The 64,200-nt window shown below is 42.5% G+C and overlaps 1 protein-coding gene and 2 pseudogenes across 2 annotated transcripts; 1 reads left to right on the top strand and 2 right to left on the bottom strand.

The window, feature by feature from the left end:
• Positions 1-13,433: 13,433 nt before the first annotated feature.
• Positions 13,434-13,986, bottom strand: LOC143398274 (tetraspanin-31 pseudogene; annotated as a pseudogene).
• Positions 13,987-21,612: 7,626 nt separating this feature from the next.
• On the top strand, positions 21,613-57,848 carry LOC143396610 (sodium- and chloride-dependent GABA transporter 2). Of its 2 annotated transcripts, XM_076852537.1 has the most exons (14): positions 21,613-21,814; positions 36,546-36,680; positions 39,425-39,565; positions 43,757-43,841; positions 45,127-45,259; positions 46,091-46,225; positions 51,864-51,967; positions 53,351-53,475; positions 54,455-54,567; positions 54,879-55,016; positions 55,698-55,800; positions 56,207-56,307; positions 57,219-57,389; positions 57,642-57,848. In XM_076852537.1, the coding sequence occupies exons 1-14, from the start codon at positions 21,613-21,615 to the stop codon at positions 57,768-57,770; spliced, it is 1,815 nt and encodes a 604-aa protein (XP_076708652.1). In that variant the 3' UTR covers positions 57,771-57,848. The 2 variants fall into 2 exon arrangements, with proteins under 2 accessions (XP_076708652.1, XP_076708653.1); XM_076852538.1 differs by lacking the exons at positions 36,546-36,680; positions 39,425-39,565.
• LOC143397312 (growth arrest-specific protein 7 pseudogene) lies at positions 33,058-34,029 on the bottom strand (annotated as a pseudogene).
• Positions 57,849-64,200: the final 6,352 nt, after the last annotated feature.

The following is a 64,200-nucleotide window of genomic DNA, read 5'->3' as shown; positions in this document are numbered from 1 at the left end:
TAGTAGACATTTAATAAATAAATACTGAATGAACGTTGGTTTGTGCTTGTTCCTCCCTAAATATCATTATCCCTTTCTAATTTTTTTGTTTGTTTTTCATTTGGTATTAGGAATTGAACACTTTACCACTGGGCTACTCAAGTCCTTTCTACTTATTTATTTCTATTTTGATACAAGGTCTCCCTAAGTTGCTGAGGGTCTCACTAAATTGCCAAGCTGGCCCCGAACTTGTGATCCTCCTGCCCCAGCCTCCTGAATGGCTTGGATTACAGACATGTGCCATCTTACCTGGTCCTTTCTGCAAACTGCTACACCCTCAACTACTACCTCCTCATTTTTCAAAATTCAGCTTATACACAAACTCAAGTTTTCTAGGTTACTCTTTTCTTATTCTGATTTAAATGTCTTTTCCTGGCGCTCTGATACCATTTAGAATATATAATGGTTATCAAAGTGTGGTTTCTGAATCAGCAGCACCAGCACAACAGGGTAGTTTGTTAGAAAATCACATTATTGGACCTGACCCAAGACATCATAACTCAAAAACTGGGAGTGGTGCCAACAAACTGCATTTTAACAAGCCCTCCAGGTGATTGTGATACCTGCCGGTAAAGTTTGAGAACCACAAGAGTATAGTAACCTTATGTCTCCAGGACAATACCTAGAACAAGATTATTACAAAGACCTGAAATCCATTGTCTTGAAGCCTCATCCATCCAAGTTCTTGTGAGGATGTGAACAACTAATTCAAGTTCCTGACAGCCTTTTCACATTTGAGGATATCTTTATCCTCAAGTTATCCATTTTGAATATTCCATTATCTCTGCCCCACCCCAGCCCTCATTAATTATAATCATTATTCTTTCTCATGTGCTATGATTGAATCCCTTCACTTTACTCATTGAGCAGATTACAACTTTATATCCATCTTAAATATATATTCAGGGCATCATCTTGGCTTTCAAACTACAATTCTGAATAGAAGTACTATCTGTCAGCATAATCACCCCCAACAAGACAGAATTCACAAAAGAACATGGTTAGCATTCCATTTGTATAGTTGGAGGTATACAGTGGAAACCAAAGATAAGCCATAGCTCTGTATTTCTCTGTTTCATTGCTACCTGATTAACTTCTGTGTCAAATAATAGATTTGCTTCATAGATATGCTAATGTTTTCAAAACTTTAAAAATATATTTCTTTGTTTTATGCATGCATATTTGTTTTAAAAAAACCTAAAATAATGGAAAAATCATCTTTCACCCAAAAATGACCACTGTTAAGATTTAACTGAATTTATTTTGAGGCAACTTTCTGTGCATACTTATGCATATATGAAAATTTGTAAACCTTTACCTAAGTGAGATCATACTCTGTGAACTGCTTTGTAACTTCCTTTTCTTTGTTAATATTGAAAACATTTGTATATGACCATAAACACCCATTTGTATCATTTTTTTGTCCATTAGAATTATTTTTATTCCTATTTTACAAGGGAAGAAATTGACACATAGAGAAATAAAATAATTTGTCCAGTGATGAAGAGGGGATTCTCCTACTCCAACTTTTCACAATATCATAATATGCTTGCATCATTTTTTTAAAGAATTTTTTTCACAATACCTTTATTCTATTTATTTTTATGTGGTGCTAAAGATCCAACCCAGGGCCTCACATGTGCTAGGCAAGTGCTCTACCACTGAGCTACAGCCTCAACCCAACTTGTATCATTTTAATGGCTATGAAGGTTTGCATTATATGGAATCTTAATGATTTTTAAGAGCTACATATATTGAGGACATTATTTCCTTGTGTTGTGTTGCAAATTTTGATCATCTTATTTTGCGTCTTTCAATGTTATTTATAATTGGTTTCTTTATAGAAATTATTAAGTTTTAGGATATAAATTTCTTTAGTTTTCCAATTCCAATTTTTTAGTTTTATTATTTTTTTTTAAATACACGACAGCAGAATGCATTACAATACACATATAGAGTGCAATTTTTCATATCTTTGTATATAGAGTATGTTCACACCAATTCATGCCTTTATACGTGTACTTTTTTGTTTTGTTTTGCATTACAATTCTTATTACACATATATACCACAATTTTTCATATCTCTGTTTATATATAAAGTATGTTGACACCCAATTTGAGTCTTCATATATGTATTTTGGATAATGATGTCTATCACATCCCACCATCCTTGCTAATCCCCTGCCCCCTCCCTTTCTCTTCCCTATCTAGAATTCATCTAATCCTCCCATGCTCCCCCTCCCTACCCCACTATGAGTCATCCTCCTTATAGCAGAGAAAACATTCAGCATTTGGTTTTTTTTGGATTGGCTAACTTCACTTAGCATTATCTTCTCCAACGCCATCCATTTACCTGATTTTGCCATGATTTTATTCTCTTTTAATGCTGAGTAAAATTCCATTGTAATTCCTGGTTTTCCTGACATGCTTAGAAATGTCCTGCCCATTACAAGATAATAAAAGTACCTACATGGTAGTGCTTAATATTTTTACAGTTTTATTCTTTACATTAAATTTTTGTTCTATCTTGAATTAAGGTGAGAAGAATGCCAAATTTCTTTAGACTGTTTCTCTTCTTGCTACACTTCTTACATTTCTTACAGCATACTTATTTACCCTTTACAGTATTTGGCATATGCTTTGCATTTATTTATTTGTTTGTTTGTTTATTTAGTGGTGCTAGGGATTGAACCCAGGACCTTGTGAATGCTAGGCAAGCACTCTACTAACTGAGCTATATCCCCAGTCCCATGCTTTGCATTTCTATGCATGTGTACATAAAGTCATCCCAAAACCTGTAAAGCAAACACTTAACACATGTATAGACATTCAGTATATATCCAACTGTGTTAGTTAATACTAGGAGGAGTTCACAGAAGGTGGTAAATACCAGGAGGCAGAGGTCATGGGAGGCCAACTTAAACTTTTTCTGCCACATTCATAGTATGAGAAATACACCATATCACATTAAAACAAGTGCCTGAAAAAAAGAAATTAACTTCCTTAGACTTAAAACGCTCTCTATTCATACTTTCCTATTGAAGTTGGATTGAAAAGGAAAAGTGTAATGCATTTTTTATTGGGGTTTGAACCCAGGGGTGTTTTACTACTGAGCTACACTTTTGGGACAGAGTCTCCTCCTTAAGTTGCTGAGGTTGACCTCAAACTTCTGATCCTCCTCCTAAGTTCAGTCTCCCAAGTTGCTGGAATTATATGCATGAGCCACCATGCCCGGTATGTCTTTCTTTTTCTAATGTTTGTAAGAAGAAAAGCAGCAGCTTTTTCAAGGTGCTAAAATTGTATAATACTATTATAATTTGGGCCATTTATAACTGCCCTTTCAGTACCTGCACTCAGTAGAAAAGTCTGATTTTTAAAAGTCTACTTAAAAAAAAAAAAAAAAGAAGTCTCCAAATCTCAAGTCTATTTCTACATGTTCTGAGTTCCTTAATTTCACTGGTTGTTCTCTTCTGAACACCAGATTATTCATATCCTTTTTTTTTTAAAGAAAGAGTGAGAGAGAGGAGAGAGAGGGAGAGAGAATTTTTAATATTTAATTTTTTTTTAATATTTGGCGGACACAACATCTTTGTCTGTATGTGGTGCTAAGGATCAAACCCGGGCCGCACGCATGCCAGGCGAGCACGCTACCGCTTGAGCCACATCCCCAGCCCATATCCTTTTTTAATATCAAATCAAAGTATTATTTTAGTTTTCAAACTACAACTGTGGATGAAGGAATCTTGCCTCCTTGGCTTTAAAAATTTATAACATTCACAGTATGCATGGTGGTAAGTATTTGCAAGTTTGTTTCTTCTCCATACAGGGTTCCCCTCACCCCACTTCTGCAGCCTAGAGTTTTGGGATCTGTCAGCAAAAATCGTTCTATTTTCCATTCACAAATACAGAAATGTGAGGATTCTCTCAGAGTTGATATTAATCTCTTCTTATCTTTCCTGTGCATCTGTTTTGTTCCTAAGGGACGAGTCAATTGAAGCTTTAGAAAATTGATTTCTTGATGAATAGGATATTTGGTATAGGAGGCAGGAGAAACCGAGAGCAAATTTCAGAGTTTTAAAGTGTCTCATCCCAAGTTTGTATGTTAATAATTAATACCTTTCCAAGATAAAATTGCCAGTTCTGCTAGTGATAGGTAATTCCTGTGTGTATCCATTTGCCAACAGACTCATTTATACCTCAGCAAAGGCATGGGTTTGTATGTTTGGCTTTGTATGTTTGCTCTGCAGTTCTTTTTTTTGGGGGGGGGGCAAATACTGGGGATCGAACTCAGGGCACACAACCACTGAGCCACATCCCTAGCCCTATTTTATATTTTATTAGAGATAGGGTCTCACTGAGTTGCTTGGCACTTTGCTAATTTGCTGAGGCTGGCTTTGAACTCGTGATCCTCTTGCCTCTGCTTCCCCAGCCTCTGGAATTACAGGAGTGTGCCACTACACCTGGCCCTACAGTTCTTTTCTGGGACATATTTAATATTCTAACTGATCTAGGTTCATGGCATTTTAATGTATGAACTTTCCTATGCTTCTGCTATGTCTAGGATCTAAACTATCCACATTTAAGAATGTAATTAAACCATTCCTAAAAGATGCCTAATATCTGCATGGAAACAGTGTGTCTGGGAAATATTATGAATAACAGCTAGTTCCAACTCCATTTTTTCTAATATTATTAATTAATCTACAATTGCACGATAAAATATTTGTTTACTGAGCAAAGATTTTTCTCATTTGTGAGATGGTTGCTGCTATGTGGGTGGTATTGAGACTGGGAGATGGCTAATGGACAGACTAGAGGGAGAAGAAAATGATGTGCTAAGTTCACTGAAATTCCCAACTTCCCAGGTATTTATTTCTTTGCTGTGTTTTTCTAAAGTTGTACCTGCATCCTCTCTAGTTTGTAGAGGAGGGGAAAAAAAAGATACTTTATATATATAAAATCTAAAGATGTGAGATGATAGATATGTTAATCTGCTTCACTATATAAGCCATTTTATTTTCTCTCCATATCTCATAACATTTTGTTTAACACACACACACTCACACACACTATGATTTATTTAAAACAAAACTAAAGAATAGGGATCCAGTAACTAAGGTGAAGATGAAGGGAAGAAATAGTAGGTAAAAAATGGTGTTAGAATATTTTGATGGATGGAAATGAAGAGTTATAGGAAGAAGCTGGAATGAAATGTGAATTCTGGTATTAGGGCCTATCTAACAGATAAAAGACTCCCTCTGGCTGGGGTTGTGGCTCAGTGGTAGAGTGCTCACCTAGCATGCACGAGGCACTGATTTCGCTCCTCAACACCACATAAATGTTAAATAAAGATATTGTGTCCACCTAAAACTTAGGAATAAATATGTTTTAAAAAAGACTCCCTCTTTCACCCCCTCTTTTCAGGTCATTTCTTTCCAAGTGAACAACAGCACTGCTTTGTTGGCTGCAAAAGGCAGCTGGGGCCTGTACCAGAGCAGCTTCAGGCTCTGGTCCAAAGAGCAGACTGTGAAAGAGGCAGCAGGAGGGATAGAACAGAGCCATCACTACACATTCGTGCAAATGAGGTGATCTGAGAACCAGAATGGAAACACAAGGTATAGAATGAAGCTAGATCAGCAAGGCCTGTCATGAGGGAGGGGACACTCCATGGTCTGACTTGGGAGAAGAGTACAAAGTAAGTGGGGAAGGAATGGATAATAAGTGACCCATGTTCACATGGCTCAAGGCAAAACCATACTCTGCTATTTCTTTAAAGTACTGGCATCGTTTCCCAGAGCAGAAAGCTAGAGGATTCTTCTTAACTTCATGTTGGAAATAGATCTTCAGACTGAAATTACTAAACAAGATAGTAGTGTTTATGTTAACCTGGGAAGCTGAGTTCAGGAGTGGATCTAGGCTTCATAGGCCTTGAAGTTTAGACAATTGTGGGGGCTCTCTATGAAAAATAGCACAAACTGAAGAATTTGAAACTAGGAACAGTAGACTAGAAGGCACACATGTGAGTAAGGGGCCTTGGAGCTTATGCTTTATTAACTTCAAGGTAAATGGGACCTCTGTTGGGTGAAGTAGAAGGATCTGCTAAATACTATGTTTCTTTCTTTTCTTTTCTTTTTAAAGAGAGAGTGTTTTTAATATTTATTGTTTAGTTTTTGGCGGACACAACATCTTTGTTTGTATGTGGTGCTGAGGATCGAACCCGGGCCGCACGCATGCCAGGCAAGTGCGCTACTGCTTGAGCCACATCCCCAGCCCCCTGTGTTTCTTAATAGCTTTGAAATCTTGGGCAATTTATTTTTCCTATCTGAAGCTCAAGTTCTTACCTATGAAGTAGGGATGGATAATGCCAATATTTCTGGGTTGTCAATGAAGACTAAAAGTGAGAGAATGTATGTGAAGTTGCCTTGCACAGTGTCATACTGTTAGTATTGAAACTATGTGGTGCTGACTTTTGGTAAGTATGGATGTTGATGAGAGGTAAATATTGATCATCTTGGTCATTATTGTTTACAGCTTCTAATTTAGGAGGTTGTTGGGGGCAGGCCCCAAATGGCTATAGCTAGGTTCCCTTATTAAGACTTCTATGTTATGTTTTCAGTGTGTAGCCAGGGCTGATAACTAACTATGTTACAGTTAGTCGAGGCCAGAAACACTGTGACTCAGCATATAGACTCAAGGTCATAAACATTAACTAGTGAGCATGTGCCTCTCCCCTTATGTAACCTGTTGGCAGTATGCCTTTTTTGTTTGAGCTGTATATAAAAAGGGCCTATGAAAATGACTTAAGGGGTTGGCTAATGGCTATGGCTGCCTATGAATAAAGCATGACCAATATTCTCACTGTGCCTTTGGTCTTCTTGCACCTGCTGAACCCTGAATCTCTTTCCTGTGTCAGGAGGGCCCCTGCATGACAGAGGTCAAGGGAAAAACACTTTTTAAAAAATTTTTTGTTGTTGTTGTTGATAGACCTTTACTTTATTTATTTATATGTGTTACTTAGAATTGAACCCAGTGCCTCACACATGCTAGGCAAGCGCTCTGCCACTCAGCTACAACCCCAGCCCAGGGGAAATAAAACTTTAACTTGATTAAATCTTTCAACTATCTTCTGAGTGCTCCTCAATTTATCTATATTCACAAGATAACATTATACTGTCTTCAAGAAGCTTATAATATTGTGGTGGTGGATCTGAGCTGTAACTATTGATTATGGGAATTGGGAAAATAAGAACTCTTGGAATGACTGGTGTTGCTTGGAGAAAGAATTGTGGGTAGAGGAAGTAGAAAGGAGAAAGATTAGATCAGCTGTCTCTCTTCTCTCTCAGAGCCTGAGATCAGCTATGGAAGACCCAGAATTGAAGGGAAATTTGGAATTGCTTCCCAATTATCCTTTATTTTTCACACTGAAATTTACTTTGATATTATTCTCCATGCCCTTTTCTTTTACTCCCCACCCTGCTTTGGCCACCTTGCAAAACTCTATGGAAGACCACCCTATTCTAATAGTCAGCTATTAGACCTTCTTTAGGTTTCTCTTAGCATCCTCGTGTGTAGGTAGAGTTCTCTCAGTTGCTGAACTTCTTGACTAGTGGAAACTAAGAATTAAGTTGGCAATGCAGGACATTGTTAAAGCCAAGACCCCATTAGCCAGTCAACAGGAAAGCAGCATGAGAGAAGCATGGGGAAGTTTTGGATGCTGCAGCTGGACAGAGATGTTAAGAACCTGGAGAGCATCCAGAGAAGAGCAATGAAAACAGTGGGTGGGGTGAGAAATAAAAACTCTTAGGAAAGATGAAAGGATTTGGGAGTATTTATTTTGGAGAAGAGATGGCTGAGGTGGCTTTGAGAAAGAAACCAGCTGTAGGACATCTTCCTGAGGCTACAGTGAAAATTTAGCTAACAGCAGCAAGAAACTTTAGGGTACAGAGGTTTTCAAACTTAGCCACCCGTTAGAGCTATCCAGGGAGCTTTATAAAAACGTCTCAGTGTCCAAGCTGCAACTCAGGATAACTACATCAGAATCTTTCAGAGTGGGAGCCAAACAAAAGTCATTTAATGTTTCCCAGGTGGTTTTGAAGAGTAGCCAAGACTGAGAACCCTTGAACCAAAGGTGAAGATAAAAGCTCTTTAATTGGTGAGGTTTATGTGATTTGGGAAAGAGTCACTGTGTTGGTCAGTTTTCCATTAACAAAATATCTAAGATAATCAAAAAAAGGAAAGTTTTATTTTTACTCAGAGGTTTTCAGTCCATGATCAGTTGGCCTTGTTGGCTTTGCTCTGGTGGTGAGGCAGCACATGGCAGCATCTGCCACATCATGGTGACCTGGAAACAGAAAATGAGGAGGGGCAGAGATTCCAATAACATCTCAAATACACGCCCCCCCCCCCCACTTGCTTTACTCCCTTTCGTCAGGCCCCACTTCCTACAGGCTCTACCACCTCCCAAGATTGCCATTGAGATGCAGGTTCCAAGGTTCCGTTGAGATGTGGGTTCTCTCTTGTGGTAGCTCACTTTCTTTCTGTTTCAAAAATAAATTCTATTACTTTTTGCTGTCACCGTCCATTGTCCATGGGTCTCATTCTTCCCATCTGCAAGCTAGAGAACCCACACTGTGCAGGGAGTTTCTACATCCCATCAGAATGAGATATTTGGTGATCAAGTGTTCCCGGTCTAATCAGGATGTTGATCAAGTGCCTGATCATGTGCTCTCTGGCTCATCAGATACTTTGTACTTGACATTGGGCATGCCAGGATAAGAAATATGGAATTATTGCAATGGAGGTCTCTGCTCTGTCTAGCGTATATTTCTGGCTCCTGCTCTCACTATGGGCTGGGCACCAAGCCTTCAACACATGGGCATTTGGGAAACGTACAGGAGCCAAGCTACAGCAGTCACTGAGTGGGATGTATGATCTTCCTACTTGGAAATGGTTGAAGTACATCCTCAACTCTTAGCTTCTTGGGGGTATTTAGGATTTTCTTTAGAGGCAGATTTTCATATGGTAGCCTTCTTTAGGTGCAATAGTTCTTAGTCCTGGTTATACATCAGAATCACCTGTGGAACTTTAAAAATATAGTTTTCTGGATCCCACCCAAAGATACAGAATCCAAATCTCTAAGGTGGAGCCAAGACCCACTTAATGTACATTTAATATACATTTTTAACAAATGTATACTTAAATTATATGTAATATGTATAACTAGATATAGTTAGATATAAATCTATCCATATCTCTTTATATATAGCTTTAGATGTGATTCTGACACACTGTTAGTGTTGAGAATCATGAGTAGGGAAAGATCATATACTGATTTCCTAGGTAAGCTGTTCCTCTCACTAATCCACTCTGAAAGGCATTGCAGATTTTTTTCTTCCTTTTTTATTTGTTCTTTTTAGAGATACATTAGAGTGTATTTTGACATATTATATGCACATGGAGTATAACTTGTTCTAATTAGGATCCCATTCTTGTGGTTGTACAAGATGTGGAGTTTCACTGGTGGTGTATTCATATATGAACATAGGAAACTTATATCCAATTCATTCTACTGTCTTTCCTATTCCCATTCCTCCCCACTCCTGCCAGCCTTGCAGATTTGACAGGGTTAACTTTGTCTTGAAAAACATTATGAGTGGAATGCTTAGGAAGAAATGTACCTTCACCTTTATTTTTCTACCTTCCTAGTAAACACACTCATGTACTAACTTGGGGCAGAAGCCTAACACCAATCAATCAGCAAACATGTATTAAGCACCTTTTTATTTGTTCAATACTATTGTATCCTTTGGAAATAAATAATACTGAGATTCCTTCCTCCTCCTCTTCCTTCTCCTCCTCCTCTTCTTAAGGAGTTCACAAACTCCTGCATTGAGACCAATTAGGGAACTACATAAGAAAGACTAAGTGTTTTTTTTGTTGTTGTTGTTGTTTTTGTACTGATTTCCACAGAAATTCCATTGAAAGGGAAGTCAGCAAGGGCTGAAATGACTCATGATGACTTCATGGAAAGTGTGGGTTTGAGCTGGGTCTTGAGGAACAGTAGGATTCAAAAAGAGAGTGAGTGAAGGAGGCCACGCCAGGTGAGACAGGAACAAATAGGATATCTTTGGGAAACCTTGAGGAAAAGAGTTTGGCTAGAGAGAAAGAGCATGTGGGAGAGTAAAAAGAAGTCAAGTCCAGCGGGGTGGAAGGGGCCAAAAGCCAGGCTATTATGCTTGGTCATTCATAATCTAAAATTCTTAACAAGACAGGCAATTCACTGGGACAGGTGAGGTAGTATAAAAGAAGGGTCAGCAACACTTCACTGAAATCTTTCATTCCCATTTGGTAAAGGCCCACTGAAACAAGCTTCCTTCAGACTTCCAGTTAATGCTTTGGGACTTCTGATTCTGAACATTAAAAAATTGAAAGAATGGGGAGGAAAATGGCCCAATGATGTCAATCTAGGCTAATATATATACTTTTTTAAAAAATTGAAGTAATAGGGGTAAAATATAAGAGTAAAGAAAGCTGGGGCTGGGCTTACTTTGAAGGATAGAAAATATAGGGAAAATGAAGTGCGCCTATGGCCAAGGCCTTGAAAATAAGTAAGCTTAAGGATCCTTCTTCTTCCTAGGGTCATTATCTTCTATTATCTCAGTTCATATTTTTCTCTCTCTATCTCTCTCTCCCCCCCCCTCTCTCACACACACACATACACACACACATACACACATTCTTGTATTGGGGATTGAACCCAGGGGCACTTAACTATTGAGCTGCATCCCTTCTTTATATTTCATTTCTCTGTGTGTGTGGCTACTATGGCTGAGAAATAGAATAGAAGTCCCTGACAGCTGAGACCTAGACACTATCAGTTAGGCCTTGGTACCGCCAACAGCTGGGCCCACACAGCTGGGTCTTGTGCTCTGTTGGACACAAACATCAGACAGGCCACTTTGTGAACAGGATAGATCAAGACACAAATAACACTACTCTGTGATCATGTCTGAACAGAGACAAAAATGAACATTGTTCAAACCACAAAAAATGACCAAACACCACCTTGTGCTAACACAGGTGACTGCTACTTTTTTTTTTTTTAACCAACTATAGCTTTTAACTTTATTTTATTTTTCTTGCTTCTGGATAAGATTCATTTAAAAACTCGCTGGGTGCGGTGGCGCATGCCTATAATCCCTTTGGCTCAAGAGGCTCCTTTGGCTCTCTGAGGCAGGAGAATTGCAAGTTCAAAGCCAGCTTCAGCAACTTAGGGAGTGAGACCCTGTCTCAAAATAAAAAATAAAAAGGGCTAGGGATGTGGCTCAGTGATTAAACACCCCTGGGTTCAATCCCTGGTACCAAAACACAACAACAAAGCAAATCATAAAACTAGCTCTGCTTCCTAAAAATATTCAATCTAGAGCAAAACCCTGCTTACTGAACCCTCCTTGGAATTGCCTAACATAAGCTCATCCTGTAATAAATCCATACCAATACCCTCTTACTGCATGGTTCCTTTCTTGTACATTCTCCCTTATGACAATGAGTGATAAACTCAACTTGATTAACTGTAGGCATGTCCTTGTGGTCTTTAGCTGGTGGACATTGGCACCATACAGTTTGAATGTGCCCTATTTTTCTCTTGTTTGGAGATGCCAGGGCAGATGAGAGCCTGTTATGGTTTGAATCGTAAATGTCCCTAAAGGCTCATGTGTTAAAGGCTTGGTCCCTAGTTGATGGCGCTATTGAGAGGTGGTGGAAACTTTACAAGATGGGGATAAGTTGGAGGAAGTAGGTCATGGGAATGGGCCCTTGAAGGGCATATTAAGATTCCAGCTCCTTCCTCTCTCTCTGCTTCCAGCTGTCATGAGGTGAGCAGTTTTGTTCTGCCATCTGCTTCCCACCATGATATTCTGCCGTGTCACAGACCCAAAGCCAAGTGGCCAAGTGACCATGGACTGAAACCTCTGAAACTGTGAGCCTTTAAAGTTGATTTTCTCTGGTATTTTGTCACAGCAACAGAAATCTGATTAACACAGAGTGAAGTATTCATGTTCCTACTTCTAGGTCTCCTCTCCCTCTGGGCTGGGAAAGACCCATGATCAGTGAGAGATGAGACTCAGGCCACACTTTGTGTTCCACATCAGTCAGCTAAGGGATCAGCACATCTATATATTTTCTTAGTCATCACAAATGAACTCCTGAGGTGATGTTCAAAAATGTTGAGGATAAAAGGCTGTCCAACGATTGAAGTTGCTCTTTTGCAATGTTGTCATCCTGCCCTAATCTTTCACCCTGGCTCAGTAGTACAGAGTGTGGGAGCTGTACTGAGATCTCCCCATTTACTCAGAGCCCCTGCTCACTATTAATCAGCCAAGAGCTTCCTGCTGAGACTAAGTACATAGATGTTGCAAATTCTGTACTTTAAGAATCAGACAAGAAATCAGGGAAACAGGGATTGGAAAAAAGTAGATACGATTGGAAAATAACTACAGTTACTTTTCTGGAGTTAGAGAAAAGGCTGATTTTCCTCCTTTACTAAAGAGGGCAGAGGTAGCAAAGGATGATAGTAGAATACATTGGGATAGGAAAGAGCCTTCTAATTCGATTTTTAAACTCTTCTTCAAGCCTGATGAAATTTTTAGTGAAAGAAACATTTTTTTTCTTGTCATTTTCTCTACTTGCCTCTTTCCCAAAGTAAACATAGCACTAGAGTTTTAGGTTTTTTTCTCGTATTTTCCTCCACTTGAGTTAAAGGTAGCATGGTATTTATAAACCATGGACTTTAGAAAATCTTACAAACTTGAATTAATTTTTTTATGTTTTTTTTAAATGTTTCTTACTCTGATTAGCTTTTCCACTAGGTGATTTGAAAAACCACTTGAAAAAAGGAACTTTCCTGCACAACCATAAATGCTCGTTCCTTAAATTACATAGGGCCTATGCTGTCTATGGAGCCCTTTGACTGGAGGTTAAGGTGGCTTGTGTTCACTAAGCTTTTCCAAACTGGGTCTTGCATATTATAAGGGTTCTTGGTTTTCTCCTTGGTTTTATCCGATTTAGTCTTGGAGCCAGGCCAAGGTGTGCTGAGGTAGTCCAGCATGTAGAAGAGTGAAAAAGGGAAACACCTGTGAGTGACTCTACCCCACATCCATGCACTCCCAGGCTCTGTCTATATCCACCTGGAGAGACAAGGAGTTTTGCTCTTCCTTACTTAATCTTGCTCCAAAGCTTGTCAGGATATAAAGCCTAGTCACTCAATTAGCTTTAGGGAATGTGGCACAGGGCCTTTCCTTTTTCTTAAACAAAAAGGTCTATAGACCCTAGGTATTCCCAAAGGGAGGAATAAAAAGCTGAGAGAGAACAGGGAAAAGTCAGAAAGATCCATAGGTTCATAGAAAGGCACTGGGGTTGGTGTGAGGATCTTTCTGATTCTGAAATCTCATCGCTATCCCAAACACCAAGTCAAACTAAGGAATAATCCAACACCCGCTAGGATTTTCAGGGCTTCATCTGAATGCTTAAGAAATTTTTCTCCACATATCTAGCATGTAGAACTCCTATTCTTATAGATTGCATTGCAGAAAGGGTCATCTTGGTACAGGGTTGTGAGGTTAAACAAGCCACAAGAGTCAAAACTTCTTTCCAGTTCATGCCTGGTTGTTGTTACTCCTGACCCACAAGAAGCACTGATGATATCTGTCATGTAGACCATGTTGAGAGTGCACAGCACATTTTTTTTTTTTTTTTAGTTGTAGGTGGACACAATACCTTTATTTTATTTTTATGTGGTGCTGAGGATCGAACCCAGTGCCTCATGCAAGCTGGGCAAGCGCCCTTCCTCTGATCCACAACCCCAGCTCCACACAGCACATTCTTGAAGCAGGCAAAGCCTCCCCCAGCTATGGGGACCCAAGTGGTCCCAAGGACTTGGGGGAAGGGCATAGGGGGGCCATCTTCAAGGACCCCAATAGCTTCTGTCTCTCAAATCCTGATTCTTGTGTGATGTTGAACATGTCATTTAAATCTCTCCAAGCCTCTGTAAGTCATCTCTATGACTAAGATGGTCAAAATAGTAAAACATAATTCAGTGAAACAATCTTAAGAACAACAACACCCTCAACCTTAAATTCTAAACTAATTTTGGACTTACAGAAAACTTGCAAAAATAATAGTTTCCACATATGCTTTATCCAGCTTTCCCTAATGTTAACATTTCATATAATCATAGTGCACTATCAGAACTAGGATATTAATATTGGTAGAGTACTGTTACAGATCTTATTCATATTTCACCAGTTTTTACATGGATGCCTTTTCTATTCCACGCTCCTGTCTACCATCTTATCTAGGATCCCTTGTTGCCTTCAGTTGTTAATTTTCCTTAGTCTCCTGAAGTCCGAACAGATCCTCAGTTTTCCATTGTCATTCATAACTTGGACAACGAGAAACAATGATTAGTTATTTGTTGAATGTCCCTCATTTTGGGTTTGTCATGTTTTCTTATGATTGAACTGCATTTTTGGCAAGGATACCACATAAATGTTGCTGTATCCTTTGCACATCATATTACATGGTTAATGATATGGATCTTGATATGTCTTATTACTGGTGTTGTCTTATTACTAGGAATGTTGATCAGGTTTCTCTATTATAAAGTTATTATCTTTCCCTTTGTAGTTATTAATATCTTGGGAGAGATGCTTTGTAACTCTTACATTCTGTTCATCCTCAAAAAATTCCCTGATTTTTAATATTCATTGGTGGATTTTATCTGCAACTATTGTTATAGCACTGTTATCTAATGGTGATTTTTTTAGTTTTATTTTTTCTTCTACATTTATTAATTGGAATTCTGTAAGGAAGAGCTATCCTTTTTTCCACCATTTATCAATTTAATTTATTATTTATGTTAGCATATATTTTATTGAGTCATAGTCCAATACTATAATTATTCATTTTGTTGCTCAAATTGTTTCAGTTCTTCCAAGTCATAATTTGTTGTTTAGTTTATTCCACTTGCTTCTTTCTTTTCTTTCAGTGTGATATTTGAAAAGGGATCTAAAAAGTCAACAGGTTCCTCACTTCTATTGTTAAAAAGAACTGTACCTCTTAATTTAAAGGTCTCTAAAGAATATAACCACCACTTCCTTTATCACCATTCCATCCTCCATTCCAGAGTTGAAATTGATGTTGCTTAGAAATGTTATTTTTGAAACAAATTGTTCTTCTTTTAAAATTTATTTGTTTCTTGTTCTATTCTTAGTGGACACAAAATATTTTTAAGAGTGTATCAGGGCATATTGGCATTTAAATATGCCCAGGATCAATTTAATACAAACCAAGATCTTCCAGGCCTGCTTTTTCCATGGCTCACTTTGTTTCAAATAGATTATAGATTGCATTGCAGAAAGGGTCATCTTGGTACAGGGTTGTGAGGTTAAACAAGCCACAGGAGCCAAAACTTCTTTCAAGTTCATGCCTGGTTGTTGTTGCTCCTGACCAACAAGAAGCACTGATGACATCTGTCAAGTAGGCCGTGTTTAGGGAAGTACAGCGTTCAGTCATCCTCAACATCAATCTCTGATGGCAGTCTCTCTCTCTCTCTCTCTCTCTCTTTCTCTCTCTCTCTTTTGGTCCCAAGGATTAAATTCAGGGGTATTTAACCACTACTACTGAGTCACATCCCAGCTCTATTTTTTATTTTGAGACAGGGTCTCACTAAATTGCTTGGAGCCTCACCTAGTTGCTGTTGCTGTTTGAACTTGGGATCCTCCTGCCTCAGTTCCTGAGCCCCTGGGAAGCAGCCTCTTGAGTAAGAACTCTTGAATACTGATTCTGGTATTACCTATTTCCATGTTTCTTGACCTTATACCCAGGAGACCAGAGGATGATAGAAAGAAACATGAGATAGATGCAAGGCTTATCCTGACTGATAAGTGCTGAACCCCAGCCAGGCAGTGGTGAGGGTCTGTCACCAACACCTATCTACCAATAGTTCTCAAACTATTTCTTCTTTATTCTTTCATTTTGGTCAACCTAAGCAGGGAAAAATATCTATCATATTCATTCCACTCCATAGAGCAAAAGAAGAAATTATGGGTAACAAAAATTTGGAAAGAAACAAAATAACAATCAAAATAGTAATAAAGCAGAAGTTACATAAACACCAAAAGATAGGACAGTAACTCAAGACCAACTCTAGAAAACTCAGATGATGACTTGATCACTGGGAGTCTTTCCTGAAAGTTCCAATCACTTGCACACTGCCAACACAGAGGGTTGAGTAACATTTCCTAAGGTTATATGGTATTCTGGCGTCTTAAAGTAGTGAATTTGAGTCCTAAGTGAACTCCAAGTTTATAATGCTGAAGAGTTCAATTAGTAGGCCATTAGTAACTACCACTCAATGATAAGTAAAAACAGAAATCAATAGCATTGTTATAAAGGTAAGCTTTTTCATCTTGAGTTTACAGCCCTTCTTGAAGAACTCTTTTGGTCTTTTGCTTTATACAATTAATCAGAGAGATAGGTGGAAAGGGAAGGGAAGAGAAAAGGGACAGCTAAAACATAAGATTATTTTAAGCTGCATTGAAGCTCCAATGAGGGAATTATCCTGGCCTGCTTCCCTGCCATCCCATACCCTATAGGTGGGTCAGAAATCAAGAACCAGCTGGGTGTGGTGGCACTCGTTTGTAATCCCAGCAGTTTGGGAGGCTGAGGCAGGAGGATTGCAAGTTCAAAGCCAGCCTCAGCAATCTAGAAAGACCCTTAGAGCCTCTGATTTTCCTTCCTTTTCATTGCTGCCCATCATGGCAGTCATATTTCTATAACCTCATGCAGTCATCCACTGCGATCCCTCATCCTAACAGTCTGACTAGATCCCAGTTTTGCTCAGAGGTCTCGCTATTCCATTGGCTTCAGGAAGCATTCCCTGCTCAATAATTCCTCAAGCATCAATAATGGCTACTGCTTAGCAACTTGCTAATACTCATTATTTCCTGAAATGTCACACAATTTTTCAATATGAGGAATATACTCCCCATTTTATAGATGAGAAAAAAGAGACAGAGAAGTTGGATACCCCATAATAAAAACAAAACAAAACAAAAAGGAAGTTGGGTACCTTGCTTAAGACCCTGACTTACGAAATGATAGAATCAGCTCTCAGGCCCTGTACTTAGCTGGTGTGGAAGCCTAAGCAGTTTCCCAACCAAGGTTCTGCCTTGATCCCTCAGCCCCATGCTTAGAGAATGATGTTTACTCTCTATGGTGGCTTCCTTGGGCCATTCCTGCCTAAAATTGAAGTTCCTGTGGTTAGCTCTGTCTACCTTATGCTTGCCACCAACTCTTTTTGGGACAGGATTTTGCTTTGGTTTTAAATCTTGGCACTTCCTTTTCTGTGTTTGTTTTTAATATTAAAAAAATTTTGTTGGTGTAGATGGACAGAATACATTTTATTTATTTATTTATTTATTTGGTGCTGCTGAGGATTGAAGCCAGTGCCTCACACATGACAGGCAAGTACTCTGCCAATGAGCCCCAGCTCCAGCCCTATTTTTCAAAAACATTTAAAAAAATTCTAGCATATAGGGGCTAGGGCTGTAGCCCAGGGGCAGAGTTCTTGCTTAGCATGAGTAAGGGTTTGATCCTTAGTACCACATAAAAAATAAACAAATAAAGACATGCTGTCCATCTACAAGTACAAAAAAAACTTAAAAAAAAAAAATTCTAGTGGGCTGGGGATATAGCTCTCAGTTGGTAGAGAGCTTGCCTTGCATGCACAAAGCCCTGGGTTTGATCCCAAGCACCACAGGAAAAAACAAACAAAAATAATTCTAGTATATATATTGCCAGGTAGGAAGCTGAGGCAGGAGGACCTGAGTTCAAAGCCAGCTTCATCGACTTAGTTGATGAAGAGACCCTGTCTTTAAGTAAAATAAAAAGGTCTGGGGATGTGGCTCAGTGGTTGAGCACCCCTGGGTTCAATTCCAAGTATCAAAAAGAAAAAAAAAAGGGGGGGGCTGGGGATGTGGCTCAAGCAGTAGCGCGCTCACCTGGCATGCGTTCGGCCCGGGTTCGATCCTCAGCACCACATACAAACAAAGATGTTGTGTCCACCAATAACTAAAAAATAAATATTAAAAAAATTCTCTCTCTCTTTCCTCTCTCTTTAAAAAAAAATTCTAGTACACTATGTAAAAATTCACACAATATACTAGCATTATTGTCATCTCTTGATCCCAATCTTACTCTGAATATAACTACTATTAACCATTGAGTGAATTTTTTTCCGACTTTTTCTATAAATATTTAAATGTGTGTGTGTGTGTGTGTGTGTGTGTGTGTGTGTGTGTGTGTTTGGGAAGTTTTTCTGACTTTTCAGAGTTCTGTAGTTGGTGTATCTTTTTTCTAAATCATTCACCATTCCAGATTGTTAGATGCAAAATGATAAGATAAATGTACTTTTAAATTAATCTGTACTGAACCTGGCCAAAAAAGCACCTATTCTTGAGTTGGGGAGGGGCGTGGAAAGCCAGATCCCTCTAGAGAGATTCCGAAGTCACTAAAAGGGGAGGGCATGTGAGCTACGGGGAAGAGACATGATGTGTGATGAGCTCACAAGCAACTGGCTTGACCTGCCAGGGTGCACACAGTCCCCAGGCTGTGAAATCACTCATGTGTGGATTGTCTGGTGGCCTAGGGGAGGGGAGAACAGGAGGGCGGGAGGCAGGAGGGCGGAATGTGGGCTGGGCCAAGTTTAGGATTACAAGTGCCACAGAGGCATTCTCCAGCCACACTTTAAATAGCCAGCACCTTCCCCTTCCCCCTAGATAATTCTTCTCCCCTGACTGGACTTCTGGCAGAAACTTCACTAAGGTTCGGAATATTTTCTTCTTTTTTTCTGTTTCTGGGTCTCAGACTGCAGGTTGGTGGGATCCATAGAAACTATGACCAAAGGGCTTTTTGATCTTCTAGAAAATGTTTCTGACACTTAGGTGTGCATATGCAAAGACCAAATGCTATTTTTTGATTTTCTGAAAACTGCATGGCTAATAACTTAAAAGGGATAATGTGAGTTGGAGAAAAAGAATACTAGATTGAGAGGAAATACATGTGGGTTCAGTTCCCAGAAAATGAAGGTTTAATTCTTTGTGAAATGAGAAAATGATCAACTCTTCAACAGAATTGAGAGAAACTAAAATTAAAAAAGAGAGCCTGATATTTTACTGCATGAAGAAGTATCTCCTTATTTAATCCTTATACCTACATATGTCACATCATTCCCACTTCTGCAGATGAGCAGACTAAGGCTGAGTTATTCATTAACTTCTCTGAAGCCAGGCAGTGGTGTGAGAAAAAACTAAGAGTTGAAACCAGGCTCCTCTGATTCTATGCTCATGTCCTTTCAACTGTAGCATGCTACCCCTGAGAAAAACTATACTGAGGCCAGGGGAAGGGACCACTGTTTCTCCTAGGGCCTGGGAAGGTGAAGAAGTAAAGGGAGATGGCTTTCTATCACTGGAAGACATCTGTCAGGGAGGCCCAGAATCAGCACAAGGCTTTTGTCAACTGTCTCAAAGGACTGAGGAACTCTCTTAGGGACAGTTGCTGGAATTTCTCCTTCTTAGTCCACAAATAATCTTGAAGCCCATTCCTAATTTATCAAATGAGCAAATGTATGTTGTGTTCCCTGACTTTCTCACTGACATTTTGGATCCCTTGGGTAGCTCAACTGGGGAGGAAAAGGCTGAGCAGAGCTGTGGCCTGAAGGAGCTCTTGCTGAGAAAGTTCTGTTAACATGAACTCTTTTTGAGGCTTATGAAAAAGTCCACCTGTCCACTTCTCTACAGAAGGGGCCAATGTATCAAATCAGGGACGGGAAGTAATTAGAAGACACATCAGACATGCTGATAAACCTAGGCAGCCAGTGTAATTCAAGAGATGTAATTGGAAAAGCGGGAGGGACAGAGTGGGTTCAAGTCTTAGCTGTGCAATTGGCCAGCTATGTGGCAACAGTCACATTATTCTCCTTCCCTTCCTCTCTCTCTCTCTACTAGGGATTGAACCCAGGGGTGCTTAACCACTGAGCCACATCCCCATCCCTTTTTATTTTTTATTTTGAGATCTTCCTAAGTTGTTCAGGGCCTTGCTAAGTTGCTGAGACTGGCTTTGAACTTGCCATTCTCCTTCCTCAGCCTACCGAGTTGCTGGGATTACAGGTGTGCACCACTGTGCTTGGCACATTTAACTTCTCTGAGCAGCTTCCTTATTTATAAAGTGGCAGTAATAATACTTACATCTCAGGTTGTTGAATGAAATTACTATTCAGTGAAAAGCATCCTTATTTAATCCTTACAACTATGCATGTCACATCATTCCCACTTTCACAGATGAGTAGACTAAGGCTGAGTTATTAATTAACTTTTCTGAAGCCAGGCAGTGGTATGAGACTAAAAACTAAAGGTTGAAACCAGGCTCCCCAGGCTCTATGGCTCCTTTCCTTTCAATTACAGCATGCTACCCTGAGAAATAGGTAAAGTGCCTAATCCATAGTAATTGCTCAATAATGTGAGTCATATCCAATCTTATCCTTGATTCCAATAGCAATCTAGAGCATTTTGGGCAGTGTAAACTTAGAACTATGACTCTTTATTCATTTTTGCTGTCTTCTTTACTGTAACAGATTCCTACATTTGTCATCATGAAAACAAAACAAAAATAAGTCGTTAGTTTATCTTTCAGAGAGAAACGGAGGAATCAGTACCTAGATAGCTCAGCTTATCTTATTCACAGTCACTGGTCTCACTCAATAAAACATATTATTTGATGAAAGTATAAAATGTAAGCAAAATATTACTATAATCCAGCCCCTAAGAGACAAATATTTTTGTGTATATCCTAATCTTTCAATTTATGTAAATACTTTATAAAATATTTGTCAAAAATAATTATATTATATATACTGTTTTTACTTCATGTAGTATAAATACCACTTTGGTTCAATATTCTTTTTTTGCAGCAAAGTCTTTAATAACTATAGTTTGTTGTATATATCTATCGATTTATTAACCCATCTGCCTATTTTTGAACATTTACATACTTTATAATTTTTTTGCTGTTACAGAAAATAAACATAATACCAAATCTTTTTCCCACAGTCACAAATCAGTGGCTTTGAGGGTATGTAAAATTTCATCTTTTCAATGGTTCCCAGAATATAGAGTAAAAAAACTGAAGCACAAGCTGATCCAGCTGAGGCCAAGGGTAGGTGGTGGGGAGAGCTGAAATATCCAGAGGCTGTGATTCCTTCTGTGCTCCAAAGCCTAAACCTGAGAGAGCCTGTATGGGGGAAGAAGAAGCTGTCCTTCAGTATCAGTGCTTGTTTTCTAAAATGGGAAAGGAATATAATATCTCAGTAGCAGTTACCCAGTTCTACCAATGAGAGATGCTAAGGAAGATATGGGTCTACTTCCAATTTATGCTCTTGGACATTTTCTGGTACAGAGAGGAGGCTTTCCTTTTGGGGTTCCCAACAGTAACAGAGCACCCACTTGTTTTCCAGGTGGGATGGATAGCAAGGTCTCAGGCACAACCAGTAATGGAGAGACAAAACCTGTGTATCCAGTCATGGAAAAAGCGGAGGAAGATGGCACCCTGGAGCGAGGGCACTGGAACAACAAGATGGAGTTTGTGCTGTCAGTGGCTGGGGAGATCGTTGGCTTAGGCAACGTCTGGAGGTTTCCCTATCTCTGCTACAAAAATGGGGGAGGTGAGAGCCACTGCGCTACCCCACCCACTCCCAGAAGGAGGATGATTTCATTTCCTGCATTCACTGCCCCGCTGGGGAGTCCCATAGATGCATAGAATGCTGGAATTGGAAGGACCCTAGAGGTCATTGAAGACACTCTGCAGGAAACAGACCTAGAAAAGTTATGTGAATGTTCTAGGGCTCTTTTATTATAGCATGGCCTCATAGAAGTATGAAGACAGGCTTGGAACCAGATGGATCAGGGTTGGATTCTGGCTGTGCTACTTACTCTCTGTGTGATCTTGGGCAATTGCTTAAGCTCTCAGAACCTCAAATGGCTGCTACAGTAAATACTTGCTTTTCAAGGTTATTGTAAGGACTAGAGTTAATGTATGTAAAGTGTTTAATAAATAGTAGCTACATTGATGGTGATGTTGTTACCAAACTGACCTGTGGTCTTGAGATTCCTCAGTCTTGGCCTTGTCTCTTCCCCCTACTCAGCTGGTATCATAATATTCCTAAAGCTCAACTGCCACTAGTACATAACCTTTGACCTTAGGGGCTTTTTAAAAATTTTCTCACTACAAACGTGTGTGTATGTGGTGTGTGTGTGTGTGTGTGTGTGTGTGTGTGTGTGTGTGTTGGGTCTTCACTGACTTCCATTGCATCCTCTTGGAGTAACTCTGCCATCCCCACAGCAGTCATTCTGTTATTGCTAACCCACTTTCAGGGAATCCCACCACATTGCTGTGGGAAGCCCCAGAGGGATTTCCCAGGTATGTAAGAGTTTTGTATAATCAGTGTGGGTTAGTTGGTGTGTAAACCTTACAGGAAGGGGTTGGGAATTCTGGATCTGGTTTTATAGAGGGGCTGCAGCCTAGAGGAGCAGGTATTTCACAGGCCACAAGGATTAGAGGGTACTAAAACACAACACCTCCCCTTTCTCAGGGGAGGAGGGGCCTCCAAACCCATCAAGCTTGATTGTCCCAGTGATTTTAGAGAAAGAAAGCACCATTCCAGAGTGGAGATGGAAGGTCTGAGGGAGAACACAAGAGGTATGTTCTGGATCCGTAGTCTTATTCCCAGGTTTGTGGCAATTGGGGATTGACCCTAGGATTGAAAGTTAACTTGTATTTTTCCAGAGTGGTGGGAATGAGCTAAAATGTCCTTTCTCCACAGGAATTTCTGGCCAGTGGCCTGAAATCACAGGACTTTGTTCAGTCTGCATTGTGAGGGAAGGAGGGAGGTCTTCCAACTTCTTCTGTAGCCCTGGACACTCCCCATGTTTGTTGAGGAATTTGGGCCAGAGCACCTTCCCTTTAGAGAATTTAGTGGAAGGATGAGGTTGGCCCAGGGCACACGCAGAAGTTGGTGACCAGGCTGGGCACTGGAACTTGGTATCTGGAACTTAATAACCAGCTTAGCGCCTCACGTGGCAGAAAGATTAGGAGGTGAGCAGCTTTCCCCAAGCCTCTCTGGAATTGGGTAAGGATTGGCCTGGGAATTAGTAGAAAGGGCATGAAGAGATGGGAAATAGTGATGTACAGGTTTAAAGCAAAACCACTAAGCTGAAGAAGGGGCAGTAAAAGGGAGTAGTGACAGGAGCAGCTTCATTTGTCTGGAAAATTTTGGGTCCAAGTTCTGCAACAGGGTTTCGTGGTAAGTTTGTGTAGACCTGAGAATACGCTGGCTCTGTCTTATATTGAAATTCAGGCACAGGAAGAAAAGATTACCTATGGCCCTTGGTTTCTCATGTGGGTGCCTGTGTGGGGAGGTGGAGGCAGGCAGTAGGGTGGCTGCTGAGGCTTCTTCCTTCCATGAATAGAACCTGTCTTCTACACACTGATCCCAACTGATAGTTGAGACATTTTTAGGGGTCCTCAGATTAGTCAAGTTCTTTATTTAACCCTTAGGCAACCTCTCACAATTTTATCCTCTGATCCAGCATGAGGTCTTAGCACGCCTCCTCTCTATTTGCTGATGGATGACAGCAACTGGAGAGGAGTGTTATGAAGGACTTTGGAGCTACAGGTTAATGCCCAAGTTTGCTCAGAAGGGCAGGAGTCATCCAGGGCCATTGGGTGAATTAATGAAAAGTTTCCTTTGCCAAAGATTGATCAAAATATGTATGGTCATTAAAGGAAATTACACCTGCCTATTTTTCTGATTTTTTATGTTCCTTTTAGTCACCAATTAACTCCCCTCATCTCTCAAGGAAAACAATCTTTTACAGAGGATGGACCCAAGCACTTCAACATGTCATCTTTTTGTCAAAGAAGAGACTAAGGCCTCTTCCTGAAAGAATCTTTTGCTGCTGATTTGGGGAAGGAGTGTTCAGAGAATGGACACCATCAGATTGGTTTGACCCCTTTACTCCTGGTTTAGTGATTTTATTTAAATTCATGGTTCCTAGATTGTGGCTTGGGTTCAGGGGATGACACGGATGTTCTGAACAAGTCCTGGAGAAAGATGCTGGGATATTCCATGGATGTACCAAGCCCAGCTAATGTATCCTATCAGCCTGCTTCTGAGATCTTAAACTAACAGATTCACATGACCACTTTTGTACTTGGAGGAACTTTATTAGTATTTGTTCAGTGAGAAGGTCAGGGATGAAAAAGTCCCCCAAAGCAAGTTTTAGTTCCACACTAAACATATAAGTGATGTCTTCTTTGGTTTCTTTCAGCTTTAACATTTGGTAGATCTAATTTGAAATGAGTTCCAGAGCAGGGAAGAAGCTGAGGCAAGAGAGAGAAAAGAATGGGTGAACAGTTGAAAAGTATAGCTGAAAAACGGGGAGACTGAGAGAGTGCTATAATGAAGCCCATCTCAGACAAAAAGCAACCAGCAGGATTTTCAGGGACACAGTTGGAGCGATGCCCACCTCAGTCATCTCCTAGGTAAACACTCCCTCGGTGTCCAGGACCTGTGGCCCATTTATCCCCACATGCCTGCCTCTTCCTAAAGGCTTTCTGAGGTCTTCAGTCTGTTACTTGGATCAGCACAAAACTAACCAAGCCCTGATTTTCACAGTCATTAAACAACAAATATTCCCTGAGGCAGGAATTGTTCTAGGGGATACATCTATAAACAACAGACCAGGGGGCTTACATAATAGAGGAGGGAGACAGGAAATAAACAATAAGCATAGTAAACAAGTAAAATAGACTTTACATCAGAAGTCAAAGAGTGCCATGGGAAAAGAACAAAAAGAGTTAGATAAAAGGGATCAGAAGTGTGGGTGTGGGTGGTGGAAATTTTAAAAAGCTTGGTTGTGGGTGGGGGAGCTTCATTGAGAGTGTCTGGGCAAAGCCTTGCCAGGAGTGAGAGAGTTGGCCTTAGGATGTAGGAGGTGAAAATTTTCAGACAAAGGAAAATAAAGGCTTAATGGTCTTAAACAAGAGGTTGAAGGTCTTGTTTGAGAAGCCCAAAGAGGCCAGGGAGCCTGGAGCAGGAGGAGTGAATAGAAGGTGCCACTGGGAAGTAAGTGGGGTGTGGGGTGCACACCAGGTAGGGCCTTGCTGGCCATTGTAAGCCCTTGGCCTTTAGCTGGGACCTCTTCAGCAGAATACCTGGGGCCATGACCTGGCCATGTGAGGCCGCAGCAGAATGTGTGACAGCTAGACTTCTCAGAAATAGACATCTTAGAGGGGAAGGGCAGTAATAAAATGAATCTTACCTCTAGACTATAAAGAAATAGAGAAGATGAATATGGGCAGTGATGTAAAGAGGACTAAGTGAAAACCATTAGCCTTGATGCTGTTTATAGATACCAAAGAATAAAGAGAAGGGAGACTTTTCTTCTTAGAAAAGCAATAGTTAATATTTTAGCAGGACTTGACAATTGTTACCATTTTTAGTGGATTATTCAGTGACCACTATTGGTCAGGCTAATGTTGATTATAGCACATAAACATTCAAGTAGGCTCGCTGTTTCGTTGCTCATGTAGGATATATCAGTTTTATCTTTAAAAAGTACCTGGGACATTACAGTGATACTCCTTTTGAGAGGGGTAACCAGCTGAACAATTCCTTCCTAGGATGGGAATGTGGTCTGTCCTATCTCATGGGGGAAAAAGCCAGCACATTTTAGAATTTTGATGAGATTAGCTTGGTGATAGGAGAGTACAGGTAATGTGAACTCCATTTGCCATCTCCAGGACTAACTATGTCTTTTGATAGTGAAACCTGAGGGAATGAAAGATGCAAAATGCGCTTCAGGGCTCCCTGGTCTGCACGTGGGTCCCTTTTAGGCTCCATCCCGCCCCTGGTCCCTTCTATACTTCTAGAGCCAATAGTTCTTCCTAGCAGGTATGGACTCTGTTCCTTGTGGCAGGCTGCCCTGATGCTGAATGAGGCAGAGGAGGAGGGGAGCGGAGCTGACCATGGGACCAGGCAGTTAAACATTGCCTTGGTTTATTGGGAAAGAGCAGCTAGCAGAGATGTGAGCAAGGGCTTGAGATGAGCTGATAAGTCTTTCTGGAGGGATTAGGTCTTTCAGTGAATATGTTCATATCAGCTACTGGGTTCTGTCTTCCCTAATTTCTCCCTCTTATCCAATACATCTTAGATTGATTTATGGACTTATTAGGATGAAGTGTTTACAACCTTTATTTCTTTGCCCAGTAAAGTAATCAAGTGCCCCCTGGGTATCTGAATCATGGATGTGTAGGCTACAAACTAGAGATTTGGAAGTCTGTTTCCCTTTAACTTAATATAAACTATAAATATAAAAAATATATTTAAAGTGTATAATTTGTTAAATTTTGACGTACATATGTACTCATAGAACCACGGCCACAATAAAGATAATGAACATATCCATCACCCCCAAAAGTTTTTTTCTATCTCTTTCTAACCCCTTCCTCCCACCACCACCTACTGCTATGGCATCCCAATGCAACCACTGATTTGTTTTCTATCATCACACATTAGTTTGTTTTGCTTGGAATTTTGTATAAATGTAATCATTAACTGTGTACTTTTCTTTATTTGGTTTCTCTTGCTCAGCATAATCATTTTGAGATTCATCCATAGTTTCTTTGTGTCGGTAGTTCATCCCTTGCTATTTAGACTTCTTTATATATTTGAGGCACAATCTTTTATCAAATATATCTTTTGCAAATACTTTTACTCATTTTGAGTCTTGTATTATTTATTTGTTTATTTATTTTGGTACTGGGGAGTGAGTCCAGGGGCCCTTAGCCACTGAGCCACATTCCCAGCCCTTTATTGTTTTTTATTTAAAGATAGCAACTCCCTGAGTTGCTTAGGGCCTCATTATGTTGCTGAGGCTGGCTTTGAACTCGTGATCCTCCTGACTCAGCTGGGATTACAGGCATGTGCCACCACACTTGGCCAAATTTTTCCTTTTCTTGATAGTCTTTTGAAGAGCAGTTCTTCTAAGTTTTCATGAGGTCCGTTTTATCACTGTTCTTTTATGAACTACTTTTGGTGTCATGTTAAAAAAAAATCTTTGTCCAACTTATATCTCATTCTAAAAGTTTTACAGTTTAAGGTTTTACATTTTGGTTTGTGATTTATTTTGAATTGATTTCTGTAGTACAGTAAAGCTGTGGATTGAAGTTTTGTTTTGGTATATGGATGTTTGCTTGTCCCTGCACCATTTGTTGAAAAGGTTATCCTCTTTCCATTGAATTCCTTTATGTCTTTGTGAAAAATAAATTGTCTCTATATGTGTGAGCCTGAGGTTGAGCTCTCTTTTGTGCCATTTATCTCTTTGTTTAATACCAATAACATATCATCTTAATTTCTGAAGCTTTATAATAATATAAATACTAAAGTTGAATTAAGACTAAAATTTCTTCTTTTTCAAAGTTGTTTGGCTAGAATTTTAGAATTGTTTTGTCAATTTCTATCAGAAAGCCCACTCAGATTATGATATAGATCGATTTAGGAAGAAATGATATGTTAATGATAATAATTGACTCTTCTGAACCATGAACGTGATATCTCACTCCATTTATTTAGGCCTTTAATTTTTCTTAGCAATGTTTTGTAGTTGTGACTGCACACATCTTTTATGACTTTTGTCAGATTTATTAAATTTTTCATATTTTTGATGCTGTTGTGAATGTGTTATTTCTGAACTTGTGATTTTTTTTCTAATATGTAAGAGTACAATTGATTTTTGTATTCTGATCTTGTAATCCTGCAACCTTACTGAATTCACTTATTGGCGAATTAGTAGGTTTATTTTTTCACATTCCAGAGGATTTTCAGCATATAATATCATGTCATCTACAAATAAAGCAGTTTTATTTTTTCTTTTTCAATCTGAATAGCTTTTAGTTCTTTATCTTGTCTTATTTCCCTGACTAAAGTCTTTGGCACAGTGTTGAATAGAAGTGGTAAAAATAGACACCCTTTCTGGGTGTGTTGGCGTACATATGCAATCCCAGTGATTCAAGGCAGAGGCAGGAGAATCACAAGTTCAAGACCAGCCTCAACAACTTAGTAAAAACCTGTCTCCAAATACAAAATAAAAAGGACTGGGATGTGGCTCAGATGTAAAGCACTCCTGGGTTTAATCCCTAGTACAAATGAAAAAGACACCCTTGTCTTTTTCTGTCTTAGCAGTTTTTCAATATTAAGCATGCTATTGTTGAAGGGAATTCTCTTTTATTCATTTGCTGAGAGTTTTTTTTTTTTTTTTAATCAGGAATGACGTGTATTCAGTCAAATACTTTTTCTTCATCTATATAATGATCATATGATTCTTTCTTTTTAATTTGTTAATATGAAAAATTACATTGTTTTTTTTTTTTTTTTTTTTTGGTGTTGGGGATTGGCCCATTCTAGGCAAGCACTTCATTACTGAGCTACACCCCAGGCCTACATAAATTTTTAAAAAATGTTAAACCGATCTTATTTTCCTCCGATAAACTCCATTATGTAATATATCGTCCTTTTTACATACTTTTTTAGATTTGATTTGCTAATATTAGATGTAAAATTTTTGGTTCTATGTTCACGAAATATATTGGTCTTTATTTTCTTTTCCTTTACTGTCTCAGTCTGCTTTTGTTATCTATAATAATGTTGGCTTCATAGAATGAGCTGGAAAGCTTTCCTTCCTGCTTCCCCAATGTTCTAAAACAGCTTAACAGTTTTTGTAGAATTGGCATTATTTCTTTGTTTGGAAAGTTCAACAGTGAAGACATTTGGGCCTACAGTTGTCTTCATGGTTTTTACTCCCTCCCCCAACAAAATCAATTTCTTTAATTGTTATATAGCAATTCAGACTGAGGTTGTTTCTTATTGAGTAAGCTTTGTAGTTTGTGTTTTTCAAGGAATTTGTCTACTTTACCTAAATTGTTGCAGTTATTGGCATAAAGTTGTTTATGCATGTTGTTCATATTATCCTTTTAATATCTATAGAATCTGTATTGATGATGTGACTCCCACTTGTCAGACTGGTAATTTATGTCATCTCAGAGTTTATAAACTGTATTTTTTCAAGGAATCAGCTTTTGGTTTATTGATTTTCTCTATTATTTTCTATTTTATTAATTTTCACTATTTCCTCTGACTTATTTTGGGTTTCATTTGTCCTTATTTTTCTCACTTCTTAAGGTGGAAGCTGAGGTAATTGATTTGAAATTTGTCTTCTTTTGTAGAAATAGTCATTTAATACTATAATTTTCTCTGTAAATCTACTTTAGCAGCATCCACAAATTTGGATATGTTGTGTTTTATTTAATTCCACTTGAGATACTTTCTTCTTTTGGGGGGCCAGGGGTGGTAACCAGGGATTGAACTCAGGGGCACTCAACTACTGAGCCACATCCCCAGGCCTATTTTGTATTTTATTTAGAGACAGGTCTCACTGAATTGCTTAGTGCCTCGCTTTTGCTGAGGCTGGCTTTGAACTTACAATCCTCCTGCCTCAGCCTCCTGAGCAACTGGGTTTACAGGTGTGCACCACCACACTTAGCCCACTCAAAATATTTTCTAATTTCTCTTTTCATTTTTTATTCGACCCTTGTATTATTTAGAAGTGTGTTACATAATTTCTAAATACGTGGAAAGTTTCTGAGGTATTTGTCTTATTGATTTTTTAAATAATAATATTATATTTTTTATACCTTTATTTGATTTGATTTATATTTATATGTGCTGAGGATTGAACCCAGTGCCTCATGCATGCTCTGCAGGTGCTCTACCACTGAACTACAGCCCTAGCCCCTGTCTTATCAATTTCTAATTTAGTCAGAGAACATACTTTGTATGACTTGAATCCTTTTTACCTTGTTGAGATTTGTTTTGTGGAGTAGGATGTGGTCTATCTTGGTAAGTATTTCATGTACACTTGAAAATAATTTATATTCTACTGTTGTTGGCTAGAATGTTCTGTAAATGTTGTGTAAGTCAATTTGGTTGATACGGTTTTCAAATCGTTTATATTCATATTGATTTTTTGTCTCCTTGTATATGTAAACTATTGAGAGGAGGATATTAAAATCTTTGACTTTGATGAGTAATTTATTTCTCCTTGCAGTTCTATTAGTGATTGCTTCATGTATTTTAAAGTTCTGTTTTTAGGAGAATGTGAGTTTAAGACATGATGTCCTCTTGATGAATTGACTCCTTTGTCATTACCGAGATGACCTTCTTTACCCCTGGCAATATTCTTTGTTCTGAAATTACTTCATGTGATAATTAAGGTAAACATTCCATCTTTCTTTTGATTATTATTAGCATGACATATCTTCTTTTTTTTGGAGGAGGGTACTGGGGATTTAACCCAGGGGATCTTTACCACTGAGCCACATCCCCACCCCTTTTTGAGACAGGGTTTTACTAAGTTGCTGAGGCTGTCTTGAACTTGCAATCCTGCTTCAGCCTCCTGACTTGCTAGGATTACAGGCTTGAGCCGACACATCCAGCTAGCATGACAAATCTTTTTTTGTTTGTTTGTTTTTGTGGTGCTAGGGATTGCACCCAGGGCCTTGTGCGTTCGAGGCAAGTACTCTACCAACTGAGCTATATCCCCATCCTCGATAAATATTTTTATATCCTTTTACTTTTAATCTACCTCTTCATGTCTTTCTTATTTGAAGTGCATTTTTTAGGCAGCATATAGTTGAGTCTTGCTAGTTTTTTTAAAAAATCAATCTAACGATATCTTTTAACTGTGATATTTAGGCCATTTACATTTAATACAGTTATCTATATGATTATATTTAAATCCATCATCTTTTCCACATTTTATATTTGTCCTATTCATTCTTCTTCTATTTTCCTTTTTTTGTTCATTCTTCCTTTCCTGCCTTCTTTTAGATTAATTGGATTTTTAAAATACTCCATTATTAGGTTTTTCCCTTGTTGGCTTATTAGTCAAAATTCTTTGTTGTATTACTTTAGACTTTGCAGTATAGATCTTTAACTTATCACAGTTTATCTTCAAGTTATATTGTACCACTTTATATATAAGAACTTTATACTACAACTAAATTTCTATCCTTTTGACCTCTTGTTACACATTTTATTTTTTCATATGTTATAAACTCATTCCATTGTTGTTATTTTTGCTGAACTAGTCAATTATCTTTTTTTTGGTACTGGGGGTTGAACTCACTGAGCCACATCCTTAACCCTATTTTGTATTTTATTTAGAGACAGGGTCTCACTAATTGCTTAGTGACTTGCTTTTGCTGAGGCTGGCTTTGAACTTGCAATCCTTAGGCCTCAGCCTCCAGAGCCATTGGGCTTACAGGCATGTGAAACTGTGCCCAGCTAAGAAATTCTGATTCAATGGAAGAGATGCAGAATGATTCAAGATTAATATCCATTATTAACATGTAAAACTGAGGGAAAGATAAGTGAGTTGTGCTTGTAGAATTCTGACCCCATGGGAGATGGAAGGGTCAAGTGCAAAGTTGCCAATGGGAGAGATGAAGAAATATTGACTCTGAGAGCATGAGTTTCTGGCTAGAATCTATTCCTTGCTCACTGTGTCTTTTTTTTCCCCTCTCTCAGCCCCCTTAGGCTGATTCTCTAGGTTAATATGGTGGAGATCATGTTTGTTATAATAGGGAAAGGAAGTGACAGGCTGAACCCAGTGGCAGTGCTGAAAAGCTTCCTGGGTCACACTTGGCTCAGGATTCTCCAGGGAAGATGGACAGAGGGAAGAGAGGTGCTGGCACCAAGTAGGGGCTTGGCACAGGGCTCTGGAAAGTTCAGAGGAGCTGGAGGCCCAGGTGGCAGGACATGCCTGGGTAGCAGCGAACTCCTATGGCCACAAGAGTCTGCAATGCCCATACAAGGGACAGCAGCCCAAACCCTATCATGCATAAGCAGATGGAGCCATATGGGGGATGACAAAGACTTGCCCTAACCTGTCTCCCATGTGGGACTGACCCAGCCCTATTAAGACCATGGCAGGCAGCCTGGGAGAGTGGGGGTCAGGGAAGCCCAGTGTTGGACAGCATACCATGGTAGACAGACCCCATCTGGTTTTTGATTCATCTCCATTCATTCAGCTGTGTGCTTTTGTATATGCACACAGCTGAATGAAGTCTTGCTGGCTGAGAACTTTGGAAAGATCCCTCTGGTGAGACAGAGCAGGGGTGGCAGGGTGGGGGTGGGACTGCCTTGAGAAAGCAGCTGAGGAATGGATGGATTGGGATTTCCAGAGACTTCAGAGATGATGCCTGGTCCGATAGGAACCATGATTCAATGCTCTGATTTGGGATTAATTTGCCGAATGAGATAGTTCCATCCTGACCTCTGTAGGCAGGGTTGGACTGGGAAGACAGAAAACAGGCATTCCCAAGACCCACAGGGATGAAAAGTGGCCAAGAAAAGCTAGATTTGGGCTCCCAGAATGCAATGAGAAAAATAGAGAGAGAGGGCTGTAAAGGTTACTAGGTGCAGGTTGAGCTGATGACACCTTCTATTCATGATTCTGATCCTGATATTGGCTTTGAGGCAGAGATGGCCCTTCCCTAATCTTTCTAAGCCCCATAGATAAAGGGACCAGCTGGAGGATGGGCCTTGGGCATCCAGAGGCACAAGTGTGATGGCCACCCCTATGGAACTCAGTAGGGACCTCAAAGTTCCAGCCTCAGTTTGTTTTCAGAGCAACAAGCATGGCACGGGGTTTGGGGGGCTTCAGTCTTGGACAAGGGCAGGGTTGCAGGTCTGTCTTCTTAGCCTGGGAACATTTGGGATCACCCTTCTGGAATCACTAGTTCTCTCCTCTCTCCCCAGTGAACAGAAGAATGGGGGGGAGGGCAACTTCACCCAGCAGGAGCCACTATCTCCTCTCTGTGGGACCCCCAACCCGTCTCCTGGGCAGGACCCCTGGGGCCGCACAAGTGTGTTTGGATCTCCATGTCTGTGGGGTGAATGTTGCCTATTTTGTGCTCTCTGACCCACAGCTCTCTGTCTTTGGCCAGGTCTACTTTTTGAAGCAGTTGGTCCACATGCTTAACTGTGCTTTGGTTGAACATGTCCGTCTCATGCTGCAGCTGTGTGTATTGGCACAGATGTTGCTGGATCATCTCCACCCTCTCCACCTCCAGCTGCTCCAGCTTCAAAGTGGTGGTCACCATTTCTTCAAACCGGCTTGGACTGGGCCTGGCATGAGGTCAACGCCAGCCTGTGTGGACTTCTCCATGCCTTCTTGAAGTCCTCCTCTGTCTTGTTGCTCAGCTGGATCTCCAGCTGCTGAGCCTTCATCTCCAGGTCTCTCTGCTGCTCTTTGAGGGCGTTCTGGGTCTTCTCCATTGATGCATAGCGACTGGCGAGTTGCTTGTGGGGGTCAGCAATATGGTGGTCATACTTTTTCATGTCTTTCTCGAAGTTCTCATGAAAGTTCATTAGGGACTTCTCCATTTCACTGTGAAGCTTGGCAGAGAACTTGAGATAAACTTCGGCTTTACCTGCCAGGCTCGATTCACCTGGGCCCATACTTCTCCCAGGGAGCCTTCCTCCTATGCAGCCAAGGAATTCTGAGAGAGCTTAGCCAAGTTCTTTACATGTTCTTCTTCAAACTTTGTCCTCTCTTGGACGAATTCAGACATTTCTTTCTGCATTTGTTTGCCTTTCAGTTGCTTTTGGAGCACCAGTTCAAACCCAGCCACAGTGCCGTTGCCTTGGTGGTCCTTCTTATCAGCCCAGAAGTAGTCACCGTAGCTCCACTCAGTTGGCTTTAGCAGTTGCTGTTCAGGCATGGTGTCTGGGTGAGGGAATGTCACGCAATTTATCATCTCTGTGTGGTCAACTTTATTTTCAAGATTATATATTTTTATCTTCATTGCCTGAGGTTCTGTCTTCCTGTTGGTGATATTTTCCATTGAATTTTTTTTTAAAGAGAGAGAGAGAGAGAGAGAGAGAGAGAGAGAGAGAGAGAGAAAAATTTAATATTTATTTTTTAGTTTTCGGCGGACACAACATCTTTGTTTGTATGTGGTGCTGAGGATCGAACCCGGGCCACATGCATGCCAGGCGAGCGCATTACTGCTTGAGCCACATCCCCAGCCCCTCCATTGAATTTTTTATTTGTTTTTTTGAGTCCTTCATTTCAAGGATTTCTTCTTGATTTCTTTTCAGGATCTCTATCTCTTTATTGAAGTGATCTTCCACTTCCAGAAACATATCTCTGATTTCATTCCTTATATACACATTTAATAAGTTAAGGAGCAGTTTTACTAAGTAGATTTTGAACTCCTTCTCTGATATTTCTTCTACTGTTTTTTCAACAGATTCTATGATTGGAGCATTTTGGTTTATTTGGAGCACTTTATTCCCTTGTTTTTTCACGTTGTTTGTGGTCTTCCCATCTAGCCCTGGATCTGAGGCAGTGCAATTTCTACTCTGTAGACTTTAGTGCCCCTAAAGGTTTCCAGTACCTTGCCAATCCAGGTTTCAGTTTCTGTAGGCTCTGCCATGCTGTAGTCCCAAGATGGCTCCTGGATTGTGGACGATAGTTAAAGTCTGGTAGACAGTGAAGGATAGGGACAATAGGCCCTAGGGAGGGAACTTCCCTTCCTCTCTTTCATGTCTTTAACTTTTAAAAACATATGCAATAGGGGGCTGGGGATATGGCTCAAGTAGTAGTGTGCTCGCTTGACATGTGTGAGGCACTGGGTTCGATTCTCAGCACCACATAAAAATAAAATAAAGATATTGTGTCCACCTAAAGCTAAAAAATAAACATTTATAAAAACATATGCAATATAGTTATGGTATTATTTATGTATTTATTTGGTACTGTGGATTAAACCCAGGGCTGCTTAACCACTGAGCGACATCCCCAGCCCTTTATATTTTTGAGATAGGTCTTGCTAAGCTACTCATGGCCTCATTAAATTGCTGAGGCTGGCCTTGAACTTGTGATCCTCCTTCCCTAGCCTCCCAGGTTGCTGGGATTACAGGCATACATCACCACACCTGGAAGGATAACTTTTTAAATGCCCTCATCTGCTAATTCTAATATCTGCTTAAATATGGATAAGGTTCAGTTGATTGATTTATCTACTTATTATGAGTTACATTTTTTTACTTCTTTGCTCTGAGGCAAAGAAATTAGATTCCAAGCCTGGTGAAATTTTGCTTTATTGGGTTGCTAGATAGAAAACGATTTCTACAAAGATTCTTGAGCTCTGTTCTGCGAGCAGCAAAGCCTCTCTTGATCCTTTTGCATCTTGCTTTTAAGATCTGTTAGGTAGGCCTGGGAGTTGTGTTCAGTACAGGGCTGATTATTCCCCATGAATGAGGAAATGGTCTTCTGCATACTCTATTAATACCAGGTGATTCTTGAGACTATTCAGCATGGCTGGGGAGAAGAGGTACCATATGAGCACCATTACTTTCACTTTTTTTTTTTTGTAACGAGGATTGAACCCAGGGACACTTAACCACCGAGGCACATCCCCAGCCCCTTTTTTTGTATTTTATTTAGAGACAGGATCCTCACTGAGTTTCTTAGGTCCTCACTACCTTGCTGAAGCTGGCTTTGAGCTCATGGTCCTCCTATCTCAGCCTCCTGAATCACTGGGATTATAGACGTGCGCCACTGCTCCTGGCCCGGCACTTCTAACCTTTTTGATATTTCTTTCCCTCATCTCAGTTAGTGTCTTCACACATATGTTCTGACCAGGACTGAGTTAAGGGATTGAGGGAACCCTATGAAGATATTAGGGTTCCCTTCTCTGTGCAATTCTCCCTTCTCGGTACTCTTTCCTTTGAAGTTCCCTGTTCATTTTGGTAGTAGATTAAAGTCCATGGTAGAAAAAAAAATACCAGCATTTTTGACATTCATAGTTGGTCTTAGTTAATGGTAATGGAAACAGAAGTAGAAAGATTACTAAAGGGAAATCTGAATTCAGTCTGCTTAAAGTCCCTACCTGACATTAAGAGCCATATTTTTTTTGAAAAGAATTATAGGCTGTGAGCTGTGCTAATGTTCCTGGATATTTATTATTCAATGAACTCCTTGCTGTTGTCACAACTTATGTTAGGGAGCAATTGGTGTTCGGTAGAGTACAGGTATAGATTGAAACCTCACAATGAAAAGGTCTGGGACATTGTAGATTCTAGGTAACTTGGTCATTCTTGATTCCTGTTGTGTCTGCAGACATCTAGACAGACGTCTCTCCTGCAGTGTGCATGCTCCTAACCCCCAGGATTCTGACTGGCAGTGTGGGCTGGTAGTGGGAGGACACAAATGTGACTCATGAAGAAGATATTGACAGATCATGAATAGCCTGTTTTCTACCCACAGGTGCTTTCTTTATCCCCTACCTCATTTTCCTCTTTACCTGTGGCATTCCTGTCTTCCTCTTGGAGACAGCGCTGGGTCAATACACAAGCCAGGGAGGTATCACAGCCTGGAGGAAGATCTGCCCCATCTTCGAGGGTGAGTAACTCTGTGCCTGATTCCCAGGTGTCTGCTCTAGTTGGTTATAAACCTTACTTGGGATGACTGAGTAAAGAGCAGCAGTTCTGGATTAAGATAAGACTCTAAGTCTACATGTTAAACCTTTGGTTTGTGGACTGAATACTGAGCTGGTTACCTGCTTCATTAGAGGATGAGGGAAAAATAAGAATAAGATGGGACAAAGATTTTAGGTTAAATGAGTACAAAGTTATTTTAGTTATGTATATTTTAAATATGTAACAATAATTATTTTTTAAATATATAGCCATAATTTTGTATTTTAAAAGACATTTAATTAATTAAAGCATTTTAAAAAAATTTAAAATGAGAAAAGTTCTTTCAGTAATAGTTCTATCATCTTGACATAATAAGTTTAAAACTTAGGATGTTTTGTGTTGGCTGTGGTGGTGCACACCTATAATTCCAGCTGCTCGGAAGGCTAAGGCAGGAGGATTGCAAGTTTGAGGCTAGCCTTAGTAAATTAGTGAGGCACTAAGCAACTTAGTGAGATCTTGCTTCAAAATAAAAAATAAAAAGGGCTGGGGATGTAACTCATTGGTAAAGAACCCTTAGGTTCAATCCCTGGTATCCCCCAAAAAAAGGTGTTTTAAAATTTTTCTCTCTGTATAGGATTTGAAATGATTATATATATATATTCACAGGAAGTTACAAAAATAGTACCAAGGGGTCTGTGTACCCTTTATCCAGTTTTCCCCAATAAGAACAGTATAATAGCAAAATCTGGTACAGAGCTTATTTGTATTTCAGCAGTTTTCCATACTTCTTTTGTGTATGTCTGTGTGATTTTATCACATGTGTAGGTTTATGTGACCCCACCATCAGGACACCCACTGTTCTATCACCACAGTGGTCTCTATGCCACTCCCTTATGGTCAGATTCACCCCATCCCTAACTTCTGGCTTCCCCTATTCTTTTGTCTATCTCTATAATTTTGTCATTTTGAGAATGTCATATGAATGGGCTGATGCAGTATGGGTAACCTTTGTGAGTGTTTTTTTTTTCACTAAGCATGATACCCTTCACATCCTGGATCATCCAGGTTGTTTTGTGCATCACTAGTTCTTTCCTTTTCATTGCTGAGTGGTATTCCTTGGTGTGGATGTACCACAGTTTGTTTAATCATTAATTTACTGAAAGCATTTGGTTCATTTACAGTTTTGTGGCTTTATTTCAAAATTTCTTTCTTTTTCTATATTTTATAATTTATTAACATGGAATGTACACAATGTATGCTCTCTTCAATTCATTTTATTTTTCATTTTTTAAAATCAGCTTCTGGTTTTTTTCTTAAATTTGTTTTTAGTTGTTGATGGGCCTTTACTTCTATTTATATGCAGTGCTGAGAATTGAATCCAGGGCCTCACACATGCTAGGCAAGTGCTCTACCACTGAGCTAAAACCAAGACTCTTATTTTCCATTTTTTTACACAATAATCACTTAATGATTTATAAAATTCCATCAAGTGGGTATATAATAATTAACAGTTCTCTGGGGCTTTTTTGCTTATTTTTAAGTACTCATAAAATTTATATTCTTCTACTGCACACATTTGTTTAGATAGTTCCCCTCTTCGGAATTATTTCTTTGGGATAAATTCCCAGGATTAGGATAACTGGATCAAATGGGTATTTAGGTTGATATTTCTTGATATGATTTATTAAATTGTCCTAGGAAAATGATAACTGACAGTGTCACTAGATGTGAGTAGGCATCTTTCTTGAACAACTCTGAGTTCTATCAGTGGTTCCCAAACTTGTCTGCACACTGGGATCACCTGAGCCCCTTCAACATATCTGTGGCTGTGCCCCATTTCTAGAGGTTGTGATTTCAATGGTCTGAGGTTTGTCCTGGGCTTTGGAATTTTGTAACTATTCTAAGGTCATTCTAATATACAGAAAAGTATGGAAACCATTGAGTTAACATCATTTGTAAAAACTTGCAGTAAGATTATAGCTGCAGAATGGTACCTCATTAGTGTTTCATTTTACACACATGTAATTATTAGAAAGAATGGACATATTATAAAAGTGTTCATTCACTATTATATTCCTTATGAAAATCATACATGTTCCTGCTCTTGTGCTTTTATTTTTAAGAAACATATCAGTTTAATTCTGGGGAACATTAACTATTAGGATCATGAATGAAGATAGTCTTACACATTTTAAAACTAACTGACTTCATGAACTTTGAGAATGTGGTAAAATTGCCCAGATGTGATGGCACAAGCCTGTAAGCCCAGTGACTCAGGAGGTTGAGGCAAGAGGATCACAAGTTTGAGGCCAGCCTGGACAACTTAGTAAGAGCCTGTCTCAAAATAAAATTTAAAAGGGCTGGGGATGTAACTCAGTGACAGAGCACTTGTCTGGTATGCTCAATACACTGGGTTTAATCCTTAATACAGAAAAACAAAACAAAAACAAACAGAAAAGATGGAGGATGAAATTAAAGTGCATAGGAAGCATACCATTGCAGCAGAAGACAGGAGAAAGGTCCTAGTCTGCCCTGGAGGGCTGTGGGAGCCCAGAATTTTAACTTTTTGGTGCCAGAGTGGGAGAGCTGAACCAGGAGCCTCTACTCCAACACTGTTTACTTTAGAGGTCTGATAGTGGAGTGCAAGCACTTTCCTATATAGGGGTGGATGGTATGTGAAGAATCTGGGTACCATCCCCAGCCTAATCTGCAACCCTTACTCTCCAGGTATTGGCTATGCCTCCCAGGTGATCGTCATCCTCCTTAACATCTATTATATCATTGTCCTGGCCTGGGCCCTCTTCTACCTCTTCAGCAGCTTCACCACCGACCTCCCCTGGGGAAGCTGCCACCATGAGTGGAATACAGGTAAGGTCACCACTGGAGAGTCCCCTTCTTTCTCCTGCTCTGCCACATCAACCAGGAATGGGATTGTCATAATATCTCAGGCAACCTAGTCCCTAGTCTTAACTCAGGACTCACAGAAATCAGCCAATTAGATCATGAAAAACTCACATCAAGAATAAGTGCAAGGGCTGGAGTAGACAAAGGGGAATGAAGGGACAGGAGGGAGGATGGGAACAGGAAAGATAGTAGAATGAATGGGACATAACTCTCCTATGTTCATATATGAATACACGACCAGTGAATCCACATCATGTACAAGCGCAAGAATGGGAAGTTACACTCCATGTATGTATGATAAGTCAAAATACATTCTACTGTCATTTATAATTAAAAAGAATGAATACAAAATTTAAAAAAAGAACAATTGCAAGGGGCTGAGGATGTAGCTCAGTGGCAAGCATTTGCCAAATACAGTCAATGCAGTCCCAGCACTGCCAATAAATAAATGAATAAACAAACAAATAAATAAATAAATAATAAAATAAAATAAAATTAAATACTGAGAATTCACCAACATCACAAGAAAAATGTCATAGGCTTAAAAAATAAATTCATGTATTCAATTAATGTATTATGCAAATAGAACTGATCTCTTTTTAAATATAGCTTAGCCATTCATTTGTTTCAATGTGAAAAATAGTATTTGATATATATGTCTATTATTTATTTACGTACTTGTTTTTCATGTCTTCTTTCTAACACTACTTTAGATCTCTCAAATTACAATTTATCTGGGCTTAACTAGGAAATGAACTGTTTTATATGTCATCAATAAAATTTATAATAGCAATTAACTCCTGTGCTTCTAACACAATGTGAGCCACCTATGGCAATAGAATCACTGAATCTAGTATATTGAAAGTAACAGCAACAACAAAAATCTAGGGTAAGGATGTCCAAAGGAATTGTCTGTGAGGATGAAAATGTTCTCCACATGTCCAATACAGTAGCACCAGCTACATGTGGCTATTGAGCATCTGAAATGTGCCTAGTGCATCTGAGGAACAGAATTTTAAATTATTTTACTTAATTTTAATTTAAATACCTATGTGGACTAGTAGCTACCCTTTTGAAGATACAGATGGGGAGCATGGTGACCACTGTTCTGCTTGGATTCTTATCACACAACTTGCTTTAATTGTCCAAATATCTTTCAGAACTTGTCCGTGAGACCTCTCCTTTTGAAGTGGAAATGGCCATTGTATTAGCTTTTCATTGCTTGAAAAAATACCTGAGAAAAACAACTTAAAAATTAAAACTGGATGCATGGTTTCCAAGATTTCAGTCCATGGTAGGCTGGCTCCATTGCTTTGGGCCTGAGGTGTGGCAGAATATCATGCAGTAGGGCATGGTATGGAAAAGATGCTCACCCATGGCAGCCAGGATGAAGAGAAAGAGCAAGACATAGTCCCCCAGGGCACACCTCCAGTAACCTACTTCCTCCAACCAGGCCCACCTTCTAAAGTTTCCATCACCTCCCAATAGTCCATTCAGCTCTGAATAATTTTACCTCAATATATTAATCCACTGAGATCAGAGCCCTCATGGTCCAATCACTTCCCCAAAACTCCACCTCTTTTTAACATCACTTCTTTGGGGACCAAGACTTCAACACATGAACATTCCAGGTATAAACCATAACAGACACAATCAGTTCTTTCTTGTGCAGATAAGTTACTCAATGTGAACTGGAGTTTAAATCCTTTACTTGCCAAGGAAAAATTTTTTTTCAGGGTTAACATGGTATTCTTCATGTCCTTATGATGTTGCCCCTGCCTTTTTTTTTTTTTTCAGTGCTGGGAAATGAAGCGAGGTCTTACATATGCTAGGCAAGTGTTCTTCTGCTGAGCTACACCCCTAGCCCACCATTACCATTCTCATACTTCACATTTCCTTTCCAGGCAGTTCCTTGCCCATGTCTTTCACTACTTTTATTCTACTATCATTTGTCCATTGTCAGTTTATCTCCCCTGACACCCCAAGATTGGATTAGATTTTTCTCAAATGGTATGTGTACTGAGACCTGGCCCTATTGTGCACTTACCTTATTTTTTGTGTTTCTTGGCTTGATTTTTCCACTAGTTGGCAGGATCTCAAGGCAGAAAAGACTCTCTCTCCATAGCCTTTGTGTCTAGCATGGTGCTGACTAGCTTTCAAGAAAGAGTTTTTGGATTGGGGATGTGGCTCAAGCAGTAGCACGATCGCCTGGCATGCATGCGGCCCGGGTTCGCACCACATACATACAAAGAGGTTGTGTTTGCTGAAAACTAAAAATAAATATTAAAATTCTCTCTCTCTCTTAAAAAAAAGAAAGAGTTGTTGAAGGCAAGATTTAAAAATCTTTTTTATTCTAATATTTCCTTTTTTTTGGTATCTTTGCACATGAATCATCTTTGACAACCAGCTTATCAGATAGTAACCATTTCATCCAGATCCTAGCAGAGTGCCTCTTGAAAGAATTTTGGTGAAATTTTGTCTAGAGTTTTTGTTTCAGGGCATGAATAGGCCTATCTGTCTTTGGGTCTCTGAGATAAGTCTGAGGCAAGCTGAATACCTGAGTCTTTTGTTTTCAAACATTTTTTTGTCCCCTCTTTTAGTGGGTCTGGTTTCAGTCAGAGCCTGGCATCTTGAATGGCATAGGCCATCCTGTCATCAATATGAAATAATGCTTTTCTTCAAGGAGAATGATATGGTTTAGTGGAGAGAGCCTTCCATGAGCGTCTACCATTTAACAGGCTCTCTTCTAAACACTGGGGATATGGTAATGTGTTTCCTGGAATTGTCATTCTAGCGGGGGAAGACAGACCATGAACAAAATAAATAAGTAGTATGTTTTATGAGAGAAATAAGGCCATGTATTATGTTAGAAGAAATTCTATGGAGAAAAATAAAACAGGGAATGGGATTGGGAGTTTAGGGGTAGGAGATTTTAATAGGACAATCAGAAAAGGCCTTCCTGAGGTTGTACTTTCATTTGAAGGAGGAGAGAGAATAAGCTGTTAAGATAGGGGACAACCATTCTAGTTAGTGGGACAGTAAATGCAAAGGCTCTGAGGTGCATGGTGCCCAAAACGTCCAGGGTCGAGCCTGGAGCCAGTGTGGCTGGAATAGGGAGAGTGGAAGGGTGTTAGGAGATGCGGGCAGAGGTGTTGAGGGCTAGATGAAGGCGTTTTGTTTTTTTTGGAGTGGGATGAGATACCCATTATAGGGTTTGAGATGCGATTTAACATAATAATCTTGACTGCTGTATGGAGATTTGACAAGGGAAGCGAAGGTAGAAACCAGTTAGGAGCTGTGAAATGATGGTGACCTGCACCAGGTAGTAGTGGGGATAACAAGAAAGGTCAGAGTCTAAGTATTTTGAAAGTAGAACCCGGGCAGTTTGTTGACCTGGATTCCAGCCCACACTTGATCATTTATGAACTCTGACAGGCAATTTCTAGGAAGATTGATTTTCTTCATATATACAATGGGGAAAACAGTATCTGTCTTAATATTTCCTTGGATTATTATACTGATAAAATATTAAAAAGAATGTCAACTCTCTATGTGAAACTCCAAAGTGACATACAAATAATAAAGAACACTTTATTGAGCACTTTAGATTTACATTTTAATTTAATCCCCCTATCAATCCTACTAGAGAGACATTAATGTCTACATTTTGGAGATCAGGGAAATGACACTTAGAGCACAGAGTTTTCACAAGGTCACACAGCAGATATCCAGAGCATTGGGAATCCAACCCAGAGCTTTCTGACCTTGCCTTGGTATCTGAGCTCTTGGCGTTTGTGCTACATTACTTTCTAGAAGGCATTCATACTATTCCTCAAAGGCTGTGACTTTACATAGGATGGTTTCCTGGGAATTAGTGTATATTTTGAAGCAGCTAGCATCCAGAGCATCTTACTAATGCTTTCTGATCGTGCTTTAAGGAGAATATTCATGCAAACATCTATAAGCCCACAGTAAATGTGCAGAGGAGAGATGAGGTGGGTTTGTTGAGGATGAGGAGGTTTTGTAGAACTATAGCCCAGTTCTTTCCAGATACCTTACTTTCATTCTCCTAAAATTCCATACCATTCTCTCTGGTTTTGCCAAATTTTGGCTGATGAACTTTCTCTTTCTTCCTTCCCTGGGACCCACGGGTAGAGAACTGTGTAGAGTTCCAGAAGACCAATGGATCCCTGAATGTGACCACTGAGAATGCCACGTCCCCTGTCATCGAGTTCTGGGAGTAAGTGAGGCCCTTTCCCCATGTGAACGTGGGAGGTGTGTTCCACAGAAGGGTAGAGGGTATAGTTCTCACTGGATAGCAAGAAGAGTTTTTTCTTTCCTGGTCCTGTCACCTATGTGGCCTTTTTCTGTGGTGTCTATATTTGTGGTTAATGCAGAACTGGTTTCAGAGATGAGAATTTGTAATTCTTCTCAGGCTGTGCTGGCCTTTTCCTCATGTCAGAGAGGGAACATGCATGTGTATTCACTCTGCTAATACCCTCCTCTCTTTGACTCTTGTATGTTGCCCCTTATCCAGCCCATTCCTCCAAATGTTGATATTCACCCAGTGTGTGATCCCTGATAACAAAACAGCCTAAAATCCTGGTTGAAAAAATACATACTTGGACCTCTTTCCCTGTGTTAAATTAGTACTCAGAGCAAACTTCCCTGGGCACAATTTTTATTTGCCACCCTTTAAATCTAGCTCCATCTCCAGGCAAAGGAGAGCCTCATAATCCCAGTAAAAAGAGTTGACCTTCCTTCAGAGAGAGCCTGGAGGCGTGGCTCTGCAAGACCCACAGGCTACAAAACTGAGAATCAGGGCTGGATTGCAGCTCAGTGGTGGGGTGCTTGATTAGCATGTGTGAAGCCCTGGATTCCACCCCAAATCCCTCCAACCTCACAAAAAAAGAAAGAAGGAAAGAAAAGAGGGAACGAAGGAGTGAAGGAAGAAAAGAAGGAAGGAAGGAAAGAAAGGGGGGAGAGAGAGAGAGAGAGAGAGAGAGAGAGAGAGAGAGAGAGAGAGAGAATGAGAATTTTAGTCAACTTTTTCACTGTTGCAACCGAAAGACCTGACCAGAACAACTGTAGAGGAGGAAAGGTTTACTTAGGGGCTCATGGTTTCAGAGGTCTCAGTCCATAAAAGGCTGGCTCCATTTTTCGGGGCTCCGGGAGAGGCAGGACATCATGGCAGAAGAATGTGGTAGAGGGAAGCAGCTCTCATGATGATCAGAAAGCAGAGAGAGACTCTACTCTCCAGATACAAAATATATACCCTTCAGCCATAGCCCCCCATGAACCACCTCCTCCAGCCACACCCCACCCTCCTCCAGTTACAACATGGTTGATCCCATCAGGGGACAAGTCACTGATTAGGTTAAGGTTCTGCCCCAATCATTTCTCCTCCAAACCTTGTTGCATTGTCTCACATGTGAGCTTTTGGGGGACACCTCCCATCCAAACCATAACAGAGAGACCTGAGGCTGACATCCAAAGTGGAACCAGGCTCACTCTTTTCTCCCCAGGAGGCGGGTCCTGAAGATCTCTGATGGCATCCAGCACCTGGGGGCCCTGCGCTGGGAGTTGGTTTTATGTCTCCTGCTTGCATGGGTCATCTGCTACTTCTGCATCTGGAAGGGGGTCAAGTCCACAGGCAAGGTCTGTATTAGACAGTTCCTCCCCCCCATCCTGGGACTCCCTGCCCTAGTCTGGGGACTGTCACCTAGTTGTGGTCTAGTCTGGAATGGGAGGGAATGATCCAGCGAAGATTTTATGTGCTTCCCTTCCTTGATCCTGTGCCTCTCCTGGAATGAATCCCATGTGCTTCTGGGAAGTGAAACAGAAGAAACAAAGGCAGGAAGAACACTTCCAGGAGTTTCATCTTGGAATTTTCCATGTGTGTGAGCACACTGCATACCGAACACTATTTGTGGCTTCTTATTTCATATACAACATTTCTGTGGATAAGGAATTCCATTAAGACTGTTCACCTCCAAATGATTTCCAACCAACTCAAGAATTTGGGAGTCTGAGGTGCTAGAGGGTATGCTAAGCTGGACTCTCGCACTGGAGGCTTCAACAAGACTTCTTTTCTAATTTGGCTGCCTGGTTGTGTTAAGCTCGTAAACTCTTGTCAGGAAGATATCACATGTTACAGATCTTTTCATACCTGACAACTCTTGCCAGAATTCCAAGCACTCTTGTTGGAAGAATGCCTAAATTCATTCAGTCACTTGACAAATATTTACTGAATATGTGCTGGGGAGGGCAAATGCTTAAACTGGAGGGAGGAGGGGTGAGAGAGGTAGTGACCCAAGGTTTCAGGGAGATGGAGCTGAACAGCTGCACGGTGGAGGGAGGGAGCAGGAGAGGACCTCCCATGCCCTTTTTGGTGGGGTGGAAGCTCCTGCCTCTTGTCTCTGCTGCTGAGTCTTGGGGTCCCTCCTTCCTAACTCACAAGTTCCTTGTCACTCATCTGCTCTTGACCAGGTGGTGTACTTCACAGCCACATTCCCTTACCTCATGCTGGTAGTCCTGTTAATTCGAGGAGTGACACTACCTGGTGCCGCCCAAGGAATTCAGTTTTATCTGTATCCCAATCTCACACGTCTGTGGGATCCCCAGGTAAGAAGCCACAGACAGGGGCTCTGGAGGTTTTGCTTTGGGGGAGTCTTGGTTCCTGGCTCATCCCAGGGCATCCCTGGAGATGGTGGGGTTCACCCTTCCTTCTGCAGACATGTGTTAGCAGTGGTTCTTGGTCCACAGCTTCCAGAGAACCCAGGGGGCCTGAAGCCCTAGCTATATTTCTCAGGAACTGCAAATGTGTCAGTCACTGAACACCTTTCTTATGAGCTGAGCTCCTTTCCTCTTGTCTACCCATTTTTCTCATGTTTGCTTTTTTTTCTTCTTCTCCATTTCCTTCTCCCAAACTTCCTCTCTAGTTCTTGTCTGGTGCCTTCCTTCCACCATGTGACCCTTTGGGGGGTGGGCAGTTCCCAGCCCCTCCCCACACTAGCTGGGTTGGTGTTAAGTTTCCTGTCAGTTGGCTGGGTCTTTTCCCCTCCCCTCCGCCCTTCCTTGGTTGCCCACACTCCCTCAGAGACAGTCAGTTTCCTTACAGCTCCACAGGGAGGGAGGGGGTGGTGCTGCTTGTCTTATTTTCTCCTCTTTGAGAGCCATTTTGAAAGCTGGCAAAGCCAATGGGAGTATGGGTAAGCTCCACCCCAGAGCCTCCCAGATTGTGTTATCCAGTTCAGTACCATGTCTCTGCCTCTGCCTCCCTGGCACAGAGGGGAGTATTGTATAATTCAGAGATGCTCCTCTGGATTGTCCAAGGTTCCCTGTGACTGTGCAAGGGCCCCCAGGAGACTCAAGGGCAGATGACTTTCCAGGCTTACAAGACTATAAAATGGCCTTCCAGACCTTTCAAATAGCGCAGCACGAGTACAGTCACTGAAAACACAGAGAGGGAGAAAGAGACAAGGACAAGCATGCAGCTCCAGAGTTCCTTCTCAAGACCCAGGAACTCGGTTTACCCCAGAAGCAATAGCTCTCTGTTGGGAAGAATTTGGGGTGATCTAGAAGCTAAACCACTCTCATCTGGCAGAATTGTAAGGCTTCCTGCTTGACTTCTTCTGGTACTGATGTGGCTCCCAGAAGCAGCCAGACCAGCCCTACTCAGAAATCTCCCCACAGAATCAAGTGATCTTTGTCCTGGGTGTTTCTCAATGGTCTTTCAGTGGGAAGAACTTATCTTTTTGCTCTTCCATTTCTTTTCTTTCTTTTTCCTTCCTCCCTCCTTTCTCCCTTTTGAAAGTGTGGCCTCAAACTTGGAATCCTCCTGCCTTCACCTTCCCAGTCACTGGGGTTACAGATGTGCACCACTATATTCTGACTTCTCCCATTTTCTTACACATTATAGAAATGCAGATTGCTATTTCCTCATTTTATGCAGGCTACAATAAGGTTGTGGAGCCAGATTACAGAGCCAAATGTGTTGAAGCTAAAAGGATTCCGGAGATCATCTAGTGCAGCCTCCTTGCTGCACAAATGAGTAAACTGTGAGCTAAGGGCAAAAAAAAAAAAAAAAAAAAGCAATGTAAAGGTGTATTTTGTTTCCTAAATCATAAGCCCTTTTGACTTATATGAAACCAACGGCTGTGATAGAGAGTAGGCAGTAAGCAGGAGGTTGTGGGGGCAGTATATTTGAGAAAGGCTTTGAAGGTGTGAGTCTGCCATGCAAGAGGAAGCACTGTGGTTCTGGAGCTGCAGAGCTGTGAACCAGTGGCTAAAACTCAGCTTTCCTTGCAGATAGGGCTGGGTTGAGAGAAAGGGAAATGGGCAGGGAGACATGCAAGTAGGCTGAAAGAGAAAAAGGAAAGAGGGCTTTGTCTTGATCAGCTATTTATAGCTAACAATTGGTGAGGAATTACTATGTCCCTGGCACTGTTGAAAGGTTTAAATGCATTGTTTCAGATAATCCTCACAGCAGATCAATGAGGTGTCTCCATTTTATAGACAACGAAATTGAGGCCTAGAGAGCTTAAAGGATTTTCCATCTTCACACCTGCAACTGGAACCAGGTCTGAATGATGATAAATACCATATACTTTTGTGATCTCCTCTTGAAGGCAAGGCTCCTGTCTGCTCATATTTGTTTCTTTCACAAGCTCACTCATTCAGCAAAAAATGTGTTGAGCATCTATTATGTGTCAGGCCTGTTCTAGGTACCATATTTGGTGTATAATAGCTTCCAGCCAACTTGAAAGTGGGCCAGGTAGCCTTCAACTCTGAGAATTAACAAGGCCACGAGTGTGTGTCTGGGTTACTGCAGGGAATAAGACTTATTTTAATCTGCACTCTGGACACCATCCTTCCAACCCCAGCCAGCTGTGGGCTGTTCAGGGAGCATATGTCTTCCAAGTGTTTTGAGGCTGTAGGGAGGGAGCTGTTTCAAGAGCAGCCTGGTCCTGGTCCCATGCTGAAGCCAGGCCTTTGTCATCAGTGAGCAGAGAAGCACCTGCAGGGTGGGATGCCCTGCCAGAGCCCTAATTGAATCTAGTTGGCACTCCCCAGGATGTGTGATAATTCCAACTGGCATTTGCCTGGCACTTGAGAAAGGTGCAAAAATCCCTGTTAGCCAACACAAAGACCAAAGACATCTCTCTCTGCCAAGCACGGAGGCTGGGGGCTGGGAGCCAGGCAGAGACACTGCTGTGTTCCCCTCCTGTTTCTGCCTTTTTCTCTGCCAGGCTTGCTGTGCTTTGGGCGAGTTGCTACCTTTTCTGGTCTCCAGGACACCTCCCTTTCACACTAGGGAATGGCCCCTGCCCCCCAATGTGTGCTTCATTTAGGCGGCATGTTGCTTTCCTTCATCCTGTCTTTCATTCTCCTGAACTTTGGTCGATGGATGGGGACAGGGGGATGGCAGTGGGGTGTCCAAAGAGCCCTGTTGAATCTTTTACATTTCTGTGTTAAGTAATTCTGATGAAGGTTTTGTCTAGGGAGGAGGTTGAAACCACAGATTAGAATTAGTCTTATTTAGCGTGGTACATTGAAATCAATGCTATCTCATTATCACTGAAAGGTGAGTTGCTCTGTAAGATGGTAGCAGCAATAAACAGCAGCAAAAGCTTGCATGAGTGCTTGACAAAATTTAATATTCACACCAACCCTGTGAGTCAGAGGTTAGCCTCATTTTACAGATAGAGACACGCTTAGAAAACTCAAAGACACTTGCCCCAAATCACAAAACTAGCATGTTGGGGAGCTTGGGTTTCCTCCCAAATAGTCTTTTTGGAGTCTGCTATCTTAATCATGTGATACATATTTTCCAAAGGATATGAATTGTTTAAAAGTTTTAAATGCTGTTTTCTAAACTGAGCACAGTAGTGCATGCCTGTAATCCCAGCAACTCAGGAGGATTTGCAAGTTCAAGGCTAGCCTCAGCAATTTAGCAAGGCCCTAAGCAGCTTAGTGAGACCCTGTCTCAAAGTAAAAATTAAAAAGGGGGCTGGGGATGTGGCTCAGTGGGTAAGCACCCCCTGAGTTCAATCCCTAGTACCAAAAAAAAAAAAAAAAAAAAAAGCTGTTTTCTAAAGGAGGCAATAGGAAACTAATATAATTTATTTCTGTGATAGGCATTTTATACACATTATTTCATTTGTTGAATTTATACCCATTTTTTCTGATGAGAAAGGGGAGGTTCTGAGAGGTTAAGTAACTTGTCTAAGATCACACAACCAGTAATTAATAGAGTTGGGAATTAAAGCTGGATTGTCCTGACCACACTTTTCCATTTCACACTAGTAGATACTCATAATCCTGGGGGCTGAACTCAAGGTTGAAAATGTCTTTCCTGGATTTTCTACAGGTTTCTCTCTTCCTCTTTCCTGTGAACAGCCTCATTTAGTTCACATTCTAACAAGTGTTTTTCAATCTTGCTTTTTTCTTGATCTGTCTTCTGCCCCAGCCAAAGACACATCAGAGTTCTGGAAACCGGGGCTCCTGGAATGGGCAGATGGGAGGAGATCGCCTGTGGTGGAGAATGGAACAGTTGGCTCTGTGTGTTCCTTCAGCTTCCTTTTGACCCCATTCTGATCTCCCATCCCAGCAGGCTTGTCAGGCAGTGGCTCTGTGAAGAGCTGGGCCTGCCAAGCCCCCGGGGAAGAGGGCTTTGGTCAAAGGCTCCACTGGACCTTGAGCTCTAAATGCTGCAACCTCCTGCAGGTTTCTCTGTTCTCATTAATCTGTATTCCCAACTCCTTCTCAGCCTGCCCCCTACACCTCCCACCCCTGCCGGGTGAGATGAACAACCAAGTCACGATTTCCCTTAGTACTTCTTTTGTGCTTCTTACATGATCCTTTTTCCTTGGTGGCAACTCCTGCCTCAGGGAACACCAGGGATAGGATTCCCAGTGAGTGAAGGGACAGAAGATGGGAAACATTCTCACCTTTCCTCCATCTTTCTGTGCTTGATCCCCATTCCTGCAGAAATGGATGTATAACAAGAGGAATGTCCTAGGTGTTTCCCTGATGCCAGTTCTCAGGGCTATAGGGCTGTGATTCCCACACCTGGTTGCTGTTCATTAGGACCACCAGGAAGCTTTGAAAATGGTACTGTTTCTGGGTTCTCCTCCAGCCCTTGATATTCTGTCTCAATTGGGGATGCTGACTCTGAGGTAGTTCACTTGCCTATGGGTCCCCCGACCTTACAATGTGAAGAAAAATGGGCACTTGGGTATGGCTGAGTATGATGTGGGAGAGCAAGGGGCAAAGAGATGGAGGGTGGTGGTGATGGTTAGAGGGCAGAGAAACTCCAAGGCTGTGGAGCATTGGTTTATGGGGGAACTGGAGGCTGCTTTTAGTGGAAGAAAACCATGGGGGCTGGAGGATTTGAGGGTCCTGAGTAGGCTAAGCAGAAGGCACAGATAAGACTGTTCAGTGTCCCTCTGTAAGGACACCTGCCTGGGCAATGTCTGCATCCACAGTTGGTGCTCCCTGGTGGTGCACTGTTTCCTGAAGGGAGGGTGCCTGGGGAGGGTCTGGAGCCACAGGACCCCATCTCCTGCAGCTCTGAAGAGTTGCTTACTCCTGTTGCCTTGATATTCTTTCTCATCGGGATGTTATTCTAGCTGTTAGAACTAAATCACAACATGCAAAGCAGGGTCAGCCAGCTGCAATAACAACAGCAATAACCATGCCTCGGCTTAGCTGGATAGGTATTTTCCATATGCATTTCTGTTCTTCCTCGAGACTTCTTGTGAGTGGAGGATCACTCTCCCTGCTTTTCAGACAGAGGATTTTGAGAAGGAGGAACAAAGTTACATGCTTGAGATGGCTCTGATATCCAGGACCCACAGCCCTAGGGAGCCTGTACCTGGATCCCTTCCCTGCTGGTCACAGTGCTATGAGAACCTGGAATAGGAGAAAGTGGGGGCAGAACCCAGGTTTTGTTTCCCATTATAGAACACTTGACCTCAAACCTAGCTTTGTTCTAGAGCTTTGCCCTGTCCTCCTAGGCCTTCCACCAGGGTCCTGTGGTCTTGTTCTTTGCCTGTTTCATCTTGGTGGTTCCCAAGATACTCCATCCAGGGGCCCAGAGAGAAGAGCCACTGGGTCTGTGGGGTTGGCAGAAAGTGCCGGCAATGGCTGAGAGCAGGTTTTCACCATCCCTAGGCAGCATATAGCTCATGCCTGTGTCTTCCCTTGGAGGCCCAGTGGCCTGGCTCTCCTGGAGTTCAGCTTTCTTCTGCCTTTGCAGGTATGGATGGACGCTGGCACCCAGATATTCTTCTCCTTTGCCATCTGTTTGGGCTGCCTCACAGCCCTGGGCAGCTACAACAAGTATCACAACAACTGCTACAGGTGATTGGGAGAGTGGGACCTGAACCACACGCCTATATCTCTGATGTCTCCCTAGCCTTGCTAGACCAGGGTTGAGCTGCACCAGCTTCTGCATTGCCCCCATCTGTACCCCCAGTTTCCAATACCACAGAGCTGTGGGGGGTTTAGAATGTGTAGAGGGATTGCTTCTGAAAAAGGTGGAATAGTAGTGGGAGACCAAGAGAGGGACCTAGCCCATCCTGGCTGATTCAGAGGTCAGTGGGATCTGGAGTTATAGTTAAGCAAGACTGAGAAGCAATATCATACAGCGGAGCCCTGGTCTTGCCTGCTTAGTTTGCCCCAGCAAACACTGAATCAATACCCATTTTCACTTCATCTCTTGGGCATTCTTCCCATAGGCCCCTCCCTCACTTTATGTCCTCTCCCCATTGTTCCTTCCTGCCTACCTGGTTCATGCTCAGAGAATCTAAGCCAATTTCAGTTTAGCTGAAACATAGCAGGAAAAAAAATCCTCTCGTGCATTTCAAAATCAAACCTAGATGCCCAAGAATTATTTGTTTGTTTCTTTGTTTTAAATGATCCATGTCCATGTCAGAAGGAATTATATCAGAGTTGCAATGCCTTCAAGAAGTGTGGAAGCAATATGACAGGGAGGGGAGGCTGTGTGGCAGTTGGTAATATTTAGATTTACATTTTACTTCCTTTGAGCACCATTCTTTTAGGATGATGTGTTAGTTAGCTTTTTGTTGCTGTAGCAAACACCTAAGAAAAACAACTCAGAGGAAGATAGATTTATTTTGGTTTGTGGTTTCAGAGGTTTTAGTTGGTGGTTTGCAGGCTCCATTGCTTTGTGTCTGAGGTGAAACAGAGCATCATGGCAGAAAGGCATGGCGGAGGAAAGCTGTCAGCACGTGGCATCCAGGAAGCCGAGAAAGCAGGAATGTGGGGACGAGAGGAATGACTAGGGACAAGATATAGACACCAAGAGCATGTCCCCAGTAGTCCATTCAGCTATCAATGGATTAATCCACTGGTGAGGTCAGAGCCTTCACAATGCAGTCACTTGCCCCAAACCCCTCCTCTGAGCATTGCTGCACTGGGAACCAAGGTTTTAAACACATGAGTCTGTGGGGGATACTTCATATACAAATGATAACAGACCACTTTGATTTACTCTACATTTGAGCAAGCTGTGGGGGGCCAGGGGAGTGGGGCAGAGCTGACCCTTTGAATAGTCATCTGAATTCTGCTAGGGAGCCCTGCCCCTGGCCTCTGCGAAGATGCCAGGATGAGTATCTGCCAGGAGGGGTTGTGTTTTCCAGGGGATCCTGTTGCAGACTGAGACTTTGATAGCCCCTTTCTGACCTGGCCTGTTGCCTTTTTCTCCCATCTGCCCCCACACAGGGACTGCATTGCCCTCTGCTTCCTCAACAGTGGCACCAGCTTTGTGGCCGGGTTTGCCATCTTCTCCATCCTGGGATTCATGTCTCAGGAGCAGGGGGTGCCTATTTCTGAGGTTGCTGAGTCAGGTGAGTGTTGCTGGGAAGCGCTGAAGGCACTGGATTCTGTGAGCCTGGTTTGAAACTTTGGCACTCAGGATCCAGAGGTGATGGCCAAGAAGTTTCAGATTTTGGAGCATTTTAGATTTTAGATATTCAAATTAGGGATATTCAACTGGTCAGGCTTATGCAAATATCCCCCAAATCCCAAACACTTCTGGTTCCTAGTATTTCATTTGAGGGATGCTCAACCTGAATGTGTCAAGCACTGTGTGAGGCATTTGCATGAAGATGTGATATAAACCTGTTCCCAGTGTGAGAACTGACACTCGAAGAAGCAGATGATGGTCCAAGATCACAGTGGTACTTTTTATTTTTCAGAGGAAGTTTCCTATGGACAAACAAGGCTCTGGCATGTGCATTTGTTCTTTGCCATTTGAGTCAACTGAGAACAACATTCATATTTTTGAGAATACCACGTATGTCAATGGTATTCTAAAATTAATGCCAGTTTACTTACTGTAGGGTGAGAAGCCCCAGGCCAAATCCAGCTTTAGAGGTATTTTCTTTGGTACCATCTACTTCCTAAACACACTGTGATTGCCCTCAGTTGGACCATGATTGTTCCCTTTCTTACCAGGCCCTACCTACAACTTCCTCTTATTTTACAGTGAATTAGCTTTACATATTTATATGGCCTGCTGGCTCCTGAACTCACTCCAAGTTTGGAACCTCTGGTTTGGAGCAGTAGATCTGGAGGCCCATCACTCTTTTACAAAAAGTCCTTTGTATCTAGGGTCTTAGGTTCTATTCTTGCCAGTGAGAATGTGACGGGTGGTGCTCTGGAAATTCAGGGATCCGGTAGAGGTTTGGGTGGCTTGTCCTGGGCCAGGAAGGTGGTAATGATGGTAACTTTGGGGTTTCCTCCAATTCTGTTATTCCAAGGTCCCATACTGGGAGGCCCTGGGACACTAAGGCCTGGAGCTGTGTTGCTCTGCTTCTGTTGTAGGCCCTGGCTTGGCCTTCATCGCCTACCCTCGGGCTGTGGTGATGCTGCCCTTCTCTCCCCTCTGGGCCTGCTGTTTCTTCTTCATGGTCGTTCTTCTGGGACTAGATAGCCAGGTATCAAGAGGTGGTCACTCAGAGCATGAGAGATGAGTGGGTATGTGGGGGCTGGGGCAGGGTGCACAGAGAGTATGAGGTTGAGCTTTATTCCCCAAGGATCCTTAAAATAGTTGGGGACTGGGCAAATGTCAGAAGTGGACCCAGAGGAGCTTGTAGAGTAGGTCCACACTGACCATGCAAAGACCGCAGCTCTGGGGACTGGTGACAGGAATGCTGCAGCCTGATCCTAGGAGTAAGAAGCCAGAGCTGGCTGACAAGCTTATTGTGGGAGCTCTCTTTCCCTCCAATTCTTTTGCCCTCTCATCCAGTTTGTGTGCGTAGAAAGCCTGGTGACGGCGCTGGTGGACATGTATCCCCGGATGTTCCGCAAGAAGAACCGGAGGGAGATCCTCATCCTTGCAGTGTCTGTCATCTCCTTCCTTGTTGGGCTGGTCATGCTCACAGAGGTGAGGGTCTGGATGGCTGGAAGGGGGGACCTGGTGAGGAGGAGGAGCCAAGAGGACTGTTTCTGTCAGGTGGGACATGCTGCTAGGGTTCCAGGTCACAGGACAGGCCTTCTGGGAGTCAGGGCACCTCTTCCCCCTCCCCCACTCCCTACCCAGAAAAGATGGCTGAAGGGTAACTTGGCTCCATGGTAAGTGAAAACTTATGAAAAGGATGGATGGGAAGTCCTCTAGAGTGCCCTCTCTAGCAAGAGGGTATGATTTCCTAGGTCTTTGAACCAAGTTCAGTGAAGGACCTCAAAGGAAGAAGGGTGGCCCTAGGATGGGTGACATTCTGAGTGATGTCTCAGGGGTGAAGAAGGGCAATGGAGCTTGTCAGTTTGACAATACCAGATGACCTATATCCTGATTCTTTCTCAAAAGAGTACACACCATGCCTAAGGCTTATGAATCAATCCCTAAATGTTCTCAGGGAGCAATAGCTGTGTGATTTCATCTTCTATCTGAAAACAATAATAAAAAACAATTATTGTCCATATCTGCCTAGTGCTTTACAGTTTACATACTGCATTCTCTTTTATCTCTTGTGATCTTCACCAATACTGCTTTGTACTCCAAAGTCGTGAGGCTGAGGGGTATGGGGGTAAATCCATTGTTTCCTCTGGCTAATCTTCTTCCTTCCAGGGTGGCATGTACATGTTTCAGCTCTTTGACTACTATGCAGCCAGTGGCATGTGCCTCCTGTTCGTGGCCATCTTTGAGTCTCTCTGTGTGGCTTGGGTTTATGGTGAGTGGCTTTCCCCGCTGAGTCCCAACTCTAACTCCAGTGCTCTCCTTCACCCCAGGGCCCTTAGACCAAGCTCTCACCAACTTTTCCCAGACTCCACCCTACCCAACCTCAAGTCTCAATCCCAAGAGGCTGCCTTTGGAAGGGCCTTGCCCACACACCTGTCATAGCACACCTGGACCATTTCAGATGGGTCCACATCCTGTCTCATCCCAGCCTTTTTATCTTTTAACAACCTTAATAACCAGGAAGTGTCGCCTCTCTCTAAGCCAAGTACTACTGGCTGCTACCATAATATCTTTTATTTACGGGTCCTGGCCCATCCTAGTCTGTGGCCCCTTTCCTGACTCTTCAGATGCTGGAGAATGTCCTTTCTCTCCCTTCCTTCTTCTCTTCTCCGTGGTAGGAGCCAGGCGCTTCTATGACAACATTGAAGATATGATTGGGTACAGGCCATGGCCTCTTATCAAATATTGTTGGCTCTTTTTCACACCAGCTGTGTGCACGGTAAGATAGTCCTCAAGAGGTAAAGACAGATGAAGGGAGGGAGAGATGGTGGTGGCTGCAGGGTGGAGGTCATTAGCTCTTGAGTGGACTTCTCCCTAGGAGTTGACAATCACCTTAGATTTTTCACTCCTCCCCCTGTTGGAGCTTAGAAAACTACAGCAAGATAGATTCTTCCTTTTCATTTCAAGGAGGGACACACTGAGGTACAGACGGTTAGACAGTTTGTTCAACAGCCCAGTGCGAGTCTCAAGTCACAGTCAGAACTGAAGCCCAAGGGTTGGGCTACTCGGGATAATGTTGATAACCATGGCGGTCATAATAGCAGTAGTTAGAGAGCACGAACTTTGTGCCTGGCACAAAGAATTTCACACAAGAACCCTGACTACCAATGACACTCATTTTACATATGAAATTGAAGCTAAAGAGGTGAAGCAACTTACTCAGCCAGAAAGTCATAGAAAGTGAGGATTCAAACTTGCTCCAGAGTTTAAGCCTTAAACTATGATGTGATGTGCTCTGGCTTCATCTGCTTCTGTCAGGAGTCCCCAGAACCCCCACTGTGTGCACAATATAAATGAGGAAAGAGGGAGAGGGAGGTATGATCACTACCAGGAGGTACTCACCGCCCAAACTCCTGAGTGGGAGATATAAACACCTTAAAGCACCCAGCAGCATACAGTCATGTCCTAAAGGTGCCCAGGGACATAAGTGCCCTGGAGTGACATGGTGTGTGCCCTGGAAGTACAGATTGGGGACGTGGATTTTGAGCAGAATATGGGTGGAGATTGGAGACTAGTCCAGATAAACCTGGATGCAAATCCTACAGGCCAGCTGTGGGGAGAGGGGAATGAGGGCTGAAGGCATGGTCCCTGCTCCACCACATCCTCTTTCTTTTCCTCTTCCACCCCCAGGCCACCTTCCTGTTCTCCCTGGTCAAGTACACTCCACTGACCTACAACAAGAAGTACACATACCCATGGTGGGGTGATGCCCTGGGCTGGCTCCTGGCTCTGTCCTCCATGGTCTGCATTCCTGCCTGGAGCTTCTACAAACTCAGCACTCTCAAGGGCCCCTTCAGAGAGGTATGGAGGAAAGCAGTCAGAGCTCGGCACCTTGTTGGGTGAGGAAGGCCCCTGGATGATGGTGGGTTGCCTGCAGGGGTAGGAGCTGGTACACAGAGGAGCCAGCGGCTGGTGTGGGTGCAAGTCTGTGATTATAGGCCTGGTACCTGGAGGTAAGTTTATGGGGCTGCAGGCAGACTTTGATGATAAGGGGTTTCTGGCAGACAGCCCCCCCACTCCACCATGTGACAACTACCTCCACTGTCCTTGCAGAGAATCCGCCAGCTCACATGCCCAGCTGAGGACCTGCCCAAATGGAACCAAGGAGGACCCCCTGCCCCTGCCACACACACAACGTCACTTCTCAGAACGTCACTCAAAGAACCCGAGTCTCACTGCTAGGGTTCAGACTCTCAGATGGTGCCTGTGAGCTTGGGTGTGGGGCCAACTGCAGGAGCAGAGGGCAAATGCAGTCCCTCTCTGCTTCTCTGCTCCCCACCTGGGGCAGACAAGACAAAAGATATTTGCCAAATATCCCAAAAGATATTTGGGAATCTGCCTTCTTCACTGGGGGCCTTCCACTCCAACTTCCCTGCTCCAGGGGTGGTCTAAACAGTTGTGAGATGCCAGTATCAAGAGGACCCCTTTGAGGCAGCTTGGGAAACTGGGTGAGGGCTGGCGGGTGAGAGCATGGCTGGCGTCTGGCCTTCTACCCTTCATTCCATTAAACCCATCTTCCCACTGACTCTCGCAGTTCTGTCTGGTTTCTGCCCTCTGCCTTGTGCCTTGGCCATCTTCCCACTTTGAATCTGTGGCTGTAGGACCCTTCCTCTCCCTTCCCTCGCCTTCCCTCAGTAAGTTCTCCTTGTGGATCACTTAGCAGAGGGTATTGCTGTGGTGGGAGGGTGACAGGGCCAAGCCACAACCCTTCATTATCAGACATTTGGACCAGAGGAAGCTTCCACACCTCCCCCATGCTTCCCTTCTCTCCTCCTTTGCTCTGCAGAATAAGAAAGGAGATGGAGGCAAGGATGGGGGAGTCCTGGGCACTAGCTACAGGAAAGTAAAAGCCTGGTTGCAGCTTCTTCTTGCCTGCATTCCCTTTGTTGTGTCCTTGCCTGCCCTTGAAGTTGGTCTGTGCATGTCCACCCAAGACTTGGCGCTGGGGACCTAAGAGAGGGCCAGCAGGCCTTGCCATTGCCCATGGGAGGAGGGAAAGGAGAGCCTTGGCAGAGGAGGGCACTACCCCAGCTCTGCCACTAGAGGGACCCCACCGCCCCAGGATGGCCTTGCTCCTTTTATGTTTTGCAAAAGGATGCTGTCACCATTAAATGTGGCCACAAGGGGGTGGCACTGCCATGACCTCTGCTTCACTGTCAGGGCCTAAGCTGTAGAGATGAACCCCTAGGGTTAGGCTGCAAAGAGGGTCCAGGTGGAAGGCAAAGTCCAGTCATGGTAATTTGAGTCCCTTTCAGGAGATTCACAAATGATAAAATATGGCGTGAAAATCACTGCCTGGCTCAAGAATCAGGAGCTAGGGTTCTGGTCCTGACTTGCCTCTAACTTGCTGTTTGTCTGTGTGGAAGCTCCTTGGACTTCATGTTCATTTTTCAGATGCACCATGCACTGCACCTACAACCCCATCAAGTTGCATTCATCTGTCCATCTATCTGTTGTAGGGCTCAGATGAGGCCATGGGTGTGAGAGTCCTTTCAGTTTTTTGATGCCAATGAGTGTGAGGTCACTAAACATTTGGGGAGATGGGTGAGGGGAGGTTCTCTGGCCATCCAGGAGTGGGGAGCTGACAGGTACTAATGTGAGAAATGCTGCTGGTTCGAGGTCAGAATTGAGAGCAGCAGTTCCTGCACTTGGTTTAGGCCAAGGGAGGGGACAAGATGAGAGTTGGGGTGGAGAAGGGCTGTTTTTGTCCCCATCTGCTTTCCTTGCCTGGAATGGCAGAGACAATTTCCAGAGGAAGAGAGCACAACAGGATGGGAAACCTCCCTTGTCCAAAGGCTACACCTGTTAGAGAAGGCATGTGGGGAGAGTCTTGGGCAGGTGATAGCAAACAGCAGAAGCATGAGTAACTGGAGATTTCCAAACTGAGGCTTAGTGCAGTAGCAAGCACTTGTTGGACACTTGGCTCACCAAGCTGCCTTGGGGCCTCAGACCTCATGCCTTAGACCTTACAAACAGATATATTTAGGTCTCTGATTCATACATGTGTGTACACACAGTTTCTCACTATCCTTAGACAAATGTCCACACGTGCACAAAGTTAGAGGCCCTACAGTCAGCTGAGCACACTCCTTTACTGAGACTTGCGGTCCTGACTTAGATCTTATTAGCTGTAAGACCTTGGGCAAGATAACCTCTTGAATCCTTAGTTTTCTCCTCTGAAAAATGAGGATAATACTATTTATGTCATAGAAGTCACTGTTGTCCTGTAGAGAGAATAGTGACAGCTGCCCTGGGGACACTCAAGCAAATCCCTTGTATTTACCCCACATTGGACTGTCAGTATAACAGAAAAGCCCAGGATGAAATGAGACATCCTTGCTGTCCACTAGCTTCACCAGCCCCAGACATTACGTTGCATTGGGCTCTATGAAGGAGAATACACATTTATTGAGTTAAACTTATTTATTAGGAGGCAAGGGAGAGGAGGTCCTAAAAAAGTATTCAGCCTGTGGCCCAGCAGTCCTGCTCAGCATAGCAGTATTGTCCAAGAAAAGCAGGACCTGAGCCTCCCTGCTTTAGCTTATTCCCCGGTCCTGGGAAAGCAAAGCCTTCCCAGGATAGGAAAGATGGGGGTCATATTTTCCCCATCAAGTTGCATTCATCTGTCCATCTGTCTGTCAGTTCATCCATACATCCATGTAATCAGTAAAAACCAAGTGCCTACTGTGAGGCAGTATTGTATTAAATGCTAGCAGCAGAAACAAAGAATTATGTGTTGAAACCCCTGACATTTATATATGTATGGTCTGGTAAATAGTATGTTGCATACTGCATAAATTTTTGGAACCAAGAGACCCAGATTCAAATCCCAGTTCTATCACTGATTAGTGCATGGCCATGCCACAAATCACTTAGCATATATTCTCCTTAGCATTCTCTTCTGTAAAATGTGGCTAATAATGCCTTCATTTCAAGATTTCTAAGGGGATTACATGAGGTAACATGTAAAGCACTGAGCCAGAGTTAGATGCTGATGAAATGGGTTCCACTCCAGGCCCTCTAAAAGCATGCCTGGAATTAGAAGATGATGGTGTTGAGAACATTCTAGGGGGTATAGTAGTTCTTACTGCAGTGAGATCACTATTCACTTGGTCATATTTCCTCTCAATCCAGGACTCTTCCCAGTATGGAAACAGTCCAGTCTTAGCTAGAATTTCTAGGATTCCTTCTTTTTGCAAAGGCAGGGTTTCTGGCCTCAGAATTTTCCAGTTGGTCTGAATAAGGGGATAAGGATGGCTCAAAGTTAAGCCAATGAGACTCAGACCAGAGGCATCCAGGTAAGGGAAGGGAAGAATGAGGCAGAGAGGACTTTCTCTTTGGGGGAAAAATCAAGCTCCACTCCCTGGGGAGAGAGGGAAAGAGAGTCAGGCTAGGCAAGAGGGTGAATTTGGAGCTGCTGGATATTTTGTTTTCTAGTAGCTGTAACTAGGTAGTCTCCTGGACTCTAGTAACCCCTTTGCGATAAACTCTATAATCAATACATTTTGGATCCAATATTCAGAGACAGGGCAGGCGCAGCAATGCAGATGGCACCATGACAGTTGGGCATGGGGGTAACACAAGTGTGGATTCTGGCTGGGCCGGATCCTCCTCTGACAGAGCCAACCTTCAGCCTGACTTCTAGTATCACAGAGGCAAAGGGCCTGAGAACTTAGACTCACTCTAGCTTTCTTTTGATGAGGGACCTCACAGAAGAGGCTGAGAGGGGCCGGAGGGATGTTGAGTAGGGGTGCTTGATGGAAAATTACAAACCGAGATTCTCACTTCACACCCCTCTGCTGCTGGGAAGTTCTGAAAGACAAAGAGGAAGCACATGTAAAGGGAAATTTCCCCTTCTCCCCACAACTTCCCCTCCTCCCACACCACCTGTAGCCGAAGAAACATCTTTGTCTTGAAGAAGACACTGTCCCTTCTGAATGAAGGGCCATGGGACAGTCTTGTCCCCAGTGCCTTGAGGGCATGCTCAAGAGAGGTGACAAGGGGCTCATTCTGGAGAAGCTCATTGGGCATAGAGCACAGGGCACATACTCCACACAGGCCCTTCAGCACTGCCGGCTGCCAGGCTATTCCAGAGAAATCCTATCTGTGTACATCCGTGCCAAGAGGTGCTGCTTAGGACCAGACCCTCCATGTTCCAAGCCCCTGCTTTCAGAGGCATTATAAAGAACACCAACAGCTTCCCTTCAGCTCTTGGGCTAGCCTAGGCAATGACCAACTTGTCTGTAATAATCCCTGCAAACTATGGATTATTAACTTTTCCAGTGTGGGAAACTGAGACTCGGCTCCTCACCTAACCGACCAGACTGGTAGGTGCTAGAGGAGAGGAGGAAAGCCAGCCCTGTCTGGCAGCAGACCTGTGTCCTCTCTGCATCATGTACCTTGAGATACACACGCTCTGGGTGCTTTCTCTAGGAAAATCCCAAGGAGAAGGTAGTGGTTCTAGAGCTCTGCCTGGAAGCCACAGAGGGCAGGTACTTGGTGGAAAACTCCAGTGTGTGATTCACCCTCCTCCCGTGCCCTCATCAGGGAGGCCAACTCCCCTCCCGAGTTTTCAGTCTTCAGCCTGGGAGTTGGTGGCTTCCATCTGCTGCTCTGGTAAGAGAGGGCTGTCCCTTGCCTAAGAAGGGGATGGTACTGTGGTGGGGGGCAGAGGGAGAAAGGGAAGGGGCAAAGAATAAGACGGGAGATGAGGGCAGGATGTGAGGGTCTAAGCCCCTTTCCCTGCTCAGCCCAGCTACGGAGGGGACAGAGGGGACAGGACGTCTTGGGACAGTGCCAATGGGAGGGCAAAGGCCAGGAGGGAGGGGGCTACAGCACGAGTGTAATGGGGTGGGGGCAGGGACAGAGGGCTTGGCTTCCTGAGGTTGGATGTTGTAATCCTGATTCGTAGACTTTTGGCCTCAATCCCTCCTGTTACTTGTGGTGTTTCTGTCCCTTCACTTCCCAATACTCTGTCTCTCTTTGTCTCACACACACACACAGAGTGGCTTTCTGTCTGGGAGTCCCAGGACAACTCGGATGGGAGTCCGTGCTGGGAGGAACAGGAGGAGTGAAGGTGGAGAGCATTCCCCTTTCAGGTCCCTGGGAATGACCCATGTATGGAGCTGAGCTGACTGCAGGGCACTGAGGTGAGCAGGAAGCGGAGGGGCTGGCTTGATCTTGGGGCTGGAGGGATAAGATGTGGGGCTGGACTTCATAGAACTATGGAGGGGGGTCTTGGGGAGCAGGGGTAGGCAACTGCAATTCCCCACGCCAAAGAGAAAGTCTGGTATTGGGAATGCTGGGACAATGGGTGCCACCAAGTGCCCCTCAACATCCACAGCACTGAGTGCTCAGGAACAAACCTGTGTAGCAGGAGAGTCTATTACCCGAGCTGGCCCTGGGCAGTAGGTAAAAGAGGGGCAGTCAGCTGACTCAGACGGTGGGGGAGGCAGGCAGTGCCCAGCGAGGTGGGAACTAACAATCACAGGTGAGGGGTGACAGTCCTTCCCTTCAGGGTCACTGGTGAGCCGGAAGCCAAGTGGCTCCCAAAAGAAGGAAGCAGCCTGGCTCTTGAACAGCAGGGGCGTGTTTGTGTCTAAGGTTGGGGGTGGTGTGAGGGAAGGCGTGGGCAGCCACCAGCAGAGCCAGGCCGCCCACGGGGTGTGAAGGACTACAGACAGAGCCAGGCTTTGGTGCCATGCACACAGGTATGTGTGTGCAAAGAGACGTGACGGAAGGCACCAGTGTGCGTGTAGGAATGGGTATTGGTATGTGGGTGTGGGCTGCAGCAGTGGCCAGGCCATTCTCATGCTGGATAGGCTGCCAAGGAGACTGAGCTGGGACCTGGCCACTGGCAGGCAGCGGCATTTCTGGACTTCACCTGCTAGAGCCCGGCCAGGCTTCTGTCTACACACCCAGCACCCCAAACAGAAAGTCACTTTGTACTTTCTAATCTCTGAAAGACTAGAGCCCAGTGTGTGTATTGGTGTCTTTGCTTCTGGAGGGGAGGACCATCCCCTAACTCCATCTTCTGCCCCATTTTAATTAAGCAGGGAGACAGTCTGGGGAGGAGATGCTGGGGGCTGCCAAGGGGACAGAGCTGGGGTGAATTCTTGGGAAGATTTCCAGAAGTCATCTTTGCTGTGGACAACACTGGTTAAACCATTTTTAACAGATGAGAGGTAGAAAGGTGCAGTGGGGGTAGGCTATGCTGTCCTTTTAGCTTTTAAAAATAACCCCAAAAGGATAGCCACATATCGTTTGTTTTTACGTCTAATATCCTCCAGGATATTTCTCCCCCTAGTCTAACTTAACTCTCTCTTGCTTCAATTCCAGTCTGTTTCCCCTTAACTTACCAGGGCTCTGAGCCAACTTTTCCTTTCACTTGCTCTTGCTTTCATTCTGCCATTCCAGTTTTTCATTCTTACCTGTAAGTTATGCTTCTTCCAATAATATTTTTGTTTCAAAAAAATGAATTATCCCATGTCAGTTCATGTTCTCTTCTGTCTCCTCCCCCATCCTCGATACAACCCAAATCCTTGGCACAAACTGAGTTCTGTCCTTGCTCTCCTTCAGCTTTCCCTTCATCCATCCCTTCAGTTACTCCTTT

This window comes from Callospermophilus lateralis, chromosome 4, assembly GCF_048772815.1.
Source record: "Callospermophilus lateralis isolate mCalLat2 chromosome 4, mCalLat2.hap1, whole genome shotgun sequence".
In the NCBI taxonomy this organism is placed as follows: Eukaryota; Metazoa; Chordata; class Mammalia; order Rodentia; family Sciuridae; genus Callospermophilus; species Callospermophilus lateralis.
This window is presented reverse-complemented; position numbering and strand designations above follow the sequence as displayed.

Bases quoted from the DNA above. Each gene is read 5' to 3' on its own strand.
- LOC143396610 (XM_076852537.1), top strand. From the start codon at position 21,613: ATGGATAGCAAGGTCTCAGGCACAACCAGTAATGGAGAGACAAAACCT. The intron at 21,815-36,545 runs GTGAGAGCCACT...TTCTACCCACAG, and splicing joins CTGCTACAAAAATGGGGGAG to GTGCTTTCTTTATCCCCTAC. The intron at 57,390-57,641 runs GTATGGAGGAAA...CTGTCCTTGCAG, and splicing joins TCAAGGGCCCCTTCAGAGAG to AGAATCCGCCAGCTCACATG.